Source organism: Poromitra crassiceps (assembly GCF_964638095.1).
Source record: "Poromitra crassiceps genome assembly, chromosome: 6".
Classification (NCBI taxonomy): Eukaryota; Metazoa; Chordata; class Actinopteri; order Beryciformes; family Melamphaidae; genus Poromitra; species Poromitra crassiceps.
The window spans coordinates 40,040,566-40,107,967 of NC_139627.1; the positions used below are offsets into that span (position 1 = coordinate 40,040,566).

The window sequence follows — 67,402 nt, forward strand, 5'->3', positions numbered from 1 at the left end:
CGTCACCGACTTGAGTCGGTCTGTGTAGGAACGCTGAGGGGGGCGGTGGGGGAAGTAACCCATTCTTTCTAGGCAGCAGTTAGCATAATAGCAACTAGCCCAGACAGACAGGATCAGCAGAAGACTTCTGCCCCAGCAGAAGTCTGTTTAGATAATATGCGTTCACTGCGGTCGATGAATCCCTGATCCTGTTTTCCTGGGCTGGGCTAGTTGCTATTATGCTAACTCTGCTGCCTAGAAAGAATGGGTGAATTCCCCCACCGTGACCCCGCCCCCCTCAGCATTCCAACACAGACTGACCTGTTCTATAGCCCTTTAAGGCACTTTAAGTGTGATTGTATCACGTTCTGTGAATTAAGCTTGACTACCTCTGTTACATCTGGCACCTTGTTCTAAGACCAGTTGGAATTTTGCACTTGAACAGCTGTAGAGGATACAGAATAGTTTTATTTTTATACATTTTTTGTATTTCATGTTGCACTTAAGACACTTTATTTTACATTTTCATGCATATTGTTGCGTAATGTTTATCAGATACAGCAATGCATCTTGGAAAGGTACGAAGTTATAGTTTACAACGTTGTCTAACAAAACTGAAATATCAGGGTACTCTGCAGCAAAACGTTGTTCTGCTGATATTTTGTCCTCCTCAGTTGAGAAGGGGTCAGTTCCAAAGCAGGAGACTCTAGTCAGTGAAGAGCCAACATCCTGCTGGTACATGTCTGCTGCTTGGGAGGCATGTGGCAACAACTCCTCTCCTAGTTTTTTTGGACATCCTCCTGCTGCCAAACGATTTGGTTTTCCTTTGCCTGTGAAGCAAAGCATAGGTCACAAAATGTCAAGCTATTGTTAAAAATCACTGTGTCAACTTTAAAATAAAAAAAAGGACTGGATTGTGTGATACATTTTTTCTATGTAACTCACCTGGGATTCTGTGTGCATTCCATGCATGTACAGCTCTTGTTATGCCAATCTTGCACAGCTCAGCAGTAAGGTTAGATGTACAATATCTTGTGACATTGTCGTCCATGAGGACTTCCTGATCCTGCAGCTGCACGAGGGCCTCCTTCACTGGGTAATTTACCCGGTTATTTATCTCCACCCACATTCGCTCTACCGTATGATTCTGTAGACAAGAAAAGGGTAGAGAAAAAAAAGTTAAGTGTTAAATAGCTATATATTCCAATAACAATCATTGCTAGAGTTTGTTATTTTGTTCAGTACCAGTACATAACATCTCCAAAGCTTAGTCTCATTTTGGGCATTAGAAGCCACATTTTGTACATTAAGGAGACCGTTACCTCACCTTTGTTGACTGAGTTTGGAGATATGGTTGCCTTTGCAAGTTGTGTCTGTGGTTAGACAGCATCTCCTGCATGTAGAGGGACAAGTAAAATTCCCGACCATGGTCCACCCTGACCTGGTCCCACATCCCATATTCAAGAACTGCTGATCTGTAAAATAGTGAAACATGACTCAATCAAATGTTGACTCATCAAATGTTAAGTCTGCAATGTAGGATAGACCAACAATATTGCAATCTACTAGTGCACTGTTTGCACAATTATTAGCCAAGTTGTATTTTTGTGACTTATTGAAAAGAAGGGTGGCTATATTGGTCACAGATTTTTTTTATTTTTTTTTTATGTCAAATGTTTATTTGGAAATGTTTAGTTGTTTGTTTATTATTCTCACTTTAACAGAAGAATAAACAGGTGAGATGGGAACATTTTTCCATTCAGTTGGATAATAGTTCTACACACTTATAGTTGCCTAATAATTGTGCACACAGTAAAACATGACAAAAAGATGTCATTAAAAACAATCACAAAAGTTGGGAAAAATGACAGAAAAAGGTCACAAAAAACTGTTTCAAAAAATCTCAAAAAACATGTTGCAAAAAAAGTCACAAAGAAAGTCAAAAAAAATAGAAGTTGTGAGAAAAGTTAGTCTTTATATTACATACAAAAGTAAAAAAAAAAATCTTTGTATGTAACTAACTTTTCCATGGACTTTTTTTTCCATGGACTTTTTCACAAAAAAGTATGCCTGCCTGAATTTTTGCCCTAGGGGGTACTTGGATTCAGAAATCAGAGAAAGGGGGTACTGAAGCCAAAAAAAGTTGAGAAGCACTGGACTAACCTGTAAACTTCTTCATATATCGTGAGGTTATTTTTGACAGGCATAGTTGCGTGGGCAACGACCTTACTGCTGTACCCATCTATTGCGAGAACGTGTGTCACTCCGAACATCACCAATTTTTCATTCTGGTCGATGTGGATTTTGTGTCCCATGTATGCAGCACTGTAGGGGACGGGGTTAAGGTTACGTGCGCCCTTTGGGGGAAAAGTAAGTAAAAGTTAGCTAGTAAAATACATTATACCATATACCACAACATTAAAGGCTTGCAAAAGATACTTACACGTTTGCGCATTTCGTGATAGGGACAATGAGTTGTTCTTAAAATCTTCCCCACCCGGCGTTCACCAGCAACCACTCCCATTGCAGACAGGTACCCGGTCATCATCTTTCGACCATATGTTGACCCTGTCTGATGAATCAACAGAAGTAAGCCGTGACATGTAGGTCTAGTCTTCATGGATTTATATTTCATAAAATATACGTAGTCTAGAAATAAATCAACAGAGGTGGGTAGAGCCAAAAATTGTACTCAAGTAAGTAGTGATGCACGATATATCGGCAATCATATCGGTATGGCCGATATTAGTCATTTTTTAATATATCGGTCATATCGGTATCGGTCAGATGTTGCAATGTTAATATCGGTTATCATTATCAGCCAAATTCTTCACATTGATATGAAATAATGCAGTAAATCTATGATTTATGGGCTTTTCCAAAGGCTTTGCAAATAAAGAAATGCATAACTTTTTCAAATTCAGTGTTAACATGTGTTTTTCAGTATGTACAAAATGTGATGATCATAAAAATGTGGTTTTATACAGATCATATCGACATCGGTAAATATCGGTTATCGGCCATAACAGCAATGTTAATATCGGTTATCGGCATCGGCCAAAATTTTCATATCGGTGCATCCCTACAAGTAAGAGTATTGTTACTTAAGAATAATATGACTCAAGTAGAAGTAAAAGTAGTAGTAGTAGTAGTAGTAAAAGTAGTCATCCAAATAATACTTGAGTTAAGTACTGAGTAACTGTTGAGTAACATCTGATTAATTTGTGCATTTAATCAGACAAAAATACAAAATAATAATCTTCAGGTACATTTTAGTACTTCCAATGAATAAAATAATAGAATAAATAAAAATGAAAAATAAATTAAATATTTACAAAATAACAAATTACAGCACAAGAAACACTGAACCGTCAGAAAACGGACATATTGCATTTACATAACCTTTTAGTACAGCAGGTGAACAGGCGGTAAGCACCTTGAAGGTGTCAGCGACCCTGGCTATGCTGAGAGGACTACGTTATCTAGTTGGCACTAAAATGCCGCTGAATAGAGAGCTCCAGGGATGACGTATTTTTGTAGGCTGAATGCGGAAGTCCCGAACTTCCTGGTTCTTCACTGTTTCTGTCTATGGGATTTTTGAATGGGTTTTTGGCGCGATGCTTCAAATAATGTCTGTGGGCAACGCAAGTTTAATCAAACGCGAACCAAGGTTCAGCGGAATAATCTTCACACATGAGGACCACTTTCATGAGTTTTGAAGCGTAACTGCGAGCCCTAGAGGTAAAAAGCTCGTGCTAAGCTAATCCAGAACTACACACAGTGTCGCATAGGCGTCCACGCATTGATTGCGAGAGAAAGAATTTCCGCGTTCACTCGTGATGACGTATAATATCCGCGTCGACATTGTAGTCTCATTTAGCCGTTTGCTAGCTAGCCACCCTTTTAAAGGCACATAAAAGCTTCAAAACTCATAAAAGTGGTCTTCATGTGTGAAGATGATGTTACTAAACACTGGTTCGCGTTTGATTAAGCCAGCGTTGCCCAGAGAGATTATTAGAAGCATCGCGCCAAAAACCCATTCAAAACTCCCATAGGCGAAAACTGTGAAGAACCAGGGGGCTGTTAGCATCGATGATTTCCGGACTCGTTCCTGGAGCTCTCTCGCCAGACTAACTCGTTACTACCCACCTCTGTACATCAAAGAACACCAAAATAACCTACCTGATTAATTGCCCTGCTGATAGCAACCTCTAATTTTGTGTCGGATACATGTCCCCTCCTGGAAATGTTGTGATGTCCACAAAATCTCCTGACACTCATTTCAGAACATCCTTGCTGCACACCTAATTGTAATAAATTCGTGGAAATGTCCGCGTGTGAGAGATTTTGAGCAATCATTTCTCTAATTAAATTTCCATAGGGCTCGAGGGACACCATCTCGTCCAGACAGTCTTCAGACTCCTGCCGCCAACCGAATCTGCTACTGTTGTGCTGAAGACGTGCTAATCGCGGAAAAAGGCTAAAATACTGCTTCCGGTCATACTGCTTCCGGTTCACCTTGTAATAATACGGATATTAAGAAATCCCCGCATTTTTGCATTTTGGATTAACATAGATTGGATTCTTCGTGTTTATCTGGGAATATAAAAATCCATAATAGGAAAACAACACAAAATCCAATTTTATGGCTATATTTTAATGGAAAACGGCTCTTGTTTGTTTGTTTAAAAATATTGAAAAAAGAAAAATGCGTGTTTTTTTGTTTTCCGATTTGCGTTTCAGAATTGGAAATAGAATGAACGGAAGGTACACGGACCAAAGATGACCAAACATTATGGAAATACTTGGCCCTTTGCCAAAAATGCCAGTCAGATATTGGCAGTGAATGAGTTAAGAATAATAATTTTTAAGATTATTGTCATTTCTGATGTTTTCATTAGGGATGTAGGGATATTGGAATTATTATTTATGATATTGGAAAATTAAACCAATCAGTAAAATAAGAAAAGAAAGTGCAATTCTTGTTCAAATTATTGTTCTTTCATTTTTAAGATTAATAAGTGTTAAGATCAAAATGTACTATGCACAGAAAAACATTGTGTATTCTTTAATTGTGGCGTCACGGCTTAACTCGCGCATGCATACTTGCGTGGGGAGCTATCTGTACGGCCGAAGTAGCATTTTAACATCGCTAGGTGGTGCTGTCACGCGGAAGATATTGTAGCGATCCGGGGTTTTGACGTGTATTCGGGTGTTTCCGTGTTTAGCTAGGAACTGATGTGTAGGGGTTGTTCCTGGGGGGAACGGTGTGTAGGTTGCCATCCTGTCGCGTGGCAGGAGCCAGTCTGTATATGGGAGCGAGCTAGAGTGGACGTGTGTATAGCTAGCAGCGAAGCTACCGCTAGGAGCTGTGTGTGAAGCCAAAGAATAAAAGCCCTGTACCAACTTCAAGTCTCCGGTTCCTTGGACGAATACCTGATTCGTTACACTGGCGTCAGAAGTGAAGCGGGAGATATTGCCTCCGATTCGGCCGAGAGGGGAGAGGGTGAGAAGGAACGGCAAAAGAGACTGTGTGTGGGACGGCTTTTGGGCTCGAGCGACCTAGCGGTAGTAGGTTAGCTACCAGGGGTGCTAACTACTAGCTGCTACGAGCACCACGTGCGATGGTGCGCGGCGGAGAATGGCCGTCGGTGAACGGGAGGAAAGAGGAGCTGACGACGGGGATCAGCTCGGTGCTGGCAGGCATGGAAGCCCGTTTGTTGAAAGAAGTCAGACGGCTGGTGGAAGCGACTCCTGCCTGGGCAGTGGAGCTGATGCGGGCGCTGCGAGAAGTCATGCAGCGTGTGGACTTGATGAGCACAGAGGTAATGCAGCGGGGAGAACGGCCGGAGGAGCCGCAAAAGAGACTGTGTTGGACATGCGGGGAACCGGGGCATCTAGCGAGGTGGTGTCGCAGCGGTCCCGGGGGAAAGACCAGGTATGCGGAGCAATGGTACTGGGAAAGGCCGGGAGCCTGCTGGCTATGTGGAGCGATTGGACACCTGGCCAGAGAGTGTCGAAAGGCTGTCGGGGACCGGAATGGAGGAGACATGCAGCCGGAGCAACAGGCAGCGGAGCAGCGGAGCAGTGCAGAGCCGGTTATTCAGGGCAGGAGAGTGACGCTTGAGCCGGCCCAGGCTAGCTGCTCTGCATACCAGCCGGTAGAGGGGGACATCATCATCAGTGACGAGACAATCAGGGGAGCGGGGATCGTGCTGAACAGCCAGAGGGAAGTGAGACATCATCTGCAGCGCTGTTACAGTTGGGAGAGCGACGCTCGTGTCTCCGGGTGAGCGAGAGGGGTTACCGCCGGAGGAGCCGGCCCAACCTAGCCGCTACACCCCCCCCCACGGTTGCTGTGCAGAAAGCCGAGGTGGAGATGGATGCCGGTGCTGTTCGCCCTGCTGCCCTGAGCACGCTGCCCCCTGGGGGAGGGGGACGGGAGGACGACCGAGTGCAAGAGGTGGTCCTGGAGGATGACGACATGGCCATCTGGGAGGTCGACGGGCGTGATTGGAGACGCCGACAGGCGGAGGACGCGGATATCGGTCCGTTGTACGCGTGGGTAGCGGCCGGACGCCGGCCCCCTGTGGAGGAGATTCACACATGTTCCGGTGCCACGAAGGGACTGTGGAACATGTTTACCGACCTGCGTCTGGATAAAGATGGGCGTTTGGAGAGAAAGGTGAACGGGAAAAGAGGGTGGGTGGTACCCGGCTGCCTACGGGAGTTGGCGCTACGGTGGGCCCACAGGGGCCTCGGACCCGATCATCGGGGGGTTGAGGAGACGCTCCGCCGGGTTCGTCTGGGATTCTACTGGGGCAAACACAAGGAGGATGTGCGGAGCTACTGCAGTGCGTGCGTTGGCTGTGGAGCGCAGAAAAGGGACCGAGAAGAGTCACCCTGCAGGGGACTAACCCCACTGGGGGCTGAGAGGGACTAAGGTGCTTCAGGTGGGACAGAAGCTTTGAAAGGGGGGATGGAAACGGTGGTGGTAGAAATGAAAGAAAAAGAGAAATAATGTAAATGTTGGGGTTGAGTTAAATTGAAAATGTTGGTGAAAAGGGTGCTAATGGGAAGTAACTAAATGATGGTGGTGGTGAATGCAAAATTAAGAAGTGTGCTGAAAAAGAAGAGACTATTTGTTGTTTGGGAATGTTAATTGGAAATGTGGGTTGAATTTGAATGGTGTGAAAAAGAAGGGAAATAATGAAAACTAGACATTACGGAGTGCCTAATGAAAACTAGACATTATGGAGTGCCTAATGAAAACTAGACATTATGGAGTGCCTAATGCAAAACTAGACATTATGACGGGGGTGCTGGAAGAAAGGAACTGTTTGTGGGAATTGTTGGGGAATTGAAATGTTGTGGGGAATTGAATGTGGTGATGGGAAAAAAGATGTTGGGAGAAAATTGTTGGTGTGTTTTGGTACAGGGGGATATGTGTGGGTTGTGGGTGTCAACGTGGGCGTTGACTAATGTTGGGCGGGGAATATGTAGCGATCCGGGGTTTTGACGTGTATTGGGGTGTTTCCGTGTTTAGCTAGGAACTGATGTGTGGGGGTTGTTCCTGGGGGGAACGGTGTGTAGGTTGCCATCCTGTCGCGTGGCAGGAGCCAGTCTGTATATGGGAGCGAGCTAGAGTGGACGTGTGTATAGCTAGCAGCGAAGCTACCGCTAGGAGCTGTGTGTGAAGCCAAAGAATAAAAGCCCTGTACCAACTTCAAGTCTCCGGTTCCTTGGACGAATACCTGATTCGTTACAATATCTTTGCAGCAACTCAAGCTGGGCGGAAGACCGTGCTGACGGGGGCGGGTCTTCTGTCTTCCTGGCTCGGGACAGAGCCGCGTGATTTCGAATCGCACATAGGTTACGCAAAAACCACGCCCTGTGCCAGCAGTCAAGCGCCGGGATTGGCCAGGCGCTCATGCTCATGTTGGGCTCCGTTACAGGGACACCATTCCTGTGAGAAGCAACAACACCAATAAGCGAGGCTGCAATGAGGATATTGAAAGACAAAATCCTACATCGCACCAAAGCATACAATGTATTTTAATTTTATTTGACTTTCTGACCACCCGCCTCAGCCAGAATAACAGATGCTGCCCTTGGCCATTGGGAAGGCTAACCCTTTACTTTTGGTTTTATTTATTGTGTATGATTCAACTTTTTATCTATGATTTTATATTATTGCATGTTTTTGTAGATTGTTGGGACTTCACTGGCCTGGATGGGGTGGGTGGGGGTGGGGGGGGGGGGGGCTAGGCCTATGTAGCCTATTGCATTTTTTATTTTTTATATTTTTCATTTGCAGGTTAAACTGTCAGCTGAGCTCTGTTATTGAAGCTTTGGCTAAAGGCCTGAATTTTACAATGATGTTTTGAATTAAATGTTTAAAAATCGATTGTGTGTTAAAAGCTTGTGTTACGTTTTCATTGGCGTTATTAGCTACAGTAATTTATTTTCAATGTCCGCTATCAAGAGCAATTTGGTTAATAAAATCGCTGGGCTGGGCACAGTGTTTGTGGTGTGTGGGAAATGTGTTAAAAGCTTGTGTGTTACGTTTTCATTACACTAATAATTAATTTCAATGTCCGCTATCAAGAGCAATTCAGTTGGTTCATGAAATCGCTGGGCTGCGTGCCGTGCAGTGGTTGTGGTGTGGGAGATTCCAGCTGTCAAAAGAAGACAAAAGACTTGCTCCTGTCCAATCCCTGCACTTGACTGCTGCGTAGGCGGGCACAGGGTGTGGTTTTTGCGTAACCTTGGTGCAATTCGAAATCACGCGAGAGAGCCTGGTGACACGAGGTTCATTCAACCCACAGGCAGGAGCAGGCCCGGCTTCAGACCCAAATTACAGAGGGGGCCTGCCCCTAGCTTGGGGGGGCTACCCCTCATATTTCATTTTTCAATTTTTCATTCATAAGAACAAAAACAAGCTCAGACACAGGAAGAAGAAAAAACATTCATATATTATCAACATTCCAACACCAAAATGTGGTGCTGCTGTACCAGCCACATAAGGTGTTTATTTCGCTTATACGAGGTGTTGCGCGAACAGCTGGGCAAGTTACTTGTCGCTTTTAGCCTTGTCAAAGTAAGCCAGGAACGAGTTTCCATGATAGTTGAAAATTTCTTCAGTGAGTTGGTCCTCAGGAACCTAGCTGAGTCTCTCTCCATACATCTAACTGAACTCATGTCCATCAGCCAGAGCTGAAAGGAAGGTAAAGAAGGGAATATCTAATTTTAAATTAATAGCTCATCTCAGCATTGCAATCTGGGTTTGCTAAACCCTGACGTCATCTGCTATTAATTTAAAATTCACCAAAATTATGCAAAATCATGTTTTTTAACTTAGCCTATTGGTGTAGTATAACCAGCAGGAGCCCATTGATGTGTGACATGGTTTTGGTGACACTACACAGTATGAGAGTGAAGTTATTGAATGATTTCTCCAATAAGAATTCACCAAAATTATTCAAAATCATATTTTTCCAAACTTATTGCTGTAGTATAACTAGCTGGAGGCTATTGATGTGTGACATGCTTTTGGTGACACTACACAGTATGAGAGTGAAGTTATTGAATGATTTCTCCAATAAAAATTCACCAAAATTATTCAAAATCATATTTTTCCAAACGTAGGCCTATTGCTGTAGTATAACCAGCTGGAGGCTATTGATGTGTGACATGATTTTGGTGACACTACACAGTATGAGAGTGAAGTTATTGAATGATTTCTCCAATAGAAATTCACCAGAATTATTCAAAATCATATTTTTCCAAACTTATTGCTGTAGTATAACTAGCTGGAGGCTATTGATGTGTGACATGATTTTGGTGACACTATACAGTATGAGAGTGAAGTTACTGAATGATTTCTCCAATAAGAATTCACCAGAATTATGCAAAATCATATTCTTCCAAAACCTATTGCTGTAGTATAACCAGCTGGAGGCCATTGATGTGTGACATGATTTTGGTGAGACTACACAGTATGAGAGTGACGTTATTGAATGATTTCTCCAATAGAAATTCACCAAAATTATGTAAAATCATATTTTTCTAAACCTATAGACCAAATCAGCGGGATGTTTACATTTACTTCCGGGTACCCCTGGGTCCACACATTATAATGGCGGTGAACGGCACAAACTGACGTGTTGAAGACAAAAACAGACAAAGAAGACAAAAATGGTTCGTCCGTGTTGTGTTGTTGTTTAATATCATTCATAACAACACTTTCACTAACGTTAGTGGAGACCAGACTAGCTTATTTACCTGTTGGACCAGACCAGAGTAGACTTGACGCTAAATTAAATTAACGTGGCGTCGGTAGCTCTGTCTGTAACGTTAACGAGTCTGCTCTCGCCGAGAAGAGCCTGGTGACGCGAGGTTACGAGTCTGCAAAAAAACAGCGAGTTTGACAGACAAACAAACATTATTAGCTAGCTAACACTACATAAAACAAACACAGAAGAAAGGCTAGATACGTCGGACAAGCATGTTTACCAACCGTTTAACCATTTAAATTGAAAGTAGTCGGCCGAAAACAACGAGAGGGTTTGACAGCATTTATTTGACAACACGCACATTTAAACCTGCCGCCTTCCCCAAGTGGTACCCGGAAGTAAATTTGTTTACATGGTGACGTCACGGTGATTTGGTCTATTGCTGTAGTATAACCAGCTGGACCCCATGTGTGACATGATTTCTGTGAGACTACATTGTATGAGAGTGAAGTTATTGAATGATTTCTCCAATAAGAATTCACCAGAATTATGCAAAATCATGTTTTTCCAAACTTAGTGGTGTAGTATAACCAGCAGGTGACCATTGATGTGTGACATGATTTAGGTGAAGCTACATTGTATGAGAGTGAAGTTATTGAATGATTTCCCCAATACAAATTCACCAGAATTATGCAAAATCATATTTTTACAAACTTATTGGTGTAGTCCCACATGGAAAGAATCTATATGAACATATATGCAACTATATGCAACCTATATGCAACCTATATGCAGCATATATGAGCATATAGGCCATATATATGCCGCATATAGGTTGCATATAGGCCAGATTTAGGTGCATATATGCGCATATAGGCCATATATATGCCGCATATAGGTTGCATATAGGCCAGATTTAGGTGCATATATGCGCATATAGGCCATATATATGCCGCATATAGGTTGCATATAGGCCAGATTTAGGTGCATATGCACATATAGGCCATATATATGCCGCATATAGGTTGCATATAGGCCAGATTTAGGTGCATATATGCGCATATAGGCCACATTTATGCCGCATATAGGTTGCATATAGGCCAGATTCAGGTGCATATAAGTGCATATACCGGGCATATAGGTCTCCTATAGCTTCTTTATATCCACATATAGGTACTATATGTGCACATACAGGGCATATATGTCTCCTATATAGCTTCTTTATACACATAAAGGCCCTATATGTTCATAATACAGGTCATATAGGTCTCACTTCTTTATATCCACATATAGGCCATATATGTACACAATACAAGGTATATGCCTCCTATATAGGTCATTTACAAATCTGTTTGTATACACTGTGTCATAATCCATATATACCCAGCGAGCACAAAATGTTTTTTCAACGTTGATTTTTAGTTTAAATCTGGGTGATATTGGGTTTGAACGTCTAAGACCTAATTTCACCCTCTTTTCAACTGGCTAAAATGCGGTTACAACGTAAACGTGTAAAAAAACACAATTTGGTTCATCATATTGTTAAAACATTTGTTGTAGTTTGGAATAGAGACAATATTGATAGTGTGTGAATTGGCATTTTATTGTCTTTTATTGTGTAACTGAGAGTTGAAATCTGGTCTACACGAAAACTACATTTCAACGCATTTTATGTCACATGAAATATCATAAATATGGGACTATAGGCTATGTGGTGCCAGCAAAAAGCTTCCAGGACACAACTATGGTTAATAGTTTAGCGCAATACTATAAAATAATGAATTCAGTTCCTGCAGCAACGCGCATGCGCAAGTACTTACTAGCTGTGACTGACTAGACCAAAGCAAGTCTGCACCGGTCTGCACCAAGTGCGGAACGAGGTGCTCTGGGCACACTATGTTATTGTAACAGACTGTATACGAGGCTCTGTGTAGGCCTACCTCCTGAGTCTCTGGTGTTAAATGAAGTTAACCTCTGAAGCCGTACAGCCTACAGACTATAGATGCACACACACACACAACATAATTTAAGTCTGTTACATATGACTCGTACGCATCAGATCGCTGACAATTGTGTATAGTCTACGTTGTGTGCGAGAGAGTATATAATGTGCCCGGCTCTCTGGTTAGTATAAGAAAATGTATAGCTAAGCACGTAGAGCGCAGTGGCTTGAACCTTGGAGAATGGGGTTTGAATCCCGTGTGCGCTGCTAAATTTTTTATTTAAGATGTACATATATGTACATATAGGTTTCCCATATATGGTGCATACATAAAATTGGCCGATTTCCTATATTATATGTACATATATGTACCTATACATACATATAGGTACATATAGGTACATATATGTACATATAATATAGGAAATCGGCCAATTTTATGTATGCACCATATATGGGAAAACTATATGTGGCCCTATATTAAAACATATAGGGTACATATAGATTCTTTCCATGTGGGGTATAACCAGCAGGAGGTCATTGATGTGTGACAGGATTTTGGTGAAGCTACATTGTATGAGAGTGAAGTTATTGAATGATTTCCCCAATAAAAATTCACCAGAATTCTGCAAAATCATATTTTTCCAAACTTAGTGGTGTAGTATAACCAGCAGGAGGTCATTGATGTGTGACATGATTTTGGTGAAGCTACACTGTACAACAGTGAATAATAGGCTACCGTATTTATTGAATATTTTTGTAATCTGTGTTGCACTTTGTAGACGGTCCCTAAGCACTCGCCTCACCGCCCCCGCAGCACATAGAGACCAATGTTATTTGTCCAGCTCGGAGGATCGCTCATTTAGGTGAAAACAAGACCAGGAGACCTGGTTCTGCCAGACCCAGAAGGAACAAATTCCTAGTAGGCAACACACCTACAAACCACTTTATAAGTTAAAAGTATAAATCATTTTAGGCATTTTGTGTATAGGGGTATTTGGTTGTAGATTTGTGTATAGACCAAATCACCGTGACGTCACCATGTAAACAAATTTACTTCCGGGTACCACTTGGGGAAGGCGGCAGGTTTAAATGTGCGTGTTGTCAAATAAATGCTGTCAAACCCTCTCGTTGTTTTCGGCCGACTACTTTCAATTTAAATGGTTAAACGGTTGGTAAACATGCTTGTCCGACGTATCTAGCCTTTCTTCTGTGTTTGTTTTATGTAGTGTTAGCTAGCTAATAACGTTTGTTTGTCTGTCAAACTCGCTGTTTTTTTGCAGAGTCGTTAACGTTACAGACAGAGTAACCTCGCGTCACCAGGCTCTTCTCGGCGAGAAAGAGCCTGGTACAGACAGAGCTGACGCCACGTCAATTTAATTTAGCTTCAAGTCTACTCTAGTCTGGTCCAACAGGTAAATTAGCTAGTCTGGTCTCCACTAACGTTAGTGAAAGTGTTGTTATGAATGATATTAAACAACAACACAACACGGACGAACCATTTTTGTCTTCTTTGTCTGTTTTTGTCTTCAACACGTCAGTTTGTGCCGTCCACCGCCATTATAATGTGTGGACCTCAGGGGTACCCGGAAGTAAATGTAAACATCCCGCTGATTTGGTCTATAGGCTAGACCAGCAAACCCTCCAGTCTGATTACATTCACCTGTCCCTTGTCAGTCAGTGCACAGAATATGGGCAGAAGGGCTTTTCCTCCCCAGCCATTCAGGAACGCTTCAGATTTCAACCACCAGGGGCAACAGAGCAGGTCTGGTTTTGAGACCAACACACCTACAACAAACCACTTTATAAGTTAAAAGTATAAATCATTTTAGGCCGTATTAACATTTTGTTGGAATTAAATGGGAATACAGCATGGTGGGGGTGTATAGGGGTATTTGGTTGTAGATTTGTGTATAGGCTAGACCAGCAAACCTTCCAGTCTGATTACATTCACCTGTCCCTTGTTGATTAGGCCCTCATTGATTTTACTTGCTCACCTGACCTGCCCAACGCAGCTTCCCAATGCAATTTGAGTGGCTAAAACATTTTCAACTCATGAATGTTACAAGTGTGTTGTGGGTTTATGGTTGTGTAAATATGATCAATTGCTGTCATACTATTGATTGCCATCTCATTAATCAGTTGTAGGTGATATTTATACAAATTACCTTCAGGTGTTGTGGGCCCTCTATTGCCCTCTAATGTACTGTAGTTAATGACCACATTTAGACATGTCTTTCTTTTAACTATTCCATAAATAAATAAGTATGATCTAATATTCGAGAGAGAGAGAGAGAGAGAGAGAGAGAGAGAGAGAGAGAGAGAGAGAGAGAGAGAGAGAGAGAGAGAGAGAGAGAGAGAGAGAGAGGTCTCTCTTTCTCTCTACTCCAGAGAGACTCCAGTGGAGTCCCACGCAACTGTCTAATTTACTGCGGTCGGATTTTTGGGAGGTCGGATTTATGAGATTAGGGCGGATCTTTGGGTAGTCTCGTTTTCACACATATTTGGGTCGAGCCAGGCGCTGCCGCAGCAGTGAAAAGTATAGACCAAATCAGCGGGATGTTTACATTTACTTCCGGGTACCCCTGAGGTCCACACATTATAATGGCGGTGGACGGCACAAACTGACGTGTTGAAGACAAAAACAGACAAAGAAGACAAAAATGGTTCGTCCGTGTTGTGTTGTTGTTTAATATCATTCATAACAACACTTTCACTAACGTTAGTGGAGACCAGACTAGCTAATTTACCTGTTGGACCAGACTAGAGTAGACTTGAAGCTAAATTAAATTGACGTGGCGTCAGTAGCTCTGTCTGTACCAGGCTCTTTCTCGCCGAGAAGAGCCTGGTGACGCGAGGTTACTCTGTCTGTAACGTAAAAAAACAGCGAGTTTGACAGACAAACACACGTTATTAGCTAGCTAACACTACATAAAACAAACACAGAAGAAAGGCTAGATACGTCGGACAAGCATGTTTACCAACCGTTTAACCATTTAAATTTAAAGTAGTCGGCCGAAAACAACGAGAGGGTTTGACAGCATTTATTTGACAACACGCACATTTAAACCTGCCGCCTTCCCCAAGTGGTACCCGGAAGTAAATTTGTTTACATGGTGACGTCACGGTGATTTGGTCTATACTATAGACCAAATCAGCGGGATGTTTACATTTACTTCCGGGTACCCCTGAGGTCCACACATTATAATGGCGGTGAACGGCACAAACTGACGTGTTGAAGACAAAAACAGACAAAGAAGACAAAAATGGTTTGTCCGTGTTGTGTTGTTGTTTAATATTGTAACGAAGTGGGTATTCGTCCAAGGAACTGGAGACTTGAAGTTGGTACAGGCTCTTTATTCTTGTCTTCACAATACACGCTCCTAGCAGCTAGCTTCGCTGCTAGCTCTAAACCACCCGGTCAGCTCGCCCACCCTGGCCTGACTGGCCTCCGCCCCGGCCGCTGGTCACATATATCCCCTTCCCCCTAGGAACACACCCCCACATATCAGTTCCTAGCCAAGCACGGAAACACCCCAATACACGTAATTACCCGATACGCTACATATCCCCCACACAAATTTAATGTCGCTTCCACGCGACATGCACAACCCACACACATCCCCCTGTACCAAAACACACCCAACACAATATTTTTTCCCATCACCACATCAAATTCTAATTCCCCAACAAACAGTCTTTTCTTTTCAGCACCCCCGTCATAATGTCCAGTTTTTCATTAGGTACTCCGTAATGTCTAGTTTTCCATTAGGTACCCCCATAATGTCTAGTTTCCCATTAGGCACTCCATAATGTCTAGTTTTCATTATTTCCTTTCTTTTTCACACATTTAAATTCAAACACAAGCCCCCACATTTTCCTTAGCTTTTCTTTTAAACCCCATTTCCATCCCCCCTTTTCCCAGCTTCACCAATTCCCCTGAAGCACTCTTTTCGGTCCCCCCTTTTTGTTTGTTCCCGTAGCAAATGCACGAACGAGCACCGGATCGACATCCTCGTCCTCCGGTCTCCACTCGCGCCCGTCGACTCTCCAGCTGACCCTGGCGTCGTCCTCCCGGCCTCGCACTCGCTCGTTTTTCCGTCCCCCTCCTCCAGGGTTGAGGACAGCAGAGCGAACACCACCGGCGTCGATCTTCCCCTCGGCTCTCCGCAGTGCAACGTTAGGGGGTGTATAGCGGTTAGGCTGGGCCGGTTCCCCCGGCGGTAACCCCTCTCGCTCACTCGGAGACACGAGCGTCGCTCTCCCGACTGTAACAACGCTGCAGACGATGTCCCTCTCTTCCCTCTGGCTGTTCACGCTCTTCCCAGCCTGCGTCTCACCTCCGGCCTCCACACTCTCAGTGCAGTCCCTGGCCAAGTGCTCCGGTGACTGGCAAGTCCAGCAGAGTCTCACCTGTCTGCCGCCTGCACGTCTCTCTTCTCCCGCTGCCCCCCGATCTCCGACAGCCTCTGGACACTCTCTGGCTAGATGTCCGATCGCGCTACATACCCAGCAGGCTCCCTGCTGTCCATGTCGTTGTCCCGCATACCCGGTCCGTCTCCCGGAACCGCATCGGCACCACCTCGCCACGTGGCCCGGCTCTCTGCAGGTCCAACACAGTCTCTTCCGTGGCTCTTCCGGCCGCTCTCCCCGCTGCATTACCTCCGCGCTCATCAAGTCCACCCGCTGCATGACTTCTCGCAGCGCCCGCATCACCTCCACTGCCCAGGCAGGAGTCTCTTGCACCAGCCGTCCGACCTCTCTCAACACACGGGCCTCCATGCCCGCCAGCATCGAGCTGATCCCCGCCGTCAGCTCTCCTTTCCTCCCGTTCACCGATGGCCATTCTCCGGAGATACTTGATTCTCCGCGCACCATCGCACGTGGTTTTAGCAGCTAGCAGTTAGCAGTTAGCACCCCTGGTAGCTAACTTACTAGCGCTAGTTTCTAGAGCCAAAAAGCCGCACCACCCGTCTCTTTTGCCGTTCCTTCTCACCCTCTCCCCTCTCGGCCGAATCAGAGGCGTTACCGCTTTACTGTCTGGCACCAATGTAACGAAGTGGGTATTCGTCCAAGGAACTGGAGACTTGAAGTTGGTACAGGCTCTTTATTCTTGTCTTCACAATACACGCTCCTAGCAGCTAGCTTCGCTGCTAGCTCTAAACCACCCGGTCAGCTCGCCCACCCTGGCCTGACTGGCCTCCGCCCCGGCCGCTGGTCACATATATCCCCTTCCCCCTAGGAACACACCCCCACATATCAGTTCCTAGCCAAGCACGGAAACACCCCAATACACGTAATTACCCGATACGCTACAATATCATTCATAACAACACTTTCACTAACGTTAGTGGAGACCAGACTAGCTTATTTACCTGTTGGACCAGACCAGAGTAGACTTGACGCTAAATTAAATTAACGTGGCGTCGAGCTCTGTCTGTAACGTTAACGAGTCTGCTCTCGCCGAGAAGAGCCTGGTGACGCGAGGTTACGAGTCTGCAAAAAAACAGCGAGTTTGACAGACAAACAAACATTATTAGCTAGCTAACACTACATAAAACAAACACAGAAGAAAGGCTAGATACGTCGGACAAGCATGTTTACCAACCGTTTAACCATTTAAATTGAAAGTAGTCGGCCGAAAACAACGAGAGGGTTTGACAGCATTTATTTGACAACACGCACATTTAAACCTGCCGCCTTCCCCAAGTGGTACCCGGAAGTAAATTTGTTTACATGGTGACGTCACGGTGATTTGGTCTAATGTTTCAATTTTCAACTAGAGCGGCTTCGTTTCACATGTGTTTTTTATCACCGCGCCCAGGCCGTCGTTCTACAGAGTGGAGCGTCATGTATCCATGCCAACCAGACGGAAGTAGACGCGTATAGCGTAATTCCACCCGGAAAGGAAGCCCGGGCTGTAAACAGAACTGAACGATTGATTGATAAACATAGAGCATTCACAGTCTTTGTTATATATCCTGACATGTATAGCCTAAGCTAGTTTGCAATATTTGTCCCTAGATGGAGAATGGAGAATGAACAACGCCGTTTGCTCTTGGTACTGCTTTTTGCATTTTACATCGTTTGTCTCTTTCAATATCGGGAAAGTGTTGAATTTGAAAACGAGGCACGGCTGCGTCTGGAAAACAATGTTTTCATGTACTGGAGGCGGCGGATGCGAATCTCCAGACAAAGCAGGACAAGGCGCAGATTGATTCTGTTGAACCGTGAAGCCCTCACCATACGCAGATATTATCGGCGAACAGCCAGGTAAGTTGTAAACATTAACGTTTGTAACGCTAGGCTTGCTATGCCCTTGGTGGTAATTTGGCCAATAACTGTTTATGCAATGTTTGTGAGCGCCGAATTGACGTTAACATTAGAAATACAGCATTAGAACGAGCTTAAGTCGGCGCGCGTTCACACATCACTCGCGCCGTATTTAGGGTAGGGGTAACGCCTACATTCCACTAGGTCCGTGTTCGGTCCGTCTGCGCTGCGGTACGGCATCGGAGCCGATACGTTTCCACTCTAATCATTGTGTCAACTCCCACCTACTCTGCTGCGTTGCGTGTCTACTCCGTCCCAGCTCCGACGATCCGGAGCTCTCCGAAAAAGATACGCAAGGGTTCTATTTTTCACGCCTACATTCCACTAGGTCCGTGTTCGGTCCGTCTACGCTGCGGTACGGCATCGGAGCCGATAGCTTTCCACTCTAATCATTGTGTCAACTCCCACCTACTCCGCTGCGTTGCGTGTCTACTCCGTCCCAGCTCCGACGATCCGGAGCTCTCCGAAAAAGATACGCAAGGGTTCTATTTTTCACGGATGACGGAGCAAAGCCGCAGCAAGTTGGGCGGAGCCAGGCATGAAATCAACAGGGCAGAGGTGTTTACAGCATTCAATATCAAGCCAGAGGACAAATATGTATGAGGAAAAGTTCATAATTGAAGTGGAAAACCACAAAATAATATATGACACAACACATCCTTTTTACAAGGACAACACCAAGCAAGTCCACCCCTCCTCTGCTCCTCCAGTTGGGAACAATGATCTTCTGCCTGTTTGTCGTTGTATTTATCCCACATACAAATTGTCTCGCTCGATTTTACAGTGATAACCTGTCGGTCTCGTCACTCTAGCTGTCTGGCGCAGCTGAGCCGTGACGTGCTCTACACGCAGCCAGTGAGTGTTGCCGCAGCACAGAGCACGGAGCAAAACCGGAGCTCAGCCGCAAAGCAACGCAATGCAACCAGTGGAATGCCGGCGTCACGGATGACGGAGCAAAGCCGCAGCAAGTTGGGCGGAGCCAGGCATGAAATCAACAGGGCAGAGGTGTTTACAGCATTCAATATCAAGCCAGAGGACAAATATGTATGAGGAAAAGTTCATAATTGAAGTGGAAAACCACAAAATAATATATGACACAACACATCCTTTTTACAAGGACAACACCAAGCAAGTCCACCCCTCCTCTGCTCCTCCAGTTGGGAACAATGATCTTCTGCCTGTTTGTCGTTGTATTAATCCCACATACAAATTGTCTCGCTCGATTTTACAGTGATAACCTGTCGGTCTCGTCACTCTACGTCAATATCGGACATTTCCCTTCACACTTCGGCTCGCGCATGTGGGAATCTATCAGCGAATTTACCTGTATGTTGGGGGGGGGCGGGGGGAAGGGGGAGCTTATTTGGGGGGTCGGCAAAACTCGAAATAAGTTCGCTTGTCAGTTGTCACACAATAAATCACACTTGTTTGACTTAAGAGCAGCGTCAAGCCGCCAGCGTAATAAACACAGCCGATTTACCCCCTCCCCTGTCTGCTCGAGAGCAGCAGCCACAGACAGACACAGCGAGAAAGGCTTGCAAGCTGCTCAACGCTTGTATGTAGAGAAAGCAGACTGGCTTCGTTTGATGTGTCCGGGGTTGCCTTCGGGAAATCAGCAAGCTGACATACTGCTCTTATTAGGCTATCACAAGATCATTTCGCCAGTTTGCTTTAATGTGCGCGAATGATTAGATTATGCCCGCTGGAACATTAAGCAACGTGTGTAGGCTACTCCTCGCCCATGATTGAAGGACCCTGTCGCGGAAAATGACTGCACCCGTTTCCACTTGCGTCCCCTTAAGATCATACCGCTCTTCTGACTTGGTCGAAAGTGGTGAAATGTCGGGGACGACGGGGTCGCGCTTATACCGGCACGGCGCCTTTCTCACTTGAGCCGTTTTCCCACATGCGTACCGGAAAATTACCTGTAAGTCAATATCGGACATTTCCCTTCACACTTCGGCTCGCGCATGTGGGAATCTATCAGCGAATTTGCCTGTATGTTGTGGGGGCGGGGGGAGGGGGGAGCTTATTTGGGGGGTCGGCAAAACTCGAAATAAGTTCGCTTGTCAGTTGTCACACAATAAATCACACTCGTTTGACTTAAGAGCAGCGTCAAGCCGCCAGCATAATCAACACAGCCGATTTCCCCCTCCCCTCTCTGCTCGAGAGCAGCAGCCACAGACAGACACAGCGAGAAAGGCTTGCAAGCTGCTCAACGCTTGTATGTATGTAGAGAAAGCAGACTGGCTTCGTTTGATGTGTCCGGGGTTGCCTTCGGAAATCAGCAAGCTGACATAGGCTACTGCTCTTATTAGGCTATCACAAGATCATTTCGCCAGTTTGCTTTAATGTGCGCGAATGATTAGATTATGCCCGCTGGAACATTAAGCAACGTGTGTAGGCTACTTCTCGCCCATGATTGAAGGACCGCTGTCGCGGAAAATGACTGGAACCGTTTCCACTTGCGTCCCCTTAACTCATTCACCGCCAATGACGTCTTTGACGTGTTATCAGCAATGGCCTTCCCCGCCAAGGACGTGTTTGACGTGTTTTTGTTTTTATTGGTGCAGCGCCTGCAGCAAACACTTGCCCAGCCTGTCACACAGACACAGGTCCCTGCCTTCAAAGGGTAGCCGACAGCACGCGATCAAACACATACCGCAGCTGTTGTTTTATAAATTGAGCAAGAGGAATAGCAGAGAGCGGGTAACGCTTCCTTGTGCAGACAGGAGAAACGCCATTGTAACGCCGAGCTGGAGTCGCCTTCCTCTGTGCCAGCCAGGAGAAAACGGGAGAAAGTAATCAAGAGATGTGTTTGATCATCGGAGGAATGAGGAAATGATCGATCAGTTTGCGAGGGCGGTGAGGACGTGTTGAATAGCCGAGGGGAAAACGGGAACGATCATAGATATGACAGGGAGACATGGACGAGGACGGTGTACCAGAACAAATCAAAATAAACACAGGAACAGCTAGGCAGCAGCGGGCAGAAGGCACTCACAGCAGCCCGCTGTCCTTCTCAAGAGCTCTTCAGTTGGTTCATGAAATCGCTGGGCTGCTCGCCCTCCAGTGTTGCTCCTGGCCAATCCCAGCGCCACAGGGCGTGGTTATTGCTTATCCTATGTTGGGTTAGAAATCTAAAAGGGGGATCGTGTGTGTGTGTGTGTGTGTGTGTGTGTGTGTGTGTGTGTGTGTGTGTGTGTGTGTGTGTGTGTGTGTCTGTCTGTCTGTCTGTCTGTCTGTCTGTCTGTCTGTCTGTCTGTCTGTCTGTCTGTCGGTGTGTCTGTCTGTCTGTCTGTCTGTCTGCACACTCACACCGAGTAAACTGTATTGTTGAATGTAAAAAAAAAGCACTTCATGTGTGTATATATATATATATATATATATATTTTTTTTGTCATTTGTGTCCTAACGAATAATATTTACATGTCTGATGTCAATACAGTTCAAAATAAAAGAATTGAGAGTGAGTTATGCCTGAGATTGTGCCCTTTTACAAAAATGCTTTTTTCTCCCTGTTCTCTTCCCAGACAGGCTTTTTTGGTGAACATGGGGTGTATAAAAAGGGTTATAAGTAGAGTACAGAACATGCTAAAAGCTAACTTTCTTTTTGGGGGTGAAAGTAGAGACTTAGATCTTCATTTCGAGGTATTGGACATCACTGTAGTCCTAGTACAGAATTTACTGTGGGTCTTGAAAGATGACCAAACATTATGGAAATACTTGGCCTGTGCCAAAAATGCCAGTCAGATATTGGCAGTGAATGAGTTAAGAGCATACCGGTCTTCTGACTAGGTCGAAAGTGGTGAAATGTCGGGGACGACGGGGTCGCGCTTATACCGGCATGGCGCCTTTCTCACATGCAGGCATTAGACCACATTCCGGTCATTTTGCGGTACAAAGCGCATGTGGGAAAAGGGCTTTGCAGGCATTAGACCACGTTCCGGTCATTTTGCGGTACAAAGCGCATGTGGGAAAAGGGCAGGCGCCGTGGGGACGCATGATCTTGTGATAGCAATAAGAGCAGTATGTCAGCTTGCTGATTTCCCGAAGGCAACCCCGGACACATCAAACGAAGCCAGTCTGCTTTCTCTACATACAAGCGTTGAGCAGCTTGCAAGCCTTTCTCGCTGTGTCTGTCTGTGGCTGCTGCTCTCGAGCAGACAGGGGAGGGGGTAAATCGGCTGTGTTTATTACGCTGGCGGCTTGACGCTGCTCTTAAGTCAAACGAGTGTGATTTATTGTGTGACAACTGACAAGCGAACTTATTTCGAGTTTTGCCGACCCCCCAAATAAGCTCCCCCTTCCCCCCGCCCCCCCCCCCCAACATACAGGTAAATTTGCTGATAGATTCCCACATGCGCGAGCCGAAGTGTGAAGGGAAATGTCCGATATTGACTTACAGGTAATTTTCCGGTATGCATGTGGGAAAAGGGCTGTCTGGCGCAGCTGAGCCGTGACGTGCTCTACACGCAGCCAGTGAGTGTTGCCGCAGCACAGAGCACGGAGCAAAACCGGAGCTCAGCCGCAAAGCAACGCAATGCAACCAGTGGAATGCCGGCGTTAGGGCGACGCAAGCCGCTCCGAAACCACCCTCTCCAGCTGAACCGAGAGCGAGTGAATTACGTCGACTACGAGTTCGAGTGGCATGTGACCCAGTCGCGCCGTGTTTGGCCCTAAAACTCAGTTAAGTCGACCTAAACGTTCCGGTGTGAAAACGACCACCGTAATAATGCTGTATTTCTAATGTTAACATCAATTCGGCGTTCACAAACATTGCATAAACAGTTATTGGCCAAATTACCACCAAGGGCATAGCAAGCCTAGCGTTACAAACGTTAATGTTTACAACTTACCTGGCTGTTCGCCGATAATATCTGCATATGGTGAGGGCTTCACGGTTCAACAGAAAGAATCTGCGCCTTGTCCTGCTTTGTCTGGAGATTCGCATCCGCCGCCTCCATTACATGAAAACATTGTTTTCCAGATGCAGCCGTGCCTCGTTTTCAAATTCAACACTTTACCGATATTGAAAGAGACAAACGATGTAAAATGCAAAAAGCAGTACCAAGAGCAAACGGCGTTGTTCATTCTCCATTCTCAATAACGCCTCTAGATGGCGTGGTTCGACCATTTTCAAGCGAGTTCATGAACTGGAAAACATAGGTAGCCTATATAGGAGGGATACGTTTTGAGAATACATTATAGAATGAATCCTGCATTTTGTTCATTTTTAATGTTGCATGCAATTCTTATTGACCTCAAAAAGGTTCTTCTATTGGTGTAAACAGCAGGAAAAAAGAGTTGATTTCACAGCTTTTGCCCATCTAGACTGCATAAAACCACGTCCAACTCACAGACCATTACACTTATTCTTTTCAAATCTGGCCTAGATTATAAAGGGGACATTAGACTCTCATTATGGCACAGTGTCTGATTTGTGAAACATATCGCTGATTTGTGAAAATGCTATGATTGCAGTTTTCAGCTGATTTGGATCATCTAGACCACACAAAACCACATCCAACTCACAGACCATTACACGTATTCTTTTCAAACCTGGCCTAGATTACAAAGGGGACATTAGACTCTCATTATAGCACAGTGTCTGATTTGTGAAACATATTTCTGATTTGTGAAACTGCTCTAATTGCAGTTTTCAACTGATTTTGACCATCTAGACCGCATCAAACCAGGTCCAGCTCAAAGACCATCACTCTAATTCTTTTCAAACCTGGCCTAGATTATAAATGGGACATTAGACTCTCATTATAGCACAGTGTCTGATTTGTGAAACATATTTCTGATTTGTGAAACTGCTCTAATTGCAGTTTTCAACTGATTTTGACCATCTAGACCGCATCAAACCAGGTCCAGCTCAAAGACCATCAATCTAATTCTTTTCAAACCTGGCCTAGATTATAAAGGGGACATTAGACTCTCATTATAGCACAGTGTCTGATTTGTGAAACATATTTCTGATTTGTGAAACTGCTCTAATTGCAGTTTTCAACTGATTTTGACCATCTAGACCGCATCAAACCAGGTCCAGCTCAAAGACCATCAATCTAATTCTTTTCAAACCTGGCCTAGATTATAAAGGGGACATTAGACTCTCATTATAGCACAGTGTCTGATTTGTGAAACATATTTCTGATTTGTGAAACTGCTCTAATTGCAGTTTTCAACTGATTTTGACCATCTAGACCGCATCAAACCAGGTCCAGCTCAAAGACCATCACTCTAATTCTTTTCAAACCTGGCCTAGATTATAAAGGGGACATTAGACTCTCATTATAGCACAGTGTCTGATTTGTGAAACATATTTCTGATTTGTGAAACTGCTCTAATTGCAGTTTTCAACTGATTTTGACCATCTAGACCGCATCAAACCAGGTCCAGCTCAAAGACCATCACTCTAATTCTTTTCATTTCATTTCATTTCATTTATTTATTTAATGTGACTCATTGACCATGATCACATGGTATGGAGCACAAACAAAACATACAAAAACAATATACAATGGCACACGGCATGGCTAGTGCATGTCATTTGAACAAAGGCAGGACATTCTTCAAAAAGGCACCTAATTTACACATGACTTTTTGTCTGTCTGATTGTAGTAGCAGAATCAGTTTAAACATAGATGGACGTGTTAAATAATATCTGGGTAAATATAACTGTCTGAAATTCAAAATAATTACATTCTTACATTCAAACAAAACATGATACTCGTCTCCCACACAGTTGTCACTACAGAGATTACAGATCCTCATACTTCTATGCAGTCCTTTATATCTGCCAACAACCTTGGGGATTCTGGTGTTGTTAACCCTAAAGTTACAAATTGCATGTCTATGCCTCTGGTTTACATACAGCAGATAATTTTCAAGTTTAAGTTCTTTTTTGAATTCTACGTACAAGTCACATGACGTCATACTTTTGAGCTCACTTTGCCATTTCTGCATAAACTGATCCTTAAGACTTTGCTCAACAGTTAACTTCAACCAGTCAATGTTATTGCACTGCTGTGTAAGCCAGAGGTAAGACAAGCCACAGTCATCCAAAATCTGTTTGACCCGCACGACCCACGGCGAGGCATAGACGCCAGAGTTGTGCAGATCACGCAGGCAGTTGTACATAATACGGCTAAGTTTGTTCTCCTTGCCGTCAATCAACCTTGCCCAATAACTAATCATTCTTTTCTTGACAGTGACACAGAGTGGGTATCTCCCCAGCTCCCCATAGACCATATTGTTACACGTTGTCATTTTAACTTTCAAAATGTACTTGAGAAATCTGAGGTGTAGCTTTTCCAATATATCAATTTTTTCAAACCCCCAAGCTTCACACGAGTACAACATAACTGGTAAAACCAACTTGTCAAAAAGGTCCAGTGTGATATCTACTGGTAAATCATATTTTCTGCATTTAGAAAAAAGGGCAAACATAGCACGAGAGGCTTGCTTATGCAGCTCCTCAATGGCGATCTTAAATGATCCATTATAGTTCATAATGACACCAAGATACTTGAAACAGTTAACGATTTCTAGGTTCTCCCCATCACAATTAAACTTAAATTTGTCACTGCTAATTTTTCGAGAACCAAAAACTGTGACTTTAGTTTTATCACTGTTAACCTTTAATTTCCATTTATGACAAAATTCACACATATGGTCTATTGCTTTCTGTAACCCTTCTTTTGTTGTGGACATAATAATTGTGTCATCCGCGTACATCAGTACCATAAGCTGCATATAACTGTCTATCGCTGTATCATCAAGGTTGATAGGCTGACAGCCGTTCTGTAGTAGATAATCCTCTAAGTCATTAATAAATAATGCAAACAGTAATGGAGAAAGGTTTTCACCCTGTCTAACTCCTGCTAGGCTTACAAAAAATTCTGATTTAACACCATTTACAAAAACACATGATTTGATGTTTTTGTACATATTCATTACCACATCCAAGAATTTACCATTGATACCCGTTTTTAACAGTTTTTAACGTTTTTAACAGTTTTATTTAATGAAATGAAATAAATGAATGAAATGAATGATTTGTGAAACATATTTCTGATTTGTGAAACTGCTCTAATTGCAGTTTTCAACTGATTTTGACCATCTAGACCGCATCAAACCAGGTCCAGCTCAAAGACCATCAATCTAATTCTTTTCAAACCTGGCCTAGATTATAAAGGGGACATTAGACTCTCATTATAGCACAGTGTCTGATTTGTGAAACATATTTCTGATTTGTGAAACTGCTCTAATTGCAGTTTTCAACTGATTTTGACCATCTAGACCGCATCAAACCAGGTCCAGCTCAAAGACCATCACTCTAATTCTTTTCAAACCTGGCCTAGATTATAAAGGGGACATTAGACTCTCATTATAGCACAGTGTCTGATTTGTGAAACATATTTCTGATTTGTGAAACTGCTCTAATGCAGTTTTCAACTGATTTTGACCATCTAGACCGCATCAAACCAGGTCCAGCTCAAAGACCATCACTCTAATTGTTTTCAAACCTGGCCTAGATTATAAAGGGGACATTAGACTCTCATTATAGCACAGTGTCTGATTTGTGAAACATATTTCTGATTTGTGAAACTGCTCTAATTGCAGTTTTCAACTGATTTTGACCATCTAGACCGCATCAAACCAGGTCCAGCTCAAAGACCATCACTCTAATTCTTTTCAAACCTGGCCTAGATTATAAAGGGGACATTAGACTCTCATTATAGCACAGTGTCTGATTTGTGAAACATATTTCTGATTTGTGAAACTGCTCTAATTGCAGTTTTCTAATGATTTTGACCATCTAGACCGCATCAAACCAGGTCCAGCTCAAAGACCATCACTCTAATTATTTTCAAACCTGGCCTAGATTATAAAGGGGACAGACTCTCATTATAGCACAGTGTCTGATTTGTGAAACATATTTCTGATTTGTGAAAGTGCTATAATTGCAGTTTTCAGCTGATTTGGAGCATCTTGACCACACAAAACCACGTCCAACTCACAGACCATTACACGTATTCTTTTCAAACCTGGCCTTGATTACAAAGGGGACATTAGACTCTCATTATGGCACAGTGGCTGATTTGTGAAACGTTTATTCTATTTGTGAAAACTGAAAAAGGAAATGTTGATTTCACGTTTTTTTTTCCCACCCAGGTCCAGATCAAAAACCACTACACTCAGACGAACAGCTGCACCTCCAGTCATCAGACCGTCAAGCTCCTGAACTTCGTGGATGACACTGCCCTCAGAGTTGACCATCTGGTGACTTGGTGCAATCAAAACAACTTGGAGATTAATGCTCTAAAGACACTGGAAAGATGGTTGTGAATTACATGAGGAAGGCCCACCTACCCCCATCACCCTGGTCCACTCCCAAGTTCACAGTGTGGAGTCCTTCCGCTTACAAGGCTCAAACCCCCCCCCCCCCCCCCTCTTATTCTCCAACCACAGCAGGCCTCAACAACAGGCTAGAAACCTGACACGGAACATTAAATTACAACATTAAATTATAAAGTAGCTGCAGCTTGACTGCATATGTTACATGAACGTACAATAGCCTATTGTTGCTTCCCTCACAAGAATATTTTTACTCTGTCCTTTTCATGTGTATACCATGAAGTGGAAATTACAATTGACCACTCCAGACCCTCTTAATACATGTGGATATTGTAGAATAGAGCAATACTCTTGAGTGACCTTCCGCCTCCTTCCATGGCATGGATTCATTCAATCATTCTCACCTGAGCTCACTTCTAATCAACTGCATACTGTGAGTCTATAAATCCCTCCCACTTCCTTTGTTCTGGCTGGCAGAACACATAACAAGAACACATGACAAGCTACCCATGTGTGAAGGCCCTCTGTGTGATTCTAAATACAATGTCTGTCTTATGTCTTCATAAAGTGAATTCACTAATTTCTGTTTGTTGTTACTTGTTTTAGGATGTGATGTGATTGAATGCTTGATCAGTATAGCCACATACCTGGTCATATTGCTTAATTGTATTATGGATCACTTCATCAACATTAGGCCTACCCCTCTTCCACTTTCGTTAGAGCACTGATGTTAATTGTTTGTTAGGTACCTAATAGTTTAATAGTCCAAGTGTGAGGTCATATTGCTTAATTGTATTATAACTCTTTCTGTTTTAGTTTTTATCCTAAAAAACTATAACCATGAAGCCTCATCATCCCTATTGCTCTATGTGTAATGATACTAAAAATGGCTTAAATGGAACATCAGTTTTACCTCTCCTATATTGTCTATTCATGTACCAAGGTGATGATGCTCAATCTCCTGTTAACACAAGATAGATGCTAAAATTGTATACGTATATTGAACTGTACTTTTGATTTTCAGTGATGTAATCTTTTGATTTGTCTTTTGAATATTGAGGTTGACCGCTATGCTGCATATTTACACTGTGAAATTCCTCGCATGTAATCAGATTACCTACTGTGGCAATAAAAGTGATTCTCATTCAAGTCTGGACTAGATTACCAAGAAGACTGTAGCAACTAATCAAAATCCACTTTCAGATTTATAACCTTTATCATATCTGATTAGGTGAAAAGTTAAAACTGACAAAAGGCTGATTTCACTGCTTTTTCTACCATCTAGACCCCACCCTAATCATAACCTTGATAGAGTTCAACCACCAGTTTGACTTCACATCCAGACTCCCAAGGAGACTCTTTAAAACACTTTCAGACCCCCCCGCCCTATTTTTGAAATAGTTTCAAACCATTAGCTTGTTTTTAATCATCAAGTTCAATAAAGCACTTATATCTGCCATTGCATTTCAATATCTATAGTCACTAGTGTTGGGCAAGTTACTTTCAAAATGTAATATATTAACATATTACTAGTTACTTTCATTTGATACTTTACAATATTACTGTGTGTGTAGAGCAGTGTTGGGCAAGTTACTTCCAAAATGTAATCTACTACATATTACTAGTTACTTTCATTTGAAAGTAATACGTTACTTTACAATATTACTGTCTGTGTAGAGTAACTCGTTACTTATTACACTACTTTTGCTTACTTTCACCAAAATAACTGCAGTAGGAGAATGACATCGCCGCCTCGGGACCATCCCGAAAAATAATTAAACCCGTCTTGAAGTCAGTGTAAACAATCCAAAATTGTATTCTTTTCTTTTGTCATCTATAGTGGTTATTTGCATAAAAACATACAATTTTATTAGGAAATGATTGTATCTTTCCTTTAATCATAAAGTGTCTTTAAAGCATTAATCTCCAAGTTGTTTTGATTGCACCAAGTCACCAGATGGTCAACTCTGAGGGCAGTGTCATCCACGAAGTTCAGGAGCTTGACGGACTGATGACTGGAGGTGCAGCTGTTCGTCTGAGTGTAGTGGTTTTTGATCTGGACCTGGGTGGGAAAAAAAAACGTGAAATCAACATTTCCTTTTTCAGTTTTCACAAATAGAATAAACGTTTCACAAATCAGCCACTGTGCCATAATGAGAGTCTAATGTCCCCTTTGTAATCAAGGCCAGGTTTGAAAAGAATACGTGTAATGGTCTGTGAGTTGGACGTGGTTTTGTGTGGTCAAGATGCTCCAAATCAGCTGAAAACTGCAATTATAGCACTTTCACAAATCAGAAATATGTTTCACAAATCAGCCACTGTGCCAGAATGAGAGTCTAATGTCCCCTTTGTAATCTAGGCCAGGTTTGAAAAGAATTAGAGTGATGGTCTTTGAGCTGGACCTGGTTTGATGCGGTCTAGATGGTCAAAATCAGTTGAAAACTGCAATTAGAGCAGTTTCACAAATCAGAAATATGTTTCACAAATCAGACACTGTGCTATAATGAGAGTCTAATGTCCCCTTTATAATCTAGGCCAGGTTTGAAAAGAATTAGAGTGATGGTCTTTGAGCTGGACCTGGTTTGATGCGGTCTAGATGGTCAAAATCAGTTGAAAACTGCAATTAGAGCAGTTTCACAAATCAGAAATATGTTTCACAAATCAGACACTGTGCTATAATGAGAGTCTAATGTCCCCTTTATAATCTAGGCCAGGTTTGAAAAGAATTAGATTGATGGTCTTTGAGCTGGACCTGGTTTGATGCGGTCTAGATGGTCAAAATCAGTTGAAAACTGCAATTAGAGCAGTTTCACAAATCAGAAATATGTTTCACAAATCAGACACTGTGCTATAATGAGAGTCTAATGTCCCCTTTATAATCTAGGCCAGGTTTGAAAAGAATTAGAGTGATGGTCTTTGAGCTGGACCTGGTTTGATGCGGTCTAGATGGTCAAAATCAGTTGAAAACTGCAATTAGAGCAGTTTCACAAATCAGAAATATGTTTCACAAATCAGACACTGTGCTATAATGAGAGTCTAATGTCCCCTTTGTAATCTAGGCCAGGTTTGAAAAGAATACGTGTAATGGTCTGTGAGTTGGATGTGGTTTTGTGTGGTCTAGATGATCCAAATCAGCTGAAAACTGCAATCATAGCATTTTCACAAATCAGAAATATGTTTCACAAATCAGACACTGTGCTATAATGAGAGTCTAATGTCCCCTTTATAATCTAGGCCAGGTTTGAAAAGAATTAGATTGATGGTCTTTGAGCTGGACCTGGTTTGATGCGGTCTAGATGGTCAAAATCAGTTGAAAACTGCAATTAGAGCAGTTTCACAAATCAGAAATATGTTTCACAAATCAGACACTGTGCTATAATGAGAGTCTAATGTCCCCTTTATAATCTAGGCCAGGTTTGAAAAGAATTAGAGTGATGGTCTTTGAGCTGGACCTGGTTTGATGCGGTCTAGATGGTCAAAATCAGTTGAAAACTGCAATTAGAGCAGTTTCACAAATCAGAAATATGTTTCACAAATCAGACACTGTGCTATAATGAGAGTCTAATGTCCCCTTTGTAATCTAGGCCAGGTTTGAAAAGAATACGTGTAATGGTCTGTGAGTTGGATGTGGTTTTGTGTGGTCTAGATGATCCAAATCAGCTGAAAACTGCAATCATAGCATTTTCACAAATCAGAAATATGTTTCACAAATCAGACACTGTGCTATAATGAGAGTCTAATGTCCCCTTTATAATCTAGGCCAGGTTTGAAAAGAATTAGATTGATGGTCTTTGAGCTGGACCTGGTTTGATGCGGTCTAGATGGTCAAAATCAGTTGAAAACTGCAATTAGAGCAGTTTCACAAATCAGAAATATGTTTCACAAATCAGACACTGTGCTATAATGAGAGTCTAATGTCCCCTTTATAATCTAGGCCAGGTTTGAAAAGAATTAGAGTGATGGTCTTTGAGCTGGACCTGGTTTGATGCGGTCTAGATGGTCAAAATCAGTTGAAAACTGCAATTAGAGCAGTTTCACAAATCAGAAATATGTTTCACAAATCAGACACTGTGCTATAATGAGAGTCTAATGTCCCCTTTATAATCTAGGCCAGGTTTGAAAAGAATTAGAGTGATGGTCTTTGAGCTGGACCTGGTTTGATGCGGTCTAGATGGTCAAAATCAGTTGAAAACTGCAATTAGAGCAGTTTCACAAATCAGAAATATGTTTCACAAATCAGACACTGTGCTATAATGAGAGTCTAATGTCCCCTTTATAATCTAGGCCAGGTTTGAAAAGAATTAGAGTGATGGTCTTTGAGCTGGACCTGGTTTGATGCGGTCTAGATGGTCAAAATCAGTTGAAAACTGCAATTAGAGCAGTTTCACAAATCAGAAATATGTTTCACAAATCAGACACTGTGCTATAATGAGAGTCTAATGTCCCCTTTGTAATCTAGGCCAGGTTTGAAAAGAATACGTGTAATGGTCTGTGAGTTGGATGTGGTTTTGTGTGGTCTAGATGATCCAAATCAGCTGAAAACTGCAATCATAGCATTTTCACAAATCAGCGATATGTTTCACAAATCAGACACTGTGCCATAATGAGAGTCTAATGTCCCCTTTATAATCTAGGCCAGATTTGAAAAGAATAAGTGTAATGGTCTGTGAGTTGGACGTGGTTTTATGCAGTCTAGATGGGCAAAAGCTGTGAAATCAACTCTTTTTTCCTGCTGTTTACACCAATAGAAGAACCTTTTTGAGGTCAATAAGAATTGCATGCAACATTAAAAATGAACAAAATGCAGGATTCATTCTATAATGTATTCTCAAAACGTATCCCTCCTATATACCTATGTTTTCCAGTTCATGAACTCGCTTGAAAATGGTCGAACCACGCCATCTAGAGGCGTTATTCCACTTTTTAAGGTGGACTGGAAAATTCCAATCGGGAGCTGCGAATCGGGAGCCAACTTCAGCCTCGTATTCTCCATCTAGGGACAAATATTGCAAACTAGCAATAGGCTATAAATGTCAGGATATATAACAAAGACTGTGAATGCTCTATGTTTATGTATCTGTCCCTATAGAAATAAACTTTTCAATCAATCGTTCAGTTCTGTTTACATCCCGGGCTTCCTTTCCGGGTGGAATTACGCTATACGCGTCTACTTCCGTCTGGTTGGCATGGATACATGACGCTCCACTCTGTAGAACGACGGCCTGGGCGCGGTGATAAAAAACACATGTGAAACGAAGCCGCTCTAGTTGAAAATTGAAACATTGTATACTTTTCACTGCTGCGGCAGCGCCTGGCTCGACCCAAATATGTGTGAAAACGACCTTACTCATGAGTGGTCGAACTATTGAGAGGTCGGACGGAAGACTATGACCCGGAAGTGCGAATCTGTCAATATATTTCCAACTTTACCGAACTGAGTAAGCAATGTCGCCCAGCATGTGGCTGCTGCTGATTGCTGTGATGGTGTCCACAGATGACGGTAACGTTATTATTATTATCTCCGCCAGGAGATTATGAGATTGTTGCTGTCATTATTATGTGTGTTTTGTGTGTTTCTGTGTTCTCTGTCTGGCTGGCTGGCTTCCTTGCTCACGGACCACGGTTAAGTCAGAAAGAATACAACCGAACCGACACTTCCCGTTACATGGCTTTCTTGCTCACGGTTAAGTCAGAAAGAATACAACCGAAACTTCCCGTTACAAATTTCACAATTAAAGTATACCATTGCAACAGTCATCCGAAATACCCCAAATACAATAAAGAACACATTTGCATACAAACCTGTTTTAAATTAACGTAATGTTGTGGCTTCCAAAAGTCAATTTTAACCCTTAGTGAGTCATGCAGTAATACATTGGCGCTCATGGCGCTTTTATTTTGAAACTAAAAGTGTCTAGCTTCCTTATGGTTAGTGGTCACGTCAGATTGCTGCTGATAGTCTAGTAGGAACAGGGGTCCCCGTGCGCGATATTTTTTTTGGATGATGGCGAAGGCTATGCAAGGCATAACCCGCCCCTCTCTGCCTCTGATTGGCCTAGCATCAAACTTCCATCCAAACACATTCGCTTGGCTATCCTAGATTACATCTCTTTCTACACTGTGGTCAGACCGTCAGAATCAGACAGACAGCAGTTACGCTTGCTAGTTCCCTGTAAATAACCCTGTTTTACATCACCCTTGATCAATTCTCTGTCTATAGGCTACATACGTGCACTGCCAAGAGTAGCGGCAGCGTCATAAACCAGACTATTGTAGCGATGTGGGGTTGTCAGAAATATGGGATTGTCTGGTTGTCAGGGTTAGTTAGCTGGGGGTGTTGTAGTGTGGTTTCCTACCGCACTCGAACGCGCTGTGAATGGAGGTAATGCACGTGAAGGGAACATGGAGTCACGTGGGGTTGCTAGCTCGCTGGGGATTGGTTGAGCGGGAGGTGGCCATTTTGTCGGCGGGGAAATGTGTGTGTGTTGGCGAGTCTGAAGATACGAGGAAGCGGACTGGACGTGTGTGTTGGGAGCTGCGGAGCTAGGAGAAGCTAGCTGGGTTTGGGTGTGTGTTGTGGGTGTTGGTTTTGGTTTTGGCGTGGACCACGGCTGACAGTGGTCCCCGGGTACAGCGATCCACAATAAAGTGCGGTGACAAGAACCTGACTCTTGACTGCTGTGTGGGATTATCTGTCTGAGTCTAGACTCAGCTCTCAGTCTTAATCCGTTTCACTACCTTAAGACTGAGAATATTATTATTTAAATATTTTCATAACGTTAGGTGGGGCTGTTGGAAGCCTTGCATCGGAGAACCAATCATGAGTGTTGTGGGTGGGCCTGCTTTCTGCGGGCAGTGACGCTCATGCAGAACCAGTACGTGGCTGCGTTCCAATACCCATACTTGTACTTCTTTCTTGTAGTATGTACTGCTGCTGCCCTCACAAAGTATGGATTGTAGTGTGCAGCATGCATGCAAAATGCATACTATTGGGACACACTACATCTGTCATCACGTGAGCTTCCTGAACTCCAACCTCTTGCTCACTTCCGCCGACGTCTGCAGCGCTACATTTTTTTTTAATTCAATAAACAAAGTCTGGCAGTAACAAACAGTACATTATACAAAAAATTCAGACTAAACATTTACAAAATTGGAACAGACAATCAAATAAACAAAATAAAATAAATAAAGCAAAAACATTAAGTCAGAGTTCTAAACAGGAATCAAGATATGCATGTTTTGGTACACACTCCATGCTTGTTTGGTTTTAACATATTTCAAGGCTTTCTTAAAGTTAATTATCTCATTCATGAACACGCAGCTCAGTCAGTGCGATGTAACTCCAGTAGGTGGCGGTAATGCACAAAAAGTTGTTTGCCAACCACCATAAAACATTAGAAGAAGAAGAAGAAGAAGACGTAACTTCCTGCTGCGCAAAGGATTGTGGGGAAGATTGGCTGGTGCAGCATGCATCGATCCATACTCCGAAATAGGAGCTGATGTAGTACAACATCCTGGTACTCTTGGCATACTGCATCTGACATACTATGTATTGGGACATACTAATTCTTTTTTTGCCTACTAAATAGTATGGAAGTATGGGTATTGGAACGGGGCCCGTGTCTCGCAAAACATCGCCGCGTTTGCAGAGAACTCACTTAATAACAAACATAACCTGTTAATAGGACGTGTTTCATCCGGCCCCGGCGGCTAGAGGTCTTTCCCCCAGCGATAAGCCCAACTCCCGAGGCTAACGTTACAGAGCCTGCTGATGACTTCACAGTAGCAAGCGGACCACTTCCGGGTAGGAAAAATTATTGTAAAATAAACAACAGGTATAAACTCTCTTTGCAGCACATCAGTGTCTTGCTCTATATTGGAACTATGAAACATTGCATTGCCGCTACCAAATAAAATTCTAATAATAAATGTAGGCGTGTCTGCTGCCGGCCGTTCTCGCCGGGCTCAAAGAGACAGATTTTGACAATGAAATTCCCAGACGTTTGGTGGTTAGGTGGCGCTGTTGGCGCCGCTCACCAAACGTCTGGAAACCGAGACTAGTCTGAGTCTGACGGTCTGACCACAGACTGTAGAAAGAGATGTAATGCAGAATAGCCAAGCGAATGTGTTTGGATAGAAGTTTGACGCTAGGCCAATCAGAGGCAGAGAGGGGCGGGTTATGCCTTCGCATAGCCTTCGCCATCATCCAAAAAAAAATATCGCTCCCCGTGCACCCGAAATATATATTTTTCTAACATAGATTTTTGTACTCCTCAAGGTGTCTAATAACACATTTTGTTGTTACCCCGTTGAAATAGTGTCCCATGGGTCTGTTTGGCGGCCATCTTTGTGGGCATATTGCGATGTCTGATGAAAATGGATAAGGGTCATAACTTTTGAACTAGACATCATACAGAGACAAATGACACCACTTTTCTGTATAATTTCTGCATGAGGAATTTATTGAGAGGGTTGTTTTCATGATTTTAACAGGTTTGGTATAGTAAAACTCAATTCGTTTTGGAAAAAGTGTATAATTTACACTCAAAATCTTGCAAAATGAAATCTATCTACATATTAGTCCATGAGCCAGAAGGGTTGGGAATAATGCTCATATTGATTTTTGGCAAGGTATACATGTGTAGAGTTAGAACATAATGTGATAGCATTGCACAAATGATAGCCAAATGTGTGTTATCACTCGATTTATAACACCATGCAAAACATAATAGTTGCGGGACTTAGGGACATTTGAGGCTAAGTTCATGCAAATCAAGTCTAAAAGCACCAGATTTTGCCCAGAATTAACCCAGGGCATGCTCTAACAATTGAGACAGAGTGCCCGAGCCGGTGACCCCCGGGGTCACCATGGCAGCCAAATCCAATATGACCACTGCCCGAAAAAGCTTTTGGCTATAACTTTTGAAAGAGATGAGCTAGAAATACAGACTTGGTGTCTATCTTATGTTTTCTGACCATTAGAAAGGTGTTGGAATGCTTATCTTTACTAGGGAAGATGTGTGTGAACCCCTAATCTGCATATTTCCAAGATGGCGGCTACCTGAATATGAGCCTGAGTCTCCAAAAGGTCCCCGTGATGTGGAAAATGTCCTGTATCGTTCCTGTACCGAAAAAGCCAAGACCCAGTGGCTCCAACGACTACAGGCCGGTAGCTTTGACGTCCCACATCATGAAGACCCTGGAGAAACTCGTCCTGGAGCAGCTCAGGCCTATGGTCAAACCATCCCTTGACCCCCTCCAGTTCGCCTACCAGCCCCGACTGGGAGTGGAGGACGCTGTCATCTACCTTACCAACCGCGCCTACGCCCACCTTGACAACCCGGCCAGCACTGTGAGAGTCATGTTCTTCGACTTCTCCAGTGCTTTCAACACCATCAGGCTGGCTCTACTGGGTGAGAAGCTGACGGCGATGCGAGTGGATGCCCCCCTGGTGGCCTGGATTGTGGACTACCTGTCTGGCAGACCACAGTATGTGCGCCTGCAGAACTGTGTGTCAGACAGAGTGGTCAGCAATACGGGAGCACCACAGGGGACGGTCTTCTCTCCCTTCTTCTTCACAATCTACACCACGGACTTCACCTACCAGACAGAGTCTTGCCACCTTCAGAAGTTCTCTGACGACTCTGCGATAGTAGGATGTATCAAAGATGGCGACGACGATGAGTATCGGGATGTGGTGGCCAACTTTGTCACATGGTGTGAGCAGAACCACCTGCAGCTCAACGTGTCAAAGACAAAGGAGCTGGTGGTGGACCTGAGGAGGGTCAAGGCTCCGGTGACCCCTGTTTCAATCCACGGGGTCAGTGTTGACATAGTGGAGGATTACAAGTACCTTGGAGTGTCCTTCAACGTCTGCCGGACCATGCTGAGGATGTTCTATGAGTCGGTAGTGGCTAGTGCCTTCCTTTATGCTATTGTGTGCTGGGGCAGCAGGCTGAAGGCAGCGGATGCCAACAGACTCAACAAATTGATCCGTAAGGCCAGGGACATTGTGGGGCTGGATCTGGGTTCTCTGACTGCGGTGTCAGAGAAGAGAACGTTGTCCAGGCTACGCTCCATCATGAGCAATGACTCGCACCCACTCCACGGCGTGCTAGTCAAACACAGGAGTACATTCAGTGAGAGACTGATTCCACCTAGATGCAACACGGAGAGGCACAGGAAATCATTCCTGCCTGTGGCCATTGGTCTATTTAATGCCTCTCTTAAAAGAGCACCTCGGAGACGCTCAGTCTCCCTGAGACTGAGCCAGCCGATAGGCTAACTGAAAAAAGTGCCTGGCTGAGCCACGTGTAACGTATAGGGCAAGCCGAATAATATAAGTTCAGTGTGCACTAAAGACAATTGGCACGTAAGGTATACTTACTCTACGTATTTGCTTACTTAGACGTATTCCACTTATTTAGCTCCTATCGCATTTAATGCTGTTTATCCCATGCTATGTTGTGTTCATTCTTCTTATTCTGCTTATTTTACTATCGCATTTACTACTATTTATTTTATTTTATGCTATGTGTGTTATGTGAGCGAGCTACTGTAACTTGTCCCAATTTCCCCCCGGGGATCATTAAAGTCTTTCTGATTCTGATTCGGATTCTGATGAGTTTTACCATAACTGTTGATGCTTTTAGTAAACTCGTGTCCATTTTATGTTTTTTTCTCACCCTCACCAAGCTTATTTTGAGGCTTGGATGATGTCCTCCTCCACTGCCATCGCAAACACGATGAGATAGATAGAAAATGTCTGTAGTACAGCCTTTACTTAGACTAACGTAACGCGGAGTTCAGTGGTAAAAAGTCGGTCGTTGCCATAACCGCACGTGTCCGATCAGATCATCAGAATAACCTCAGTTATTGGCTGCTTTAACAGTAAACAGTCAAATGAATCCTGCATTTTGTTCGTTTTTACTGTTATGCGTGTTGTATGCTATTCTTATTGACCTATAAAAGGTTATCCTATTGGTGTAAACTACTGGAAAAAAGTATGGTCTATGTCCCCTTGGTAATCTAGGCCAGGTTTGAAAAGAATAAGAGTAATGGTCTTTGAGCTGGACCTGGTTTTATGCGGTCTAGATGCTCAAAATCCACTGAAAAGTGCAATTATAGCATTTTCACAAATCAGCAATATGTTTCACAAATCTGAGAGTGGACCATAATGAGAGTCTAATGTCCCCTTGGTAATCTAGGCCAGGTTTGAAAAGAATAAGAGTAATTGGTCTTTGAGCTGGACCTGGTTTTATGCGGTCTAGATGGGCAAAAACTGTGAAATCAACTCTTTTTTTCCAGCGGTTTACACCAATAGGATAACCTTTTTTAGGTCAATAAGAATAGCATACAACACGCATATAACAGTAAAAACGAACAAAATGCAGGATTCATTCTATAATGTATTCTCATTACATCTCCGCCCTATATACTATGTTTTCCAGTTCATGAACTAGCTTGAAAATGGTTCAACCACGCCATCTAGAGGCGTTATTCCACTTTTTAAGGTGGACTGGAAAATTCCAATCGGGAGCTGCGAATCGGATGCCAAATTCAGCGTCGTTATTTTTAAGCAAGCTGATCCCGTGGAATTCACGTTTTTGTCGTTTTGAGCCCTTCGGGGTCTTTCCAGTTTACAGGGCAGTCATCATGTTCCATTTGCATTAGAGACCCCCCCTCCCACCCTCCACCCCCTCCCACCCTCCACCTTCCCCTTTTTTAAATTCTATGCATACATGGAAATGCAATGTAAATGAAGTATGTGTTGCAGTAGTTATTTCAATGCATGATCCCCTAATTCACTTCCACCATCCTAAATAGTTATGGGAGTGCAGACTCCACTGTGTTCCCTGAAAATGTGTTTGTTTACGTAAAGGTTTGTGTGTTTCTGCATCTGATATGATAGGATGTTTCTGATTGCCTGATGTCCTGAGATCTTATGCACCTTGCAGCTATCAAGGTGCTTGGAGGAGACAGGACTGCGGTGCAGGGACAGAGCGTTTCCTTACTCTGCAGCCTGACTGAGACAGAGGAGAAAACGACTCAGATTACCTGGCAGTGGGAGACCAAAGGATATCCTGTGAACTTCTTCGTCATTCCTAAGGATGGCCCACCAGGACCATCTCCCAATGGAAATGGAAATGGTGTTGATCGATTCAGTTTTATTGGGAGCATAAAAGACAACAATGGATCTATACAGCTATCCAATGTCACATTGTTGGATGAGGGCATCTACACCTGCATCTTCACTTTGTTCCCCACCAGCCCCGCGACACGGATACGTCTGACAGTGCTTGGTATGAAGCGTTGTATTAAATTAATGTTCTAGATTGTGTGTGTGAGAGAGAAAAAATAGAGAATACGCCTATTTCACATCCAACATGTCCTCCAACTTATATGACCAAAGACGTATCAGTGCAATACGAGAAAATATCACATCTGCTAGACTAGCGCCCCTCAGTGGCAGAGAAAAGTACTACGCTACTTCTGCACAAAAGCAAGTTGAAAACGTGACTTTTATTTAAAAAAATGACCTCACAAGGGTTACGGTGTGGCTTAGGGTTAGGGTTAGGGTGTGGTTTAGGGTTAGCGGGGGGGTAGATTGGGGGATGAGGGCATCTACACCTGCATCTTCACTTTGTTCGCCACCGGAGGCCAGATGGGGATACATCTGACAGTGCTTGGTATGAAGCGTTGTATTAAATTAATGTTCTGGATTGTGTTTGAGAGAGGGAGAAAATGAGAGAGAAAATGCCTATTTCACATCCCACCCAAATCAGCCATTTTCTGTCTAAAAAGCAGGAATTAACACAATATAAAAAATTACACAGCCTGCACTGATATGAATTGTATGTTTCCCGGCAGTGGAGGAACAGCAAACTGGATCTTCTTTGCTTTACTCTCTGCCTTTTAGAGACAAAATGGCTGGTTTGGGTGGGATGTGAAATAGGCTAATAGTCTATTGTTTTTACTTGCCTGCCTACCTATTGACTTGTTTGTTTGTGTACTGTATATCTTAGTTCCTCCAGACACAAAGCTGGAGGGTGAAGATCGTCCTGTTTTGGGGGACAAGGAGGTCACCTTTGCAAGCTGTGTGGCTGCTGGTGCCAAGCCTCCTGCACAGGTGAGCTGGCACACAGGCTCTCTATCGGTGAGGACAGAGACCAACTCCACCCAACATGCCAATGGCACCACCACCACAGTCAGCAGGCTGATTGGAGTACCAACCAGAGCGCTCAACCATCACTCGGTCCAGTGTGTGGTCACCCATGATGCCCTGACAACAGAGAAAACCCTGCCCTTCACCATAGAGGTTTATTGTGGGTATAATCTTACTGCTGTATAGCAGGTCTATCATTCTTGTGCTTTTGAAATCATATTTTTATCATTTGGAGAGAAAGAATGTTGCATGCTCTGATTGTTGGTGTGATCATATGTATATTTTGGCTTTTTTCTCTATTTGTTGTTCTTCTTTTTTATACTGACTAATCAATTTTAGATGACAATATTTTTCCAAAACAGATATTTACTCTTTTAGAGGAAACCCTCAAATGAAACAGTTTATTTATTTAAATATTACTATTATTATTATTATTATTACCTTAATATATTTTTTATTTTATTATTATTATTTTATTATTATTATTATTATTTTTCATGTACTTTTGCACTACAGGATAAACTTTTCTAAGTCTGTTATAACACGCCATTTACCCGGTCCTTCACCATAGAGGTTTATTGTGGGTATAATATTACTGCTGTGCAGGCCTATCATTCTTGTCCTTTTGAAATCATATTTTTTTCATTTGGAGAGAAAAAATGTTGCATGCTCTGATTGTTGGTATGATCATATGTATATTTTGGATTATATGTACTTTTGCACGACAGGATAAACTTTTCTAAGACTCTTATAAACACCCCATTTACACCTGGCATTAAAATGCGATGTGTATCTGAACAAGTTATCTGGATAAGGAAAGCAGATCTCATCAGATCAGATCTGCCAGACCACATCTGGAGGTAGTCTGGCTTACATTGTGTTTGGATCTTAAAGCCCCATTTACACCTGGTTTTAAATGTGACTTGCATCCAGATAACTTATCTGGATACAGGTCGCATTTAAAACCAGTAAACCAGTAAAAGGGGTAGATTCAGTTGTCATACCAGCCCACATTACCAGCTGAACACACTGCTACATTTGTCTCAACCAACCTTAACCACACTAGGGTAGGCCATTGTCTGGTATAAAGCTGAGTCACTGTCTGCAAGTCCCACACTGAAAAAAAGAGTTAAACACCTCTGTAGTCTCCTCATTGTGCTTTTTTTCTTTACTAGGGATCTCGCGTGCTACGTGCGCTCGATTCCTAGGCTCGCCCGCTATGCGGGCTCGCTACCATCCTGCAGCTCACTGAGCTGCCCCTGCAGCATTGTACAGAAGTTCAATTACAAAGGTTCCTCATTGTTCTTTGTTTAAGGAAACATTCCTGTCTGACATGTGCCCAGGGCCCGAAACTAGCACCAGTAGATGTGCTGCACTCACCAGCCCCCCAAAAAAGTAATCTATTGAGCGGCAGGTAAAATTGGAACATTCACTAGCCATTTGGCCAGTGAACAAAAAAGTTAATTTTCGACCCTGCATGTACCCATGACCTACAATGCCCTCATTGAAACTAGAAAGAAACTACTGCCCATCTATCAGACTGCACTGGTCAGAAGACAAATGGCATTTGCAAACTCAAGCAGAAGCATCGTATCATCTATAATAGAACAAGTATCAACTTGTTATCTGGGCTCCTCGTAGTCAGTTATCATTATGACTTACTATGGATGCTGGGATCTGGAGTGCACAGCTTGGTGTCACTCTATTATCATATTAATTCTGATGTCATTTATATTGATCAGTTACTGTAATAACATGTCTGTCATCTCTTCTTCTTTCTTGCAGTCTCCCCCATGTCAGTGAATATTAGTGAAGTAGCCAAAGATGTGGTTGAATGCGTTTCTGATGGCAATCCTAATGCGAGCTACACCTGGAGCAGGTAGGAAGGAACAGTTTTGAAAGCAAATGCTCACATAGAAACACATTCATTTTCTATGACACATATTTACTTTGTGGCTTTGTGTGGTTAGCCTTGTTATCTGTTCCAGTTATAGCAGATGGCCTGTGCCTGTGTGTAAATGTCTACAGTACACACAGGCAAAGCTGAGTTGAGAAACAACCAGGGTGTTTCACAGCTCAATTCATCCTTTCTACATACATCCACTGCCTGTGTTTCTGTGTGGAGCGACACTAGGTAGACCGTCAATGAGCTTCACATCTTTATATATCTTGGTCCATATTTCTACATCTAACCGCAGACACAACAGTGTCTACATGAACACATTCCAGAATGTTAGCATTGCTGTGCCCTATGAACATCAATCAACTCATGTTGAGCCTTGTTGCTTTGATGTTTCAGAGAGCGTCAGCCGGTGCCTCAGTCTGCTGTCAGAGGAGAGGGTGGAAGACTACATCTCACCACTGACCTGAGTGGCCTCTACCGCTGTGAGGCATCAAACCCATACGGAAGAACATCCATCTACATGCGTGTGTCCCTGACTTCAGGTGAGATCGGTATGTGTGTGTGTGTGTGTGTGTGTGTGTGTGTCTCTCTCTCTGTTTCTCAGTAGTAGTTAATAATTTGCTAATCAAAATTGTGTATAGGTATTTTCCTATACACAGTATCATTGTTTTTGTGTTTGTTTTTCAACTCTGGCCCGCATTGACTTTGTTGTTTTGGAGAAGGCTGCTATGAGGTTGTGCTGGCACCCTCCCTGTGTGTTCTATTGTTTAACACATTTCACCTGTGTTTCATTTGGCATGAGGTTGTGAGTAGATGATGACAGAATTATCATTTTGGGGTGACCCAGCATTTTGGGGTGACCCAGCATTTTGGGGTGACCCAGCATTGGACATTGAAATCTTATGTCTTCAAGTTTCAGACTTTAATTTGTCCTGAATGGGAAATTTGGGTGGAACAAGGCATAACGTTCACACTCACAATAGACCAAATAGAGAGAAAATGTAGAAGACACAAACACACACATTTAGACACATCAAATGAACAATGTAAAATTAAGAACACAGCCAAGGAAATTGGAGCATGGGGTTGAGAGTTATCAAGTTAGCTATCAAGTGTCTCTCCCTCTGAGCAACGAGTATGAGTTGGTCTTAAAGTCGAACTGAACCCGTTCGCAGCCCAAGTGGCTCGTGGGTCAGAGTCTGTTTCAGACTGAAAGCATAACTTGTCTGAGATGACAGGTTGAGAGGCGGGTCATAGTAGCATGTCGATGATTTTATTTGACAATTCTGGGGACTGGATTGGGCTTTGGCCAATCCTGGCGTGTTCCACCCCCAAATCGAGTGGGATTCAGCGTGTTGTGGCGCTCTCCTCGGGAAGAGCCTGGTGACGCGAGGTTTAGTGGCTGAGTGGAGCTCGGCGAGCCGCAGGCAGCCAGCTGCCGGAGCGGAGAGTGCAGCCCGTCGGCCTGGAATCTCTGAGGTGCGACCCCTGACAACCAGGCTCTCAGGCACGCGCCATTAATGCTATTGCGGTAAATACAATATTCCTGGAATGTGAGTTTTAACAAGCCAGTTACATTTCTTTGCATTCTTAGGCATTACCGTTTTCTCAACATACAATTGGCCAAATTAGTAGTTAGTTTATGGGATAGGAATTCTGCCAGATGACAGGCACTAGGTGCCATTTTCTCCATTTGGAAGAGAAAATTATCCTGAAATGAGGATTTGATTGACAGCTGCCATGTCGTGATATGATTGGTTGAAATGGGGTAGAAATTTGATAGTACTAGGTGACGTGAGCAAACTGTAGATTACTGTTATGAATGGAATCTTGAAAAATGAACTTTTGATGTGAAAAAGTCTGAAAAACTAAAGAAATTAGATTGTTGTGATTTTTTTGGCATACATTATTAAATAGGTGCACTGCATACCCAGGTATTTGAACTAAAATAAAATAAAAGTAATTTTTGGGTTCAGCTAGACTTTAAGAATTTGCCTCACCCTCTGATGTGTGTGCAGTGATGTTTTCAGTCTTTTGAGTTTCCTGCTAAATGAAAGGGGATATTATGACCTCAGGATGTGTAATAACTTACCAGGTCATTGTAAATCCAGTTTTTCTTCTTATCTCTGTCCTGTCTATAGGAGCCTGCACCATCTGTTGGACCTTATTTATCATCACCCTCATCATCCTGATGGTTGTTGGTGCTGGTATTGCCATGTGGTTCTTGCCTAAACACCCATATTTGGCAAGGTATCTATTCATATCTTACATTTCTATTTGAAATATCTATACATTTAAAGTATATGTCTATATATATTTTACATTAATTGGTGGTTCATAAAGCAGAAGAAGAGAGACGAGTGAACCGGTGAACCTGGAAGAGAGACCAATGGAAGAAGATGAAGACAAATAAGAAGGACAAACATGTAAAATATTTCTTATTTGTTTGGTAGCTTTGTGGGGTTTATTTCCCCTAAAAGTTAATATGTGCAGGTCTTCTAAAACTAAAAATGAATCAATCTTAAACTACGGTAACTAAAAATCTTTAAAGTATTACAATATCTTAAATACAGTTATTAGAAGCCTTATTTTATCACCATGATGCCATGTCAGGTTTACACTTCATGTCCATTCTTCATGTCCATTCTTCATGTCTCCCCCCCCCTCCCCATATAAATAAATAAATAAATAAAAGTAAAATAAACATATATAAAAAAAAAATCAAAGCTTCAATCGTTGCCATGGTACTCGATGTGCAAATCAGCGTTCAAATGCTGTTTTCCCCTCCTCTCCTCCTCTCCAACCGCGCTGGAACTATTATTAAGTAGGGGGTGCTGTAAGGAATGAACTCTCTGTTTTTTGGACTTTTATCCATATTTAGAAGAATATTTCATTTTAAATTAACATTAGGATTATACTGTTGTGATGTCATTATTCAGTATCTTCTCCTTTTCTCACTCACTTTCATGTAACCACCTGTTCTCCATTTAGTCGTTTTACACTACAACAGACAGCAACACAGGCATATACGCACTGAACGTATTATTATTATTATGGAAAACCAGATTATGATGAAAAGCAAACACTTTTGAAGAGAGCGCATATGAAATAAGATTAGAGTTGGGAAGCACAAACTGTTTTTAATGCATTTTGTTGGTGGTATAAACACAAGACAGCCAAATCCAACAATTTCAAAAATCCCATCTCTTGCCAACAGGGGGTGCTGCCGCACCCTCCGCACCTACCTTCCCCCACCTTTGCTCCTCTCTCTTTCTCTCTCCACGTGCACAGCCGGCTAAGGTGAGGTGTATCTTCATGAGACAGCCTCTCTAGTTTCCTGGCTCGGTGGGCTCCTTCAGTCCAACACTGTGCTTAACACAAAAAACTTAGTCCACCCCACCACCGGCGCCCGCTGTGTGAAAAACAAACGCACCTTGCCTTCAAAAGCCCAGCACAGCACTCAGCGGACCTGAGAGAGCTCGTGTTATAAACATGTAAAGTAGAAACTAACGTACACATGCTTTCCTAATTTCAACCCAGTGTGAGCAAACTTCCAAGTGTTCAAGTGAATTCAACTTGTTTGTTTATAACGTTATGAAGTAGCAGCAGTGACACCTTGACGAGCTGAGACAGGGAGAAGTCCACTAACATTAAGTTACAACGTGATGAGCTCACCTGAATAAATGAGCATTTCATGGCAAATATAATATTCACACTCCGTGTCTACCTTGATGGCTGCGTCGTACTGAGAGCAGTTAAATGAAAATCGGGCCCATCAGGTCAGCTGTCAGCTGAGGAGCTCCAGTACCACCGGTGTTGTCACAAGTTTATAAGCCTAGAAGAAAGATTATGATATTCGAGCCACTACACAGCATCATCACCACAGCTGAGAAGAGAACGCACATTATTACCAGAGTTTTTATTCATTTTTTGCAGATAAGATGGATGGACAGAGAGAGAGACACGATTTCAGGCGGAAGCCCGTCTTTATTGTCACACGAACACTACAACACATGCATGCGGCCACAACACACACTCATGCTGACGGTGGCCGGTGAAATATGTCCTCTGCATTTGACCCATCCAGGCTTGTCCTTTCCTCCAGGGGGCAGGCCAGGAGCAGTGGTCGCTTTTTCTTTCCAGCGCCCGGGGACCAACTTCAGATGTTGTTGTCACTGGTCGGATGACGATCTTCTGCATGTTTTTAGTGGGGGGTTATGTACGGAGGAACCCCCTGGGGGGTACGGGGAGAACATGCAAACTCCACACAGAAAGGCCCTTTCGACGAGCTAGCCCACCTGGGCAGTAGGCACTGAAGATATGGGGGGGTCACAGCTCCAGCGCCCACAGCGTCCCAGGCGAGAATCGAACTCAGGACCTTCTAGCTGTGAGGCAACTGCGCCACCGTACCCGAGCTTTCCATTAGGCTACTTGCCATAGGCCTATTCAACTAGCGGCCCGTGGAACAAGTCCAGCCCCCAATATAATCACACGGTGCCGCTTTCTTTATTTTCGTGTGTGTGTGTGTGTGTGTGTGTGCGTGCGTGTGCGCGTGTGCGCGTGCGTGTGTGGTGGCGTCCAGCCACTAGTTAGTTCCAATGCAACACAATTGACTGCAGGCGCTGTTGTAAAAGAAGCAGAAGAGCATCTCCTCTTGACTTCACTATAGTCTTTGTTTGCGCTCAGACCGGAAAACCGAAAACAACGCCGCCATTAGTCTCACTGCAACGATAAAAAATTATTTTAGAGCCACAATATTGCTATAAATATCCACAACCGCTTCAAAAGTGGGCTATATGATTAATATTATTTTGTTTTATTTTTTTCAAATTTGCGTTTTTTTTTTCCATTTTAATTTTAATTTTAATTTAGGGGTTAAGATCGATCAACCCTATTGATGGAAACACAGCTTTTCTAAACACAGGTGGATTTCATCTCCCTTAAAAGTTCCTGTTCTCTTACAGCCTCTGTTCAATTGGAAATTGTACGGTTCATTTTTGACGGTGTCTTTATTTTGGTTTTTAGATTAAGCCTAAATTCAGTTCCAGGTAGCATTATAAATGTCTTCAGTTTTGGATTTTTCGAACCTGCAGAATAAGATACCCTGGAAATCTTTACAGACACACTCATGAAATGAATTGCTGAATTAATGAAACATTTTTAATTGTCTTCCTCAGAGACCTCTGCATCCCCTGATTGTCTAGTCTCTTAAAACAGACTGTCTCATCTACATCCGGCGAATGCAGCTAAACAGTCTGTACGTTACATCCCCAGAACATGCACAAGGAAGTTGGGAAAATAGCCTTCAGACTGGAAGGAAGTTCGACAAAATCCGACCAATCACGACACGTGTGTCCACGGAAAAAAATTCTGATTGGACTAATGAGCGGAAGACCCGCCTTTCTGCTTCCCATTCCGGTTGGCGCATGCTTCTCCCCCACGAATTACAGACGGTATGGCAGAAGCATTTGAAAATTGCGGAAGCCAACTCGTCTGTTCTAAGAGACTACTGATTGTCCCCAGAAACAGGAAGAGATGGAAAGCCACCAGAGCAGTCTTTGGATCCAACTTCCGCTTCCGATTAAGGAAGCCAATTGTTTGTACATATTCGAATGCTAACTGAAAAGATAATATTCTTGCTGTCATATGACCAACCTGCAAGCCTGTCCAGTTCAGAACCAACACCAACACCTACATTCTCCTGCTGAAATGATTAGTTGATCAACAGAAGATGAATCTATTATAGAGACAGTCCGCATGTCTGGGAACGCCAACAAAATGTTAAATGGCTGGCGCGCGAGTGGGGTAAAACCGCCCATATATCTCATGGGCTGACTCACCAAAAGACGGTGCTGCGGCTCTAAACTACAGGTTTGGGGGTTCTAGAGCAGAACACAAGACATCTGCTCAGATGTGCGTTTACTGCGGTGGTTAAATCCCCGATCGTGTCTGCCTGGGCTGGGCTATCAGCTAAATTCTAACTTTGCTGAATGGATAGAACGGGTGAATTTACCCCACCCTGACCACGCCCCCAGCAAGGCTGAGCCAGCTCAGAGCCGTTTACCCAGCATCTATTGTGGGCGTTCCTAGAGCCTGTATGGGCGTTCCCAGACATTTTGATAATCATTAATTGTTTTATTCATTTCACCAAGTTAAAATGCCAAATATTTGCTGGTTACAGCTTCACAAGCTTGCTGTGGGGGTGCAGTGGTAAGCGCTATCGCCTCACAGCTCGAAGGTCGTGGGTTCGATTCCCACCTGGGTCGATGTGAACGCTGAAGGAATGCGTGCCCGTCCGCATGTCCTTGAGTGCCTACCGCCCGGGTGGGGTCGTCAAAAGGGCCTTTCTGTGTGGAGTTTGCATGTTCTCCCCGTGCCTCCCAGGGGTTTCCTTCATATAGGAACCCCTTCACCAAAAACATGCAATATCCTGGTTGCTAATGTGGTTCCTCCTCTGGTCATTAAGGGTGCCTGTTCAGAGGGAGGGGAACTGGTTGGAATAGCGTGAACCTCCCACGTGCTATGTCCTACCGGTGAAGCTTCCTCTGTCAGGTGAAAAGAAGCGGCTGGCTAACTGCCCATGTCTCGGAGGAAGCATGGAGCCAGTTTCGGCTCTCCCCAGATCGGCAGAGGGTGGAGTAGCAACCAGGATAAAGAAATTACGTTAGCACTAATGGGGGATAAAAAATCGGGAAAAAAATATTAAAAAAAAATAAGATTTGTGAGTTTGTCCATGTTTTGGGACCTATTGCACACTTTCATTTGACCCAAGGTTTTCTTCTATTTATTTATTTATTTATTTAATTTCCCCCTCGCTGCAAGATTTTTTGGGGGGCGTTTTCCTTTTGGAAGATGCTTTTATTGATGACACTAGACAGTAGACACTAGACACTAGACAGTAAATAAGCTTCACTTGATTTGAAACTTGACTTATTATCTGCACCTGCTCTAGGTTATTTAACTGTCACTTTGCCATCTCTGCATGTTGGAAGATGCCAATTTTAAAATTGGTCTGTCACTCATATCAGTTTGCCTGGCTTCATACTGCTTTGTTTTTTCCTCCCTTCTTTTTGGACTCTATTACATAAACTACAAGTTGGCACTGAAAGGCAAACCAGTTAAACATTTATCAGTTTGACATGTGGGTTTTGCAGTTGGATAACCATTAACGGTTATAACTGCCAGCTGTACAACCCTTTTCAGAGGCCCCAAAGGCACTGCAAAATATTGGTAAATGGTAAATGTAAAAATATTCACTACAATACTCCCATACTCATACAATACTCATACTAATACAATACATACAATATTCACTACAATACAGTCAATTGCCTTAACCCAATGAAGAGAGTTGATTGATAATGTTTTCTAATTAACTGGTTTGTCTGGTAATTTACATGGGTCATATCAAACTGACCTGAATTGTGTTGCAACTTGTTCTACTTGCATTGGCTGTGTTTCCCAACAAATAAGCTTCTTAAGGAGTTAAGAAGCTTCTTAAGGAGTTAAGAAGGCTCCAAAGAAGTGTTTCCCAAACGTCTTCTTAACAGCCTTCTTAACACATAGCTAAAGAAGGCTCTTAAGAAGCATCTTAACTGGAGCTGTCCAAAATCTCGATGTGAGCGCTAATAAGCTTTTGGGAAACGCAGCCATTGTGTGTGAATGTTAAGCAGTTGGCCAAAGGTTAAAAATGTGTTTGGTTCAGATTCAGTACTTCTGTTCTACTGAAGTGCATGTGCCTTATGTTGTTACAAAAGTTGGTAATATTATTGCTGCCTGGTATAACCCTGCTGAACCTACTTTATGTTTACCAGTGTTATTTATCAACATGTGTTTTGAGCGTTTAAGTTATCGGTAGGCTACCTTGAGTTAAGATCGTCTGAACTAAAAGTGTATGTGACATTTTGAAGAAAATTAAGTTATGTTTTACACACAGTACCAAGACTAACGTCAACCAATTCTCTACTTCTCCTAAATGCATTTTAATCTTGTTTATCTGTCACGTCCGGTTGACCTTTTTAACAGCACTGCTAATTTGCAGGCTTTTTGTAGTCTTGAACTGTGTTTTTGTAGTGTGCATAGAAGTTGCAGGGAGTAATAGCATTTCAGTAATACAGTATGGTGTTTTATGCCTGCTATACTGTTACATTAAGAGTAGGTTTATGAATAGCGAGGTAGACTGTATTAGTACTTTGAAGTTTGACTTGCATTTGTTAACCACTTGCTGCCGCCTTTTTTGTTGTATCCTTGATTTTGTTGAGTAAAGTTGTGTTCTCAGTGGCCACCCCTGCATCTAGATAAAGCTTTGTAAAGCATGCTCTATGTCTTGTCTGAATGTCCTTGCTCAGTATCACACACAGCAGAACTGTCTGCATGAGCAACAGATTCCAGGGTGTGTCTTATCACAAGATACTTTACATGACTCCCCAAATATTAGCCTGGGTAAACCCATCCCCCACGTGACCTGCTCTCAGACCTGTTCTCAGGAACTGAGAGAGCAGGTCACGTGGGGGCTGGGTTTACCTAGGCTACCCAAATATAGCCTACGCAGTCACAGTGAAGCGATGAGATGTCACAGTTCAGAACAGCACAAGTTCCCTATTTCCAGCATCATGCTCACAGACCGTTATATTCAAGTTGTTGCTGTGACTACATAAGTGGAAAGAAAGCAGCAGCTGGGAAGGTCTCAGTGTTATGGGACTTTACTGGTTAGTGAAAGGGAGGGTTATTTATTTAACACAAGACCCAGCCTAGTCCCACTGAAGAAAATAGTCACTAACTGACAGACGCAGAACAGGGAAGGGAGGAGGAAGGGCACTGTAGGGCATCACCATGGCAACAAGGACTGTGTCAGACTATTTTGGCCACTTTCCAAGGTACTTTCCACGGGGGGGCTTATAAATAACGCCCCCACTCTTAGCGCTGTGGCAGTAGCCTACTGCAGCAGCACCGCAGCAAAGTGGTCAAACTACTTGAGTAAACAACTGTAAATCTCTCGATTTCTGCTCATGGGGGTAACTTTCACACATGTTCACTTCATTCTTTGAAACTTTGGCCACGTTTATGACTACATGTAGTAAGATCATATATGTGATACAAAATAAAGAGAAGCATAATGGGGCCTCTTTAAGTAGGACTTGTTAGGAGTAGTCTTTTAAGAAGAACAAACAAGATACACAGCATGCTACATCATGATGGTGCTGTGAAATGTATTTTTTTTTCTTTTTTTTTCTAACTTTTTTTTTATTGGTGATAGACAGAAACACAATTCAGTAGCATGAGAGCATGTACATTGATCTGTAGCAAATCAATACATAAATTAATTTATATCATCAAAGCTCGAAACATAAGAAAAAAGGACAAACAAAACAAAACATTAACTAAACATAAGACAATACCAAATGAGAAAAAAAGGGGGGGGGGGGGTTAGAGACTCGTCAGGGGCTTAAAAATGTATTAGAAGTGAGTAATAAGTTATGGGTATACCAGCATATCTAATGGCTCCCGTTGAGAATGTTTATATTGGATCTACACACCTTTGCATAATGAATATACATACATATGACCACACTTATAGGTGAAAAATACACCACCACAACCATTCAGGACACAAAGTTGCAACTATCCCACGATCACTTAGTTAGATTCTTAGTGTTGAGTATGAAATGTGTCTTCTGCCTCTCTCTCATCCTGCTTGTCCTCTTCAGGGGGCGGTGGGCAGCTTTCCCCACAGCGTCCGGGGACAGACTCCTTAGTAGGACACACATATAGATAACCCACCTGGGCCCTATAGGCACCGAAGGCATGGGGAGAGTGCCAAAAGTGCTCCAGGTGGGAATCAAACCCAGGACCTTCTTGCTGTGAGGTGGCAATGCAATTCCACTGTGCCACAATGCCACTTATGAATTAGGACTAATTATTATTATTTGCAAGAAATTGCAACAAATTTGAGTTGAGTTGAACTGAAAACATGTAGTCTTGAGTTTCAGGTGGTGCTGTTCCAAACGTCTCTGTTGCTTTGTGGTGTTGTGATGTTCTTTAGCTTTGGTGATCTGTATTCACTTCACTTAATTTAGTTTCACTTTACCCCATTTCACTTCATTTCACTTCACTATTACGAGGGACGCTTCAGTTCACTATTACATAGGACGAGATGGGAATTGGGAATGAGAATGGGTTGATTGTAAACAAAAGTCTATTAAGAACACCCACCATGTGCTTTACACCTGCAGTAGCTCCACCTGGTGGTAAACTCTTCAGTCACATGGTTTTACAAACTAAATGTATAGCAATGGTAAGGTTTTCCTGCCACACTGCCATAAGTTTGGACCTCCACCACTTTTCACTGTCATTGCCATCAATGAGTTCTATGTCTAACCTTTGTTCCATGGGCCCAGGCATCCAGCAACAAACAGCAGTGTTTTGGGATTCCCCTTCCAACTGTTGAGTTTCACACTACACGTACGTACAGGATGAATTCGCCTCTGAGAACAGTACTACAAACACCTTTCTTGTGGGGTTTTGTTTTGTTTTAGTAGAACACAAGTATAAAGAATTGAACAGACAGCTCATATGTTTTCAACAATTAACTTGTGTTAAACTATGCTGTTAGGTTACTTTTTCCAATAATCTCAGGAAGAAAGAGAGGCGTACAGAGAAAACATCAACAGAGCATCAAGGATCATCATAAAATTACATCTTATGTCAATTACCTACCAAATTCACATACAGACCAAGTGTAAAGTAAACGCATTGAGTAACTAAACCACAGGGAAAAAAATAAAACATAATTTAAATGTGTTAATACAGATACATTATACAAAGCTGAATGGGAGAAGAAGCGAACTACAAACACCTTTGTATGTAGGATACAAGATGGACTAATTAATAGAGTAAACAAAACTAATTGAGAGCATTGATATCCCAGATATGATTGGTGTATTGGGTGTTTATTTACAGTGCTATGAATGCTGTGGTGCATCACTTCTAACCATTTCTTTCCAGATATGCTTCATATCAGTGAGCCATTATAATACAGTAGGCTATATTTCGATGGAAACACTCTGCAGGCCTCTAGTTGACTTTTACGTGAATGCAGTTTACATAAATATCTTCTCCCTGTACCTTGAAAAAGGATGATAGAACAAGAATGAATGTCTCCGTTTACATCAATCTATTGACAAGTAATTGGGAATCGTTTTACTCCAGTTTGCTATTATGAATTTTAAATTAACTCCAGTCCTTATAATTCTATACATTGTTTACACTTTCTAAAATGTCATTAATTGTAATAATTACAATATTTACCATTGCTGTAGTGGGAGGTGGAATGCCAGTTCTGTAAAAAAAAAAGGAGAGATTGATGTTGGGGCAGGGTTACGTTGATACAATCCTGAAATTTAGATGAGCATTCCATCTATGTTATTCATATTCTTATACTCCTTGTCACCTGTCTTTATTGCTCACAATATTTCAAGAAGCTAAAGTGAGGTAGTAAGTGCTGAGTGAATGACTACCAGAGGCAAACCAGACCTACCCCTGTGCTTTGCGGGCTCTTAGACTGATCCAGCAAACCACAACGATCAAAACGATCACAAATAGACCAGCAACAACTCTGATCACAATCACCAGCATCCAACTTGTTTCAGCTGCTGCTCCATCATCATCAGCATCTGTAAGAAGAATGTGTATAAATCAGCCATCTAGCTCACTAAAGCAGTAATGCAGTATAGGAAGCTCAAAATACACCATGTAAATACTGAGTTGTGCTTATGTGCACACATTATGCAGCTGTGGTTTGGGAGGTCACAATGAAGCAGGAAGAGACCACAGCCATCCTGTAGCAGAGTCAGTCACTGTGGGGTCTCAGTGGAGCGTGTGACGCATCTCTAGAAAGTACCTGTACTTGTGCCAGTGCATGTTCAGGCATGGCTGCAGCTCTTATTGTTTCGAGGGGACCGTTTGCAGCAGGTGATTAAGTATTGTCTAGACTGGGTGGGTGCACCAGGTGTGCAGATGTGCACTGAACATGAACATTGCATTTTGCACTGTGCAGAGTAGGATTATTGTCATTCATGTGTGTAATATAATGAGAGGTTATTGTCAGTTATGCTATCTTTAATCATCCCACATTCTCTATTCTCATTTATAGCCAACTTTTTTGTAACCCAATCTGCAGCTGCTATGACCCAATGTATCATGGGGTTTATTAGTGTCGGCTAATGTAAATATTGTATTCGCACACCTGTAATGAGAAGCTCCCATTTCTGCTCCCAGATTCCATCACGGGTGGTGGTCTCGCAGGTATAGTTGCCTGCATGAGACACCTGTGCTGCTCTGATGATCAATGCATAGAGTTGGCTGTCTGTGCGAGACATGTTTAATTTGAGGCTGGCGGCTTCAGAAAAGTTGTGAAATCGTCCCTCTGAGCTGTAGCTGAACAGGCGAGCCTCATCCTTCATCCATGTCAGCTGTGTGAAACTACTCAGAGATTGGTTTCTGCATGGCAAGGTCACTGTGCTGCCAGCCTGCTGTGAGATGGGGTTTCCATCTGAAACAGAAATGCGATAGAGTTAATGCCGCCTAAGCCCTGTCAATATTATGTTCAGCTTCATGCTGCCTGCTCTTACATGGTGAGAAAAATAATAGCATACTAAAATCCATACATGTATTTCACCTGTGTGTGAGAAAGTCCAGCTTATGCACCATATCAGAGACAATGTCCTGGTCATGACCCAATTTCTAGAAAAGTCCGCCATTCCACCTTCAGCATTACTGAAACAAAGACAGTTGAGTTTTGGTTTGAACATTATGTTTATGCGAGTTGACATTGTGTGTTAAATTCTTACAACAGCCTACATTTTTTTTATGCTGTTGTTGGGATGTGTGATTGGGCATTTGTAGGGAAAGAGATTAGTGCCATTTGAATTGCTTAAACTTAAATTTGTGGTGTTCATATTGAACCATCTGAACATTTCAGCATTTAACATGGATTTGTTGAATAAATTAATATGAAAAATGTAATTCATAAGGCACAGTTTCCCTCAGTCAGTTTCAAATAATAATGCTGAAAACAGCTATACTGTAGCTGTTAAACAATACAGCTCTCTGTAATGTAGCAAACTGATCATGTGCCTCCTATGCATACGAGTAGCAGGTAGGAGACCATTTTCAACTCTTTCACCAAATGGAGAGAAGGCTTGATCATTCGCTGTTGGGATGAATACATCACAGTGTCACGGCTTGTGGTTGGCTAAGAGTGTTATAGGAGCAGCAGCTGCCTTCCAGTCAGCATTTAGGAAAGAAAAGTCCTATGTGCCCAGAATGTTGTATCAAGGAAGGTGAATCTGAATGAAGAAAACTGAATTTGAATGAGTAAAACTGAATTTGAAATTACGTCTGAAAAAAATGTCTCGTTACATTCAGTTTCAAATTGTAGCCTACGTTACATGTACAATTTTGGAATTTATTTATTCAACAAATCCATTATTTCACAATTCAACAGTTCCCTATGAGTATGAAGAAAAACTGATGTATTCAATTCAAATGCAATATCTGCAGACACTAATCTTTTTCCATACCATGTGACCCAGTTACAGTATTATTGTAATAATAGCCACTTACTGCACTGTCTATTTGCTTTAGATAGGCAAGTTCCCGAGCACGCAGCCAATGATGCAGTCCAAGATTACTGGGGCAAAAACGAGAACATTTTAAAATATGAAAACAAGTAAAATCTTAACAATAAGACCTAGGGGCCTACTACTAGTAGGCTACTCTACTGTGTTAGATTTAAAAAAAAATCAACATTCTAGCCCAACTTGACCGAGGGTAGCATAGAGAACATTAAAAAATAAAATAATAATGATAATAATAAAACGATGAAGCAAAAAAACTCACCACTACACTGTATTAGTGCATCAATATGAATAATACTGTTGAAACACATGAGAAATAACCTACCTAAGCCATCCGCCTTAGCCCAGAAAAAGGAAATGGTTTGGTAACGCTTTAGAATACAGCCCGCAAATAAGCATGTAGTTAGAGTATAACAACGGGGTTTAGGGCTGTAGTTATAGTCCAACTACGGGGTTTAAGGAGTGAATTATAAGATCTGTACTTATAGTCTAACTACGGGGTTTAAGGAGTGTAGTTATAGTATAACAACGGGGTTTAAGGAGTGTAGTTATGGTATAACAACGGGGTTTAAGGAGTGTAGTTATAGTCTAACAACGGGGTTTAAGGAGTGTAGTTAGAGTATAACAACGGGGTTTAAGGAGTCTAGTTAGAGTATAACAACGGGGTTTAAGGAGTCTAGTTAGAGTATAACAACGGGGTTTAAGGAGTGAAAAAATACTTTAACTAGAGGGTAACAAGATCTGTACTTATAGTCTAACTACGGGGTCGCGGGCTGTATTATGAAGCAGGGGACAAATGTTTGTACTTATAGGCTAATTACGGGGTACCACACTGTACTTACAGGGTAACTACGGGGTTTAAGGAGTGTAGTTAGAGTATAACAACAGGGTTTAAGGAGTCTAGTTAGAGTATAACAACGGGGTTTAAGGAGTCTAGTTAGAGTATAACAACGGGGTTTAAGGAGTCTAGTTAGAGTATAACAACGGGGTTTAAGGAGTCTAGTTAGAGTATAACAACGGGGTTTAAGGAGTGTAGTTATAGTCTAACTACACTCCTTAAACCCCGTTGTTATACTCTAACTAGACTCCTTAAACCCCGTTGTTATACTCTAACTAGACTCCTTAAACCCCGTTGTTATACCGTAAATTCCGGACTATAAGCCGCACCTTTTTTCCCATTTTTTGGCCTTTTTTGGCCCCTGCGGCTTATATAACGGTACGGCTTATCTATGGATTTTTTCCAAAAAAAAAAAAAAAAAAAAAAAAAAATCTCTCTTTTTTAGCACTCTTCCTAACTATAAATCCACTTCTGTTTTAATTTCCTCTCTTGCCCTCTTTTCACCACACTGTATGACACTGTATGACACTGTATGACACTGTATGACACTGTATGACACTGTGTGCACTGTAAATAACAACACAGGTGGTGTTGTGTTATGTTGTTTTGTTGAAATGTTAATAAATGGGAGCATTACTATGGTAATTAAACATTAAAACACAATAAAAAAAAAAAAAAAAAAAAAAAATACCATTAAAACACCCGCGGCTTATAGTCCGGTGCGGCTTATATAAGAAAAAAATAGTCAACTCTGCAGGTGCGGCTTATACACCGGTGCGCCTTATAGTCCGGAATTTACGGTACTCTAACTACACTCCTTAAACCCCGTAGTTACCCTGTAAGTACAGTGTGGTACCCCGTAATTAGCCTATAAGTACAAACATTTGTCCCCTGCTTCATAATACAGCCCGCGGCCCCGTAGTTAGACTATAAGTACAGATCTTGTTACCCTCTAGTTAAAGTATTTTTTCACTCCTTAAACCCCGTTGTTATACTCTAACTAGAATCCTTAAACCCCGTTGTTATACTCTAACTAGACTCCTTAAACCCCGTTGTTATACTTTAACTACACTCCTTAAACCCCGTTGTTAGACTATAACTACACTCCTTAAACCCCGTTGTTATACCATAACTACACTCCTTAAACCCCGTTGTTATACTATAACTACACTCCTTAAACCCCGTAGTTAGACTATAAGTACAGATCTTATAATTCACTCCTTAAACCCCGTAGTTAGACTATAACTACAGCCCTAAACCCCGTTGTTATACTCTAACTACATGCTTATTTGCGGGCTGTATTCTAAAGCGTTACCAATGGTTTCTCGATACAGGAAAAAAAGAATTGAGCTGAGCTTGGGCAGGGCGCACTTGTGACATTTCACTTGAGGATGAGGATGTGATCTTTACCTTGTTTCAATCATGAGAGACCAGAGGGTAGAGTTTTAACAAGCAAGCTTTATTCAAGTATGGCAGAGCGATAAGATCTATGGCATGGGACAGTATGGCACTAATTCTGATGGCATGGCAGCATGGCGACGGCTAGTTCTTTGGCGTAATGACTCCGCGCTGAGATGCCTCTCTTCTTGCGGCGAGAGAGGGCATCTGCTCGGACTAGAATAGAGCAGAATCAGGAGTCAAGACATTGGGGATGGCCTGGGGAGGTGGGTGGGTCGAAAACGCAGCTTTCAGAGAATGGGATGCGATCAGCTCGGGTACAACGACCAGAAGATCAAGGAAAGAGGACGATGACCCACGGAGCATGGCTATAAATACTGCTACGTCATAGCCTCGGCACTGACGACATTATCGGCGTCATATAGGCAAGTGCGTCACGCGGACGTCACGCTGGGATTACACTTGTGCTCGTCACACTAGGATTACATGAGGGAGGTGAGGTCACTAGGATTGCGCGTGGTGCGAGGCAGCGTGTCTGGTCTTCATCTTGAAACTAGGTCGAGACCACCATTTCAATCATGAGAGAACAGAGGCCGTATGCTTCGACTCTCGGAGCCGCTGCGCTCCTCGCGGGGGCGTGCGTTTGCCTCCTCCTGCGCCCCCGAATACTCCTGCTCGGGCCTGGAGCGCTCCCCACTTCGCCCCTCGCGAGCCTGCGAGTTTATTGCTCGTCCTCGCGCAGGCCCCGCTTGCGCGCTCTCGTCGACGAGATCCGCCGTCCGAGATGCACTCTGTGCCGTCGGAGCCTGCTGCCGTCTGCCCCCCGTCTGATGAGCGCACGGGGCTGGCGGCTGGGAAGCCTGCTGCATCCCGTACCCGGGCTGGGATGTTTCGTTGTGCATCTCCTCGTCGGCACTGGATGCCCCGACCTCGAATTGGAACTGCGCCTCGAGGTCCTCGACTTCGTAGCTCGACATGCTGAGAGAGCGAACGGGGGTGAGTGGTACCGCGGAGACGAATGGCTTGATGGCAGGATCGGAAGGAATGAGGCAGCTTGAGAATGGCGAAACACAGCTTTCAGAGAAGCGAAACGCAGCTTTCAGAGAATGGGATGCGATCAGCTCGGGTACAAATGGCTATAAATACTGCTACGTCATAGCCTCGGCACTGACGACATTATCGGCGTCATATAGGCAAGTGCGTCACGCGGACGTCACGCTGGGATTACACTTGTGCTCGTCACACTAGGATTACATGAGGGAGGTGAGGTCACTAGGATTGCGCGTGGTGCGAGGCAGCGTGTCTGGTCTTCATCTTGAAACTAGGTCGAGACCACCATTTGTCACTGACAGTCTGTAGCAAAAACTGAGCACACTGTCATGTGAAGTGCAGACCCCACACTGCCATAACTTGCATATTCATTGTATTCCAAGTTTTGTACTGACTCCATGCTATGGTTCTATCCATGGCCATCTGACCTGGAAGAGTTATTGAAGGTCAACACGTGTTGAAAAGTGGTGGAGACATAAGGGCTCATATGAAGGGGGGGACATTTTAACCGTCTTCAACATATTGATGTCAAACATGGTGGGAGTTTGAGTTGAGGTCACCTAGAATGAGTCAACACTGTGCTCTAACTTCACCCGTGAGGTGACTGTGACATACTTTTACCATAGATGACCTCCTGCACCGTTTGTTAGTGTGCCGCAGTGTGACATGAAACTCATACGTCTGCCCCCCGCCTGTGCAGCGGAAGCAGAAGACAATGGACAGGCATTATGCGACACCCCCTTCATATGCGATTTTTGGCAATGTAGGTTACAGCTACTGAGGGGATCAGTGTTGAGTAGACAATTACGACGAGGGAAACAACAGCGCATCAAAAGGGCCGGCTAGTCTACTACAGTCGACAATACAAAGATATTCCATCCACCATATGTCACTCAAACTGTTTTGAAGTGACTGCACTTGTGACTGCAGCTGTGTGATGTACTACAGCTGATCTTCAACAAGAGCCTGAGTCTCCAAAAGGTCCCCGTGATGTGGAAAATGTCCTGTATAGTTCCGGTACCGAAAAAGCCAAGACCCAGTGGCTCCAATGACTACAGGCCGGTAGCTTTGACGTCCCACATCATGAAGACCCTGGAGAAACTCGTCCTGGAGCAGCTCAGGCCTATGGTCAAACCTTCCCTTGACCCCCTCCAGTTCGCCTACCAGCCCCGACTGGGAGTGGAGGATGCGGTCATCTACCTTACCAACCGCGCCTACGCCCACCTTGACAACCCGGCCAGCACTGTGAGAGTCATGTTCTTTGACTTCTCCAGTGCTTTCAACACATCAGGCCGGCTCTACTGGGTGAGAAGCTGACAGCGATGCGAGTGGATGCCCCCCTGGTGGCCTGGATTGTGGACTACCTGTCTGGCAGACCACAGTATGTGCGCCTGAAGAACTGTGTGTCAGACAGAGTGGTCAGCAATACGGGAGCACCACAGGGGACGGTCTTCTCTCCCTTCTTCTTCACCATCTACACCACGGACTTCACCTACCAGACAGAGTCGTGCCACCTTCAGAAGTTCTCTGATGACTCTGCGATAGTGGGATGTATCAAAGATGGTGACGATGATGAGTATCGGGATGTGGTGGCCAACTTTGTCACTTGGTGTGAGCTGAACCACCTGCAGCTCAACGTGTCAAAGACAAAGGAGCTGGTGGTGGACCTGAGGAGGGTCAAGGCTCCGGTGACCCCCGTCTCAATCCACGGGGTCAGTGTTGACATTGTTGAGGATTACAAGTACCTTGGAGTGTACATTGACAATAAACTAGACTGGGCTAAGAACTCTGATGCACTCTACAAGAAGGGGCAAAGCCGTCTCTACTTCCTGAGACGGCTGAGGTCCTTCAACGTCTGCCGGACCATGCTGAGGATGTTCTACGAGTCGGTAGTGGCTAGTGCCTTCCTGTATGCTATTGTGTGCTGGGGCAGCAGGCTGAAGGCAGCAGATGCCAACAGACTCAACAAACTGATCCGTAAGGCCAGGGACATTGTGGGGCTGGATCTGGGCTCTCTGACTGCGGTGTCAGAGAAGAGAACGTTGTCCAGGCTACGCTCCATCATGAACAATGACTCGCACCCACTCCATGACGTGCTAGTCAAACACAGGAGCACGTTCAGTGAGAGACTGATTCCACCTAGATGCAAGACGGAGAGGCACAGGAAATCATTCCTGCCTGTGGCCATTGGTCTATTTAATGCCTCTCTTAAAAGAGCACCTCGGAGACGCTCAGTCTCCCTGAGACTGAGCCAGCCGATAGGTTAACTGTGCCTGGCTGAGCCACGTGTAACGTATAGGGCAAGCCGACTTAATATAAATCACGTGCAATATGTGCAATATGTCACAGGCAATAATGTTAATTGACACGGAATGTATACTATACTTACTCTACGTATATGGTATTTTGCTACTTAGACATTCTACTTATTTTGTGCTTTTGCTTCTATCGCATTACTAGTTATTCTACGCTATGTTGTGAGGTCTCTAGACCATAGTTCAAGCAGAAGGCCATTCGTGCATAATCTAATCCGATCACCCCTGACGTCAATCAAGTTCTAGTATGACGTGGTCAGTCAAAGTCTTAGTATGACGTCCGTAATGACGTCAGATATGACGTCAGTTAATTCTCATATATATAGCAAGGGTTCTACGTCACCTCTCTCTCTCTGGCCGATCATAACAGCAGCAGCTTCACAGCAGTCCATCTCCCTTGAGCCCTCCTCCGGAGCGTTGTTTTGCCCATATCCGGAGACCGAATCAGCACCCTCAAGCCTTCTCTACCCGTGGAAATCCAACGCAGATATTCCCCGCATATTCCTCAACGCTTCCCACTCCATTCCCGGCATGTCGAGCTCCGAGCCAGAGCAGTCCACGGACAGCGACAGCAGCTCAGCCAACGAGACCCCGTTCCAGATCGGCCACGGTGCGTTATTGCTTTCCGAGACGTCTGATGAAGACGTTGGCGAAGCGGCCGGACCACAGGCCGCCAACGCAGCCACGATGAAAAGGCCCGGCGCGCGTTCCCGTGGCACGGGGCGCGCCACTGCGACGGCCCTTGGAAGGAAAGCAGATGACGAAGTGCCGCGTGCGCCCGGTCGCCCAAGAACGCGTGCGAGCGTGCCAGAGGGGGAGGCCGCTCGGCGTGGACGTGCGAGAGGCCGCGGACGAAGATCAGCAGAGGCAGCCGCTCCGAGAGCGGGGAGACGCCGGGGAAATACAGGCCGTGGGGCCACCGCGAGACGCCATGTCCTTCCTGGCCGCACTGACCTCCAGGCCGCCGCCCCGGAAGCGGAAACGGCACCATTCGCAGCTCCGCCGAGCCGACAGGGGTCGTCAAGAGCCATTCTGCTGTCCCCGCTAGATGCTAGCAGATCAGTGGATGCTCGTCTGAGGGCCCTGGAAACCCCCCCCCCCTTTCCCCCCACGTTCGCCACAGCCCAGCCAGTGCAGCAGCCGATCCCGCCCCCGCCCACGCAGCAAGCCGACGTGCTCCTCACCACCGCCCAACCCGCCCAGATGAACACCCTGGCGTCCGCCACGCCCGCCATCTCATTTGGTATGCCTTTTGTTTCTCCCTGTGCCGATGTGTCTCCCAGGTTGAGATCCCAGATTTTGAAGGGCAGAGACATCAATTTAGTTAGCATACTCCTGCGCCCACCCCCGCTCCCGCTGCCCGCAAAGGACCCGCCCCCCACCAAACAAGAAATATTGATTTACATTGCTTTGAAAACACCACATGTACTGTAGGTGTCCCTCGTGTTTGATTAAATAAAGCGAGTTGATCGACAATCTACCCGGTCTGCGATCCGATCATCCCATCTTTAAACGCCCACTAATAACAATAGTAATAACACAAAAAAGGGCCAAGCCGAGAACCCCTAAGCCACTAAGTCACCAACCCCTAAGTCATCCCCTAAGCCACCAAGTCACCAACCCCTAAGTCATCCCCTAAGCCACTAAGTCACCAACCCCTAAGTCATCCCCTAAGCCACTAAGTCACCAACCCTAAGTCATCCAAGTCCAGCGCCAAGTCGGGAAGTCACTAAGTCACCGAGGCCAAGCTGGGAACCCCTAAGCCACTAAGTCACCAACCCCTAAGCCACCAAGTCACCAACCCCTAAGTCATCCACTAAGCCACTAAGTCACCAACCCCTAAGCCACCAAGTCACCAACCCCTAAGTCATCCCCCAAGCCACTAAGTCACCAACCCCTAAGTCACCCCCTAAGCCACTAAGTCACCAACCCCTAAGTCATCCCCTAAGCCACTAAGTCACCAACCCCTAAGTCATCCCCTAAGCCACTAAGTCACCAACCCCTAAGCCATCCCCTAAGCCACTAAGTCACCAACCCCTAAGCCACCAAGTCACCAACCCCTAAGCCATCCCCTAAGCCACTAAGTCACCAACCCCTAAGTCACCCCTAAGCCACTAAGTCACCAACCCCTAAGTCATCCCCTAAGCCACTAAGTCACCAACCCCCCAAGCCACTAAGTCACCAACCCCTAAGCCATCCCCTAAGCCACCAAGTCACCAACCCCTAAGTTCATCCCCCAAGCCACTAAGTCACCAACCCCTAAGTCACCCCCTAAGCCACTAAGTCACCAACCCCCCTAAGCCACTAAGTCACCAACCCCTAAGCCATCCCCTAAGCCACCAAGTCACCAACCCCTAAGTTCATCCCCCAAGCCACTAAGTCACCAACCCCTAAGTCACCCCCTAAGCGACTAAGTCACCAACCCCTAAGCCACCAAGTCACCAACCCCTAAGTCATCCCCCAAGCCACTAAGTCACCAACCCCTAAGTCACCCCCTAAGCCACTAAGTCACCAGCCCCTAAGCCACCAAGTCACCAACCCCTAAGCCATCCCCCAAGCCACTAAGTCACCAACCCCTAAATCACCCCCTAAGCCACTAAGTCACCAACCCCTAAGTCATCCCCTAAGCCACTAAGTCACCAACCCCTAAGTCATCCCCTAAGCCACTAAGTCACCAACCCCTAAGCCATCCCCTAAGTCACTAAGTCACCTACCCCTAAGTCACTAAGTCACCAACCCCTAAGTCATCCTAACTCCTGGAAACAATCTACTCCCCATGGCTCGCTACATCAGGCTCAGGCCTCAGACTGGCCCCAGCGCCAAGTTGGGAAGCCACTAAGTCACCCAGGCCAAGTCGGGTCACCAACCCCTAAGTCATCCAAGTCCAGCGCCCAGTCGGGAAATCTCTAAGTCACCCAGGCCAAGTTGGGAACCCCTAAGTCACTAAGTCACCAACCCCTAAGTCATCCAGCACCTCAAGAGGACGCTCCAGCTGGTCTTCATCAGCTCTCCAGCTACACCCGCCCGGAGCAGGCGGCCATACCGCGGCCCAAAGAACCCTCCTTCCTCAATCGGCGAGCATGGCAACAAACAGTGTCCCGGGCTCCGTGCCAAAATGTCTCGTTGGTGGTGGCCCCCCGAAAAGCACAGCGCCCAGTAGGCGCAGTAAATCTCCCGGATCATTTTTGGGGGAGAGAGAGAGTCGAGAGAGAGAGTCAGGGCCAGTCAGAAGGCCAAGTCGTGCGGCGCGCAAGGCCCGACCGAGCTGGGAAGCGCCAGCCGCAACGCAAGTAGGGGGGTCAAGATCGAAGGCCTGACCGAGCTGGGAAGCGCCAGCCGCAAGTAGCCATAAGTCGTTAAAAGGTCGAAGGCCAGAAAAGTACAATCAACTACCGTGCCCGCAGATCTCAATTAACCTCCGGTAATCAGATCTTCCTTTTGGGGGATCTCCTAGCCTAAGCAGATGCCCTCCTCTTGCCTCAAGAGCAGCGCCACCGGCTAATGGAGTCATGCGCCAAAGCATTTGCCATGCATGCCGATTGCTAAATAAAGTTTGTTAAATCCTACGAACTGGCCTCTCATGATTGAAGTGAGGTCTCTAGACCATAGTTCAAGCAGAAGGCCATTCGTGCATAATCTAATCCGATCACCCCTGACGTCAATCAAGTTCTAGTATGACGTGGTCAGTCAAAGTCTTAGTATGACGTCCGTAATGACGTCAGATATGACGTCAGTTAATTCTCATATATATAGCAAGGGTTCTACGTCACCTCTCTCTCTCTGGCCGATCATAACAACAGCAGCTTCACAGCAGTCCATCTCCCTTGAGCCCTCCTCCGGAGCGTTGTTTTGCCCCACCCACCTCCCCAGTCCGCCACCAACGAGTCGTGACTCCTGATCCCCCACGGGGGGGGGGGGGATCTCCTAGCCTAAGCAGATGCCCTCCTCTTGCCTCAAGAGCAGCGCCACCGGCAGCGCCACCGGCTAATGGAGTCATGCGCCAAAGCATTTGCCATGCATGCCGATTGCTAAATAAAGTTTGTTAAATCCTACGAACTGGCCTCTCATGATTGAAGTGTTTTTCTGCTTATTGCTTAATATTGCATTACTACGGTTTATTTTTATTTTTATTTTATTTATGCTATGTGTGTTCTGTGAGCGAGCTACTGTAACTTGTCCCAATTTCCCCCCGGGGATCATTAAAGTCTTTCTGATTCTGATTCTGATTCTGCACACACCAGACGATTCATTCAAAAGCAACTTTACAAAGCACATTCCTGAGTACACAGTCTAGAGCGCCCTCCATAGGCATCATATAGAACCACATATCAATACATCTTGATTTTTTTCCCAATAAGATAGAAGACTGTATAACTCAAGGGCTATGTCCCTATAACTGGAAAGTAACATAAATGAACTGTGTAACTTGTAACTGGGCTATATGACTATATAGCTGGAAGTATAATAGTTTTATTTAAACCGAGCAACCAGGAATCTATTCCCCAAGACCCCATAACAGTACCACACGTAGTTTAATATCAATCCACCATATCACTAACATGCCCTGCACACACACACACACCCACACACACACACACACACACACACACACACACACACACACACACACACACACACACACACACACACACACACACACACACACACACACACACACACACACACACACACACACACACAGCAAGGTACAGTAGGGAGGGGGTATGACCATGAACAAGGGCATGTATAGCTTCAGACATAATGCAATCTACAAAGCACTGATTCACACACACACACACGCACACACACACACACACACACACAGACACATACACACACACACACACACGCACGCACACACACACACACACACACACACACACACACACACACACACACACACACACACACACACACACACACACCAGACACTCCTGCACATTCCTATCTCTCTGATACATGGAAATACACTTCAACATCAAACACACTTAAAACAGTGTTCTCCCAACCATCAAGCCAACTGAATCCCCCCTTTTTTAAACTCTTGGCAATCCCAGCTTTGTCGACCTCTCCTTTAAATAGATCTTCAGCCTATAATCAAATTCTGCTCCATCAGACCTGATTGTGAAAGAGAGAGAGAGAGAGAGAGAGAGAGAGAGAGAGAGAGAGAGGTACCTACAATATGGGCAGAGGCAGCTGGACACCTACATGGCGTTTGTGGAACCAGTCCCCAACCCC

General features: G+C 44.0%; 3 protein-coding genes across 3 annotated transcripts in view; 2 read left to right on the forward strand and 1 right to left on the reverse strand.

Annotated features, from left to right (window-relative positions):
• Window positions 1–16, forward strand: part of LOC310778373 (uncharacterized protein) — a 2,420-nt gene extending 2,404 nt beyond the window's left edge. Inside the window, exon 7 of the mRNA XM_083638776.1 lies at window positions 1–16. This exon is cut by the window's left edge and continues 209 nt beyond it. The gene's annotated coding sequence lies outside the window, so the exon portion shown is untranslated.
• Window positions 17–29: 13 nt separating this feature from the next.
• Window positions 30–4,394, reverse strand: LOC310778372 (uncharacterized protein). Its single transcript, XM_083638775.1, has 6 exons — window positions 4,162–4,394; window positions 2,423–2,551; window positions 2,143–2,336; window positions 1,307–1,454; window positions 925–1,126; window positions 30–809 (listed from the first exon to the last, which is right to left on the reverse strand). The coding sequence occupies exons 1-6, from the start codon at window positions 4,375–4,377 to the stop codon at window positions 505–507; spliced, it is 1,194 nt and encodes a 397-aa protein (XP_083494901.1). The 5' UTR covers window positions 4,378–4,394; the 3' UTR covers window positions 30–504.
• A 28,906-nt stretch (window positions 4,395–33,300) lies between these two features.
• Window positions 33,301–48,122, forward strand: LOC310777887 (nectin-1; the record flags this gene model as incomplete). The annotated part of the gene is made up of 7 exons (XM_083638234.1): window positions 33,301–33,355; window positions 39,816–40,160; window positions 40,884–41,183; window positions 42,809–42,902; window positions 43,323–43,468; window positions 45,068–45,176; window positions 48,104–48,122. The coding sequence occupies 7 exons, from the start codon at window positions 33,301–33,303 to the stop codon at window positions 48,120–48,122; spliced, it is 1,068 nt and encodes a 355-aa protein (XP_083494360.1).
• Window positions 48,123–67,402: the final 19,280 nt, after the last annotated feature.

Coding starts and splice junctions, on each gene's coding strand:
- LOC310778372 (XM_083638775.1), bottom strand. CDS start 4,377: ATGGTGTCCCTCGAGCCCTATGGAAATTTAATTAGAGAAATGATTGCT. Junction 2,337..2,422: donor ATCACGAAATGCGCAAACGT/GTAAGTATCTTT, acceptor TTTCCCCCAAAG/GGCGCACGTAACCTTAACCC. Junction 1,455..2,142: donor ATATATGAAGAAGTTTACAG/GTTAGTCCAGTG, acceptor ACTATTTTACAG/ATCAGCAGTTCTTGAATATG.